A 65,257-nucleotide genomic window follows, 5' to 3' on the forward strand; every position below is an offset into this window, starting at 1 on the left:
CCACCCATACTTCTCGGAGTCAGCACGCTATGGTTTAATGAATGTAATGTGAAGAGGTGGTTTGCCATGAGATGATGGTTGTCGACATCCCGAATTTTTCCGGAGCCACATCCATGAAGATTCTTCTCTCCCCTCTCTCTCTTTCTTTCCCTTCTTCATCCTGTCGGAGATAAAAGTATACATTTAATCTTGAGGAAGCATTAAGGGACATCACTTTATCTTTCACTTCTTGTCATACTGTATAGTTATTTAGTCGTTTATTCAACGTACTGCCACCATATTTATGAGCCGCTGGAATATTTATCAAGAACACGCCCCAGAATAGACGAATTTCCCGTAATTAATGTGAACGTAATTTTTTTTTTTTTTTTTGTGACACTGAAACATTTTTCCAGTTTTCTTGAAAACTTGGTAACAAACTAACCCAATCATAATTTTTTTGCATGATCAAGAGATGCAACAAGCTTTCGTTTACCGTGATTGACCTCGCGACACTAATGGACACAAAAGTGTTAGCAGTACACGAAGCATTTTGTTGTTTACGAGTTTGTATATTTGCTTGGGATTTGGATGGTGGTTTTTTTTCATAAAGTGTGTATTATAAGAAATAAGCCTGAATGCCACATATAATTTTTCGATAGACAGCTCAGTTGTCAGAAAATTATTCCACACTAGGAAACATGTTATTAATAACCACGTCAAGCCTCGCTTGTTAATTAGAGATGTGGACTTCTTGATGATTCGCAATGTAACTTTGTACACTATTGCATGGTCCGGGGCAACTAGGGCTGTGGGCTAGGGAGGACTATCACGTGCGGGGCTAGGGGTGTCGCTGCAGCCCCGCGGTGGGTCGGGTGTCCCTTGCGCCATGTGAACCTACTACTGCTGCTGGTCACGACAGAGGGTTCACGGCGATACGGAGGAATCGATGTCTGGTGCCCGCACGGTCATCTCCTCCAGTCTCCCCAACCTCAATCTGACCACGACTGGCGTTGACGAGTATGGCGATATTAATGACAGTGTATATAGGTATTTTATTGATCTCTCTGTCCACTTTGCACACAGCGGAGAGGCCAGTGACCTTTTAGAAAAGCGACAAGACCGACAGAAGATCGAAGCGAGCGATAATTCATTGATTATCATAGCAGTTTAAGCGACGACTTCAGCTGTTTGAGCTCTCCTCTCTCACCTTCCCGCCTCTCTCTTTGTGTGTGTGTGTGTTTTTAAATGTGGATTTTTAAAAAAATGGTGGCAAGATATAGCAGACGACTTGGAAAGGACAGGGGAAAGACTGGGGAAGGATGATGGGGGAGGAATTGAAAAAGTTAGGATGACCTTTGCACTCTACGCCAATCTTCACCAATGCCGATACTACCCACCCAAACTTAACTAAAACACACTTACTGAGGGATTATGCAGAAACGACAGGTAGTTTGATGATGATGATGAGGAGGAGGAGGAGGAGGAGGGTGGTGGTGGTGGTTGTTTTGAGAACATTTAACCGTGTGAAGGCAAGCTTAATGTACTGAGAGAGATTTGGAAAGAAGCCTTCAATTTTGTGAGCACACTTAGCTTTTGTTTTTTTTTTTTAAAAAAAAGGTGAAGGAAGTATATAAAGAATAAAACCGAAAACTGGGGAAATTTTATGTGTGCCGTGAGAAAAAGCCACGAGTTTGTTTCTCTGTCTAGCCCTCACACTTCCTCGTAATAAATGTCAGGAGTCAAGTTCCATTAGTTTAAGTACGTTGGTACTTTGCGCCGGAAGGAGGGCTCGAGCGGGAGGGGACTATACGAGTGGCTGCAACACTTGGACGCTCTGATGCGCGTGTTAACTTGTTGGGTGACTGCAGTAGCTCGAGATGGATCGGTCTGTGAACCCCTCGGAACCTAGCCATCTCATCAGCACGTCTGCTGTCACTGTCGAGAGAGAGAGACGGGAGTGTGTGAAAGAAATGGAAGGGAAATAGATAACGGCGAGTGAAAAACGCATAGAACAAAATAGCAAGGACGAGAAAAGGAAAAAAGAGTAGAAAGAAACGAAAAATGTAACGAGGTGGAGAAAAGAGAACACCGATCAGGACCTCAACATTCCTGGCAACTGTTGTGAAAAGCAGAGCCAAGAGGTTGGTGAGGTCACAAAGTTGACCTGGAGGTTACCGGCTAGATTAAAATCAATTTCAAAAAAGAAGAAAAAAAAGGATACACGCAAGATTAAGACAGAACTCCCAAAAGTAAGTTCTCTTTGCGAACGTGAGAAATATTTGGTGTAAAGTCCTTGTCGTTCCCTTACTTTCTACTGTGTGGAGGGACTAGACTCGACCAGCTTCAGTAACTTCATGGGCCCAGCTGCACGAGCACAACGCTAGGCTCTGATTAGTTTGTTAAGGTGCAGCTGTAAATTAAAACTCCCGTTCCATTCTCAGCTGCCTGCTAGGCGTTTTGCCATCCCACGAGCTATGCAGCTGGGCCCACATCTCTGAATAGAATTATTCTCTTTAAGCAGATTGCGGATTTGGTTTAAAAAAGTGTTTACCAAGCAATCCAGCATCGGCATTTGTGATGCCTCTGAAATAATAGCCAAAGAAATTCATTAACAGACAAAGAAGGGTCTCTTCGTCTCACGATCATCTTACAAGTTTTTCACTCTCCACTACTTCTCTTTTCCTCTTCCTCCCCTCTCCCCAACCATTCTTTTTATTTGTCAGGTTTCGTTTTTGAAGATGTCAGTTTGCTTCAAGCACGTTAGTTTGTCTTTCACCATACTTTCTTCATCATTTTTAGTTCTTATATGACACCCTTCTGCATACCTCCATTTTCTGACACAAAGATCAAGACATACATCGACAGGTAGCACTTGCGCGGGCACGCACATACCATCATGGATGTCTGTAAATGCACGATCGTGGTAGATTGTATCTTTCCTTTACCATTATTTGACAGGATTATTCACGTCCACTCAATGCAGGAGTTGTCACAATTGCAGTTCATTCCAGCGAGGAAAGAAAGATCGTTTATTGAAAGCCATTGGCGACATCAAATGGTTTTTGCTTACATGAGTTTGCTTTCAAGCAGCCACACTTATCAATCAAATCACATGCATGCCTTGTTCAATGGGAATGGAAAAACTACGATTTCTATGAGACATTAAAACAATGAAACTTTACAAAACAGTAGTGTCATTCAAAAGTCCTTTTTATGACCTGAACCCCAAGCGCTCCACAATAGCGTCTTCATGCTCGTCGAAGCACATGGAAAACAAAGTATTTATTATGGGATGTTTTGGGGTTAGTGACAGACAGCAAATAACGAGAAACAATACCACAATGGAACCATAATAAGACCTCAAATTTGTAATCAGGCACAACGTATCCTGACACATACCCAGCCCTCCCCCAACACACATTTAATTTTCCAAGAAGTCTGGATGTTTACTTGAAAGTAATCATATTTATTGAGGCATTACACACACTCAAGTTCTAAACATATTACAGTATATTTTGGTATGAGAAAATATGCCTGGAAATACAAAGAGTTGGTGATGGAAGGACTCAGCAATCTGACACTAAGTATTCAATGAGGCTACTATCGTGGGTCGAAAAGTCCCCACCCATAATCCTCCCACCACCGCTCTTTACGTCACTTCCTGACGCATTACAGCGACATCTGCTTACACAAGTTGCAGCAACAGTACTGTATGTTTCAAATGTAAACAATGTGAGTTAATCTTCAAAACTCATGATTTGAATGTGTTTAGGTACATGTAAATAAGTTTCACATTTTGGTTACAACAAATGTCTTGAAAATGAAACACGTTTTAGACAGTGAATTCAGGGTTACACACCTATGTCTTGTTGAATGTCTGACTTTCTGCCTGTCTTCGCCTTCATTTTACTCAGACGGGACATCAAACAGACACAAACAACACGTGCATGCATGTTCTCGCAGACCAACAGGACAAAGATCTGCTTACTTGTTTGACACAAACACTGTTGAGGGGTTCAAATACATTATCTCTCGGTAATGCCTAGTGACTATGACATCGATGTAAGATCTACTTCCATGTTTATGACAACTACAAGTTACACAGGACTAACAGGATGTATTACTTTAGGATGTCTTACTGAAGCGAGAGAGCGCGCGCGCACACACACACACACATTCAGATTCAAACACGCAAGCAGTCACATGACACCCACACATAACATATTCACATATGCAACCATTCAGACACAAATCCACACACACACGCGTCACAACGCACACATATGCATGCACACGCACACACACACGCACGGATACACATAGACGCAAGTACAGAGAACCCGCGACCAGCTTATCGACCACACCATCGATCATCACCCCAGGCCGAGAACATCTCATTACCTATGAGCCTGTCCTGTGGCCAAAACCAGTCAGTAGCTGCACAAAGCGCTGTGAACAATATTCATATTGTTTCCAATACGTCTTGTCGTGCGACTTTATAAACACGAGTAGTACACTAAGAGCCACTTTTGTTGGACACAAAGGAACACAATTCTAACAAACACACTCTACAATGATGGTGATTCTCAGTCAAAATAGAACATTTAAAACTTCTCGTCCTGCGACAGTTTTAATTTTTAGTTCAAAGCAGATGGTCTGGCATTGAAAATATGTATCCACAACTGGAATTTGAGACACAAATACTTGTGTACTAGAAGCAAAAATGAAAAAAAAGCAGATGAGGATGTGGAAAAAATTATAGAGATTGTGGACATTGACCACCTGTATGTCTATCTCCTGTACGATAAGCAGCAACAAGCAATCGCAATTAGCACACATTGTGTGCACGGAGTTGTGCTGAGCGAAGAACTTGGGACACCAAGAGACGATAATGGCGAGCACACTGCTAATTAACCGATGTTTAAAAAGTGGGAATAGTAGACACCATCAAAACGTTTGGACGAATTCTTTATTTTCACCATCAAACTCGTCCCTTGTTTCATCCTGAACTCTGTGCGGAACAATGAACTTCAACACAGAGCCAGTTCTTGGTTTAGGACTCTTTGAAGTTAATGCTTCAAGGCGCATGGAACGCGGGAGGGACAACAACAAAGGAGATGAATGCAAGCCATATCAATTCGCTTAACTGAGGTAAAGATAATCAGTTGTAGAGACGATAAACGGACCAGAGAACTTCAGAAACGCTGGCTGGAATTCTTGAACGATCCGTGAAATGCTGCAGGATACCGTTAAAAGGATCTCTGGGAGCGGCAATGGGACAGGAGTACGGTTGTCAGTCTCCAGGGGCTGAGGACAAACGGAGTAGATGTAAAATACCTTTTTTTGGGTGGTTGATGAGGCTTAAAGTTCTGTCGTTCTGGCACTGTTTCATGTTTCCTTTTTTTGAGGCCATTTTTGCTAGCTGAATAGCTAAGGTAAAGAGATAATCTAAAAAAAAAAAAATTAGAAACTATTAGCAGTTTAACTGACAATTATCTACTTGCTGTTATACAACTGGGCCAGAGGTCCATTAAAACCTCCAAGAAATTGATATATCCATGAAGATCTCACATCTATGAAAAAAATATTCCGCTAGAAATATCTCCCGCACCATCCCTTTCAGCAAGAAATAATTCCACTTGCATGAAGACTCCCTATTGTGCTTCTTTCTCACAGCTATTTCCGAAGTAACCAGACCTTGGAGTCAATAGCCATAGCCTCAAGTTAAATGACTTCGAATTTCTGAAAGAGTTTAGAGGTGGATTTCTCCCAGTACCTACGTCTTCTCAACCTCTCTGAAATATTTTCTATGAAATGATTGCTAGAAGCATCGCATCAGACAAGTGTCATCAAGGCTTTACAATGCTTGCATCCCAAGCGCTAACCGCCACTGAAGAAACACTTTCTGCTCAAGGACGACAGAAATTGTTTCTGATGGCAGGAACCTTCTCTTCTTCGTCACACGAGCGCTTCCGAGAGCTTTTCGCCAGCGAAATAGGCATTCAGACTGACTCTTCTTCCTGTCTGAACGGGTTCTTACTGATCTTAAGTCATACATGAATCACTTTTTTTCCCTTTTTGGCGGATTCTGTTTATGAGTCTAATCTCAAAGCGTGACTGCGGACGAACTCTCGTCTCATTTTCCGGTCAGACGGCGAGATCCCGAAAAGATGGACGTCTGAAAGGCAAGCCGACATAAAGCGAGGGGCGACCCTCGGTTCACGTTCCCGTTAGTTTGCTGATTCAGGCTATTTCCCTGTCTGGTGCGCAGGAGGCCGTAACACCACCTTTCCCCAAATTCCTGCTTATTTACTGGTTCTCTACTTTTCAGTCTCGACATAATAACATTATCGAAATCAAAAGGTTGGGATAGGTTAGGTCCTTCAATCACTATCTTGCTGGTGTGAAATTCGCTCACTTTTCGATATCATATTGTAAATATATGTAGTCAAACTACTTTTGATCGTTTCAGTAAAAATATTCTAATACATAATTTTGGCCTCTCTCTCTTTCCCTGGATCTTCCTGTACACGTTTTGTGTCGACACATAATTTGCGCGAGTAAGTAAAACATAATACAGACAATTCTTATAGTCGCAATAACTTTCGATAATGACAATTTTATAATTGCTTAGCCGCAAATTTGGATCGATCCCTCATGAGACTTTGTGAAACAGTTTATATAAGCAAATGAAGTAGCCACCACGTTAAAATACTGTGAATAATAATTTGCTAGCGATCCCCCAGATAGGAGACAAGACGATGAAAGAAAATATCAAAAGTCATTACAAAGCCACTACATCTTGGAAAATTCTCAGGGCAGCTGAAGAAAGAACTTCCATCGACTGCTTAGGAATAGGACTGACAAGGAAATGAGGAAATAAAAATTGAGCAAATCAGAGACAAAAGAAGAAACAAGAAGACACGACCAAAAAGTAACAAAGATGCTCAAATCCCGGAGGAGGATCTAGAAACTTTCTCTTCTTGACTGTGAGATCCGTGTTCAAGGCTGTATGACACAGCATCCTCTGCTTTTCCAGCCTTCCTCTTAGTTTTTTTTTTTCAGAAGTACCTTCTGCAGGGCCGGTAAAATTTGGTGCGAAGCGAGGTAATCGGATCAGCGTTGCACAAGACAAATGCCGAGCCTCAGCGAGTGCAGAAAAGCTGGCTTGATGAGTATGTCGCACGACTTGCAATGATCGGCGGTCTACACCACAGCGAAATAGCCAAGAAAGTGTTGGGAGGAAGTGTCAAAGTTTTTAAAGCATGTTATGATTCCTGACAGCGAAAGGGAAAGATAGAGAGAAGACACAGAAGGTGAGACAATCCATGAGGCTGTTCCCTGTAATTGGCCAAAACTGAATTGGTGCCAGGCCAGCGGCAGGAAGTGGAATTATTTAGAGAAATCACATTGCGTAACACACAAGAACTACAACAAAGAGGTATCTTATTTTTCTAGACATCGCCATGTCGGGCTCGGCTTCATCTTATCTTCTCTTGGGTTCTACGCAGTTTTTTTTTTTTTTTCTTCCCTACAGCTCACCGAGTTGATGACCGAAATCGGCTGAAGAATCTGAGTCACGTCTGGCACCTTCAAAACATGGAGTTGTCTTTCACTGTTAAGTCGAGTTCTACATTGCCTCCCTTTCAGTTTTATTTTTCTGCTCAGCTTCCTTGACCAGTTCTATCATCTGTCCTCCTCTAGCAGATTCTCCACTTTCATCTCAGTTCTCTTGTGTTCTTTGCTTGAATTCAAATATTTGAAAGAACTGCTTGTTTATCACGACCCTCTGAATTATTTTGACAAAAACTTCATAAACAACAGCGAAGAAGGATTGTATAATGTTCATCTACTCATAAACGCAACTGTTATGCCAACATTTTGTCAAAAAAAAGCACTGGAAACTCATCAAGATTAACACAAGACAGAGATGACATGCGGCATAGGAACAAGTACACGAGAAGTATGTCGTCCCATAACTCATCTAGCACGAAAAATGTCAAAAGTAGGTTGAATTTGTCCCTTTCTCTTGACCTTTTTGTACTTAATAATAGTCGTCATCTCGGAACCTTAGTTTTCAATATTACTGTATTTCATCTGTTCTGAACCAGATGAAGAAGAACGTCTGCCAGCTGATAAAAACAGAGAACAGAGGATGAATGTCAATGAAGATTAAGTAAGAGGCTTTTACACGTGACTTGGGGTTTAGCCAAGGGATGCGTTCTAGAAGACAGCACAATGTAAACAGTTTTCATAAAATAGTCATGGCCATATTAATATCATATGAATGCTAATGGTCATATTAATAACTGATGTATTATTAGAATCTTGCTAACTGGTAAAGCAGAAATAAAACACAATATTGGTAACATAATTATTTAATTATAAAGTAATCCCTAAAATCTAATGTGTCCTTCATTTTCTTTTCCTTAAATATAATTTTCTGTGAACACGGGGAAATCACAAGTTGCCTGTAGTACATTGTTTTTCTCTCTCTCTCTGATGGCAACTGGCGCAGAAGAACGCATTTAACTTTCACGGTCTTTTTTTTTCCCTCTTGTTATAAACAGTAACAAAGGGTAGCAACAGTCCAATTTGAAGAAAACCCTAAGAAATGAAGACCATACACAGCAGCAAGTTTGAGTATCCGAAGCAGAAAATGAGTCAGTTGCACAAAAACACAGGTGAAACGAAGAATATTTCTTCTCTTGTTCTTACTATACAGTCTGTGATATAGTGAATGAATTGGCAGGAGGGAAGGGAGGAGAGAGAGGGGAAACTGCATCGTTCTTATAATTATGTTAAATTCACATCACGTGGTTGTAAACTGTGCTTCGTGTGGCTATTCTCTGCAAAACACTCTCTCTCTCTCTCTCTTCATTTGTCCCAAACTCTGTTTGAGATTTTATAAATTACTAATGATCGTTTTAAGCAATGTTAGTATTATTTTTAATTTATCTCTACCTATTGATGAAATTATGTATCGAATGAAATATACAAAGATGATGTCTTTTTTAAAAATCTAGTTTTGATTTCTTATTAATGTTATGCAAATATTTTATAATTTTAAGTTACACGATTTATGCATACTACCCTATAAATTACTTATACATGTATATTATTTATTCATTTATTACCATTCATAAATTTAGGACTTATTTCTCATTTGAAGTAGTTTATTTCTCAGAATAATTTCATTTTGGCTGCAGTTAGCAGTTTTATCACAAGCGAACTAAACAAAACAAAGATAAAACAGACACGAATGCAAATAAGATAATGTGTAGATAGTTCAAAATGTTTCAGTGGAAAATGCGCTCAGTTGACAGCGTTTATGGTAGGACACGGCAACTTCAAAGGACAAAGGAGAATAACAGACAAGAATAAATCTTGACACTGGACATCCAAATAAACATTTCTTCGTTAAAATCAAGCTAAGTACTTCAGTCGATCTCCGCCACATTTTCATTTTAAACTTGTCTCATGACTGTTTGTTGTGAGAATGACAGACAAACTCAGTCATAATCAGCCCAGGTCTTTGGCTTTTCCTGTTCAGATAATATTCCTTTGTTTCCTTTTGGGAACTGCACCCGGCACATTGTCATTGTTTACTAAACATCAGTTACTAAAGCCTGCCAGTTTCAAGTCAACAACTGAATTTTTGGAGATTTTTTTCTCTCCTTGTTTATGACTGTTTTGAAAGAGACTTTTTTTTAAAAGTTCGTTTACATTATGTGCAGAGTTGGACTCAGCAGACCAATAATTCTTGACCGAGTTTTCAACGAAACTGCACATGACATCACCAGTATTCGATCACGACCACTCTGTCTTGGTGGTCTGTCTTTGTAAACGGACACCTGTATCAGCCTTCACAAATATAGAAAGGATTTCTTTCTTCCTCAGAGAACTCCATGTCAACCGGACATCACTCATCTTTCTTTGCCTCCCATTCATGACCAGGGTCAGTTCACGGTAGTCCTTGTATTGGTGGACATGTGGGAATTGTACGAGGTGGGGGACTGGTGTCGCTTCCCTTTCCTCTGGAAGAGGTTGACGCACATCTTGGTGTTGAAGCTGGCGTAGATGATGGGGTTGGCGGCGCTGTTGAGGGGCGCAAGGCTCTGGATGAAGGTGCTAAGGGCCACGCTCTCCTGGGACTGCTCGATGAAGCCGTAGACGTCCAGCAAATCGAAGACGAAGAAAGGACTCCAGCAGATGACAAAGACTGCAATCACATTTTTACAGCTGTGAACAAACACGTGAGCAGGAGACGGACTTTATTTTCTATATTTGAACATTCATTCACTCGTAAGCACAACACACTCACACATGTGCGAACACACACACACGCGTAGTTCTCACCCAAGACGATGACCAGTGTCATCTTGATGGTCTTCATCTTGGCCTTGGGGATGAGTCCTCTGCTGCTGGTGGCGCTGTCCTTGAAGTGTCTGTTGTTGGCCGCTACGTAGATGTGGCCTCCTGGTCATCACATGTCATCGCATGGTCACTTTATCATAGCAGACTGTCATGTGACTGTGTGTGCATGTGTGTGAAATCAAGTTTGTAGAAACGAAGACTATGCAAACAATACGCGCATGCAAACATACAAACATTGCATTACAACATTAAAATCGGAGAAAGAATACAACTCAGTTGCCAGAATGTTGTTGCAATCTTAAATGTTTTTATAGGATGTAAAATAATCTCAGTATAACGACAAAAGTTCACGTCTTTGCAAAGTGATTTTATATTTTTCTTACTACCTGATTTTTTTTTCTTCGCACACTCTTTACTCTCCTTTCCATCACTTTGTTTCTCCAATACCGAAGCTTCATTTTTTCCCGGGTACCGGGTATGCTGTTACAAAAATATTCGATCACTCTTCTGTTGCTTCCTCTTCCTTTTCATTTCCCCCTTCCCTCAAAGATTTCTCTTTTTATGAATTCCAATTATTGTTTGTAGAAATTTAGTTTTTCCGGGGGAAAGCTTCAGCATGTTTGCACTGCACTAAATGTGGGATGTCATTCCAGGGCCTTATCGTGTTCACATAATGGAATGTGAAGTTTTGTTTTCTTAGGGTTCCCTCGCCGTGCTCTGCTGCCTTTTTAGACAAATGCAGCAGAAAAATAGTACTAGCAAGGCAGAATTCTCAAAACAATTGGGAAAGAGAGAGTGAATGAAGAAACATTTTACAAACATGAACGCATGAATGAACCAACGTGCGTACCAACTGAACAAATGAACAGATAATGCGACAGAAGAAAGGAACAGAGTGAGAGAGAAAAAGGGAGAGAAGAAAGGAAGAAGGAATAGAAAATAATGAATAGTTAACATTTCTCCATCCCCCTCGTGGGGTGATTGAATATAATAAAATTTCAAATGTCAAAAAAATGAAGGAAGAAGGAATAAAAAGAGGAAGAGAGGATGAGAGAAGAAAGTAAAATTACAGGCTTGCTACTAGTCCAATTATTCCGTTCATCTTTTTTCTTAAACTTCTCTCGCGATCAGTTTAAAACTAGCCTCTAGAAAATCACAAACAGTAAAACCCGCGGAGCCCGCAGTCAGGGGGACCCATGCCTCATGGGGCAAAAGGTTTTTGGATGAATAAATATCGATCCGATAGCACACGGAAATCACGAGCTCTGCCTGCTGATTAAGAAACGGGTATAAGTGGGCTAACGACCGGGCTCCCCGGAAGTGCAAAAATTACAGCCCTTTTACGCTGACAGAAGGTGTTTAGTAGGGTTTCTCTAAAAACCCTTTTAGACTTCTGCCGCGTGACATCAAGAGGACGTGAAAACCAAAGCTTGACATTTTTCTCCTCTGATCAAATATTGAACATCGAACTCGGAGTCGGAACACACTGGTGCCCTCGGCCACTTGCTTTGTCCTCTCGGCTTCTGGCAGGAGGCAGTTAAATGTTGGCTTAATAGTATCTTTATTGATGGTTTCAAAAATGTTTCATCTTGCTGAGGAAGACTAGAAATTCAGTATTCGTAGAAGATAAGACCTATTCGTTGGTGAAATTAGTCAACCTAGCTTTGATCTAAATTTCCTTTAAACGCGTTTAGCAGCTATAAACAGCCGATGTTATCTGGGTCAATTTTTATTTAATAAATTGTGGGTAGATAACCCGGAAATTAAGGGTAGACAACCCGGAAACACCGCATATAAAAAACAGCATTGAAAAGTGTAGAAAACTAAAATAAAAAATAGAAAACAAGGGATGGAGAGAAGAGCTAGAGGGCTGAGAGAAGGAAGAAGAAAAAAAAACAGGCGGACTATTCATAACAAAGGGCTCACTCACCATTCTTGATCAGCCTCGTTCCGCTACTGTTAGGAATTTCGCCCACGTTCAAAGCCGACTTGCTCCAGATGATGACAACTATAATGATGTAGCAGACCGCGATGATGATGGCAGGGATGAAGAAGAGGATCACGGCGATGGTTGTGATATACAGCTGAGATAAAAACAATAATTGTAAATATCTTGTCATACACATACAAACCTAATGCAATGCACTAACCAATCTAAGCATAATTAATTTTTTCAGTTGTTAAATCGCATTCAAGGTACATGTTTGACTGAAAATAATGGATAACATTCGAGATTAACTTTTTATATTTGAAAACAACGAAAACTATCCATTCAGCTCCTGAACTCCTTTATTAAACCTGTTTTTTTTCTCTCTCGATTCATTTCTGTGCCTGCTTCCGTTGGCTCTGGTCGTAGGCTCGTGTGATGGCAACAAATTGGAGGTAAAATATCGCTGTTTTCTGTCTTGCAGTTTTGGAGTTTGAGTCATCGTCGTCAAGAAATAAAAATGATTTGAATTCAGAATTGTTTTACAAATACAGAACACAGAGCAATGTTGAGCTGTTGTGTCCGAAATTTACTGCACACACATTGACTTCCTGGGCTTAAATTTGCTTAAAAGCCACAGTGTTTCTTGGCCTTTGCGCCGAGAGCAACACGTGCATGTGATATCCTGTTGTGTGAGACACAACTTGTGGGTGTTTGTCTTCCTGTTTCTATTATTATCTGTTTTTATTTCTATTATCGCCATTGGCATGAAATGTTGGAACAAGCTGAAGCTTTAACTACGCCATTGAATTTCAAACTCGCATTTGCATTTTGTACACGAACTTGTCAGATCTTGTACAAGCTTTTGTTCATTATCTCTTTCTTTTAACATTTGTATTCCTATCTTCCTTCTTTTTGTTCCTTTCTTTCTTTGTCTCGATCGTTTCCTTTCTTGTGCCTTTGATAGCTGCGATCAGACCTCCATAGGTACAAAATGGAGGCGGTTGGTGTACTTTGAAGTAGAGCGCAAAGTACGACAACTCAATTCTTGACCGTCTTTGCGATTCCGGAAGTTCAGCAGCGCAAACATCAGTCATTTCCGAGCGTTCCCTCCAGGCGAGAGTCATTCGGCATCCAGGATGTGGGCGCTAACTAAGGACAGTCCATGGTTTATAAACGGATTACAAGAACATCGATGTGGACCTCGGTGATACTCTGCCAGGCCATGGCGAGGCTTTTGTACACAGGAGACTTCGTTTTCTTCTGTGCCACCAACTACTGCACGTGGTGACTAATCTCTCTAACTTCTCTGACTATGCTTGAGCAAGTCTGTCTGTAAGACTGTCCTTGTTTCACTGTCTTTGCGGTCATGCATCAAGACTGTGAGAGAAAGACTGATTTTTTGTTTCTCAGCGCATCATTTCTATCCTTATTAAACACTTTTTGGTTCTTTAATTTCTCTCTTTCCTATGCGCGCACGTGCACGTGTGTGTAGCAATCACGAAATTGCAATGGAAGCAAATATGATATTTTCTCTCCGGAATTTAATCATGCAAAATTGCAAAAAATAGTTTGGTTTGCTGAGTAAACATGGGTATGAAAACTAACTAGCGACAAAGCGTTAATGTTGTTAGTGTGAGAACAATATTCCGCAAACAGCAGAAGCCAAACAATTCTGACATGAATGACTCTAAGGTTTTCCACCTTGACAAACTCCTAATGTCTCCCAAGAACAGAAAAATGATCGACAGTTGCTAGAAAAAGAACCATTCCGTTGGAAAAACAACTTTTCAAAACTAATTCTCCCGGTAAAACAAATCGGTGGCAATTTTGTTCTTGTTGCTTTTCGTGATTAGATTCTGATTCAGAACAAAATGTTTGTGAAAAATAATTAAGGCAGAGGTTTCATTGTTTACAGAGCAATGTCTTTAAAAAGAGCTAAATCAAATAGCCTAAAATCATTCCTAGTTTTATCTACCAGATGTATGTTGTTCCAAAATTTGTCCCCAAGCTGAAAGGTTTGATTGGTCGTCGTTTGAAATGTTGGAAGAAGCAAGAGTTGAAAGATGGGGAAAAATAATTGTTTCCAAGTACTTTTAAGTAAAATGAAATCATGGAAAATAAGGAGATATTTGAAACACTTGGAGGAGCGGGGAAGAACAAATTCTCACAAGCAATACAGAATATGTATTTAAGACCACTTCTCTCAGTATGAATCAGGTTTTTTTCTGAGCTTTTAAGAGATCCCTTGCAGGCACACCGTAAAACCTTTATTTCTTTTAAAACGAGGTCAGATAAACTATTATTTTATAATGACATCTTAAAATTTTAATAAAAACTTTGAATAGGTACTTTGAAAGGCAACGTTCGTCAGTAACAGATTAAATTTCAAATTAAACCCAGTGAAAGAATCTCCATCAGCGGTGACACACCTACTTTTTACATCAAAGGTCTAGTGATAGACCCTGGCGATAAGGAATTATTTCTCAGACTAATGTTTATAAATGGATTGTAGTCAGTCCCTCTCCTAATTTAGTCCACCCACGCACCTGACATCTGACTAGAACCTGTGAGATGTATCACTTTTGATTCTCTCTAACAAGATTTCTGTCTGCTTTGTATGTCCTGCGCGCTTGGCTGTCACTGAAAGAGATTCTCGAGACAGATGTAGTGATTGCTCTCTGTCTGTAGAAGTCATACAAATGGCTTGCCCACAAGACGAAGTCTTAGTATCTCGGCATGTATCGGATGAGGTTACAGGGAACCTATTCGTCACCTTCAGAGTTGATATCACAGTCTGGGCCACCTCAACAGGACCGCAGCAAACCTGAGAGTTCCTGACACTCGGTGAATGCGTCTCACGCCTGAGCTTCTTTGCTCTTGGAAGACGCACGAAAAACAAAGATTTTACAAAATATCTATACATCTATCCTTGGTCAGAGGCATCAGATGCGTAGATATACAGGTGTGAAAAATAGTTCTCCGGTAGCTGTCCACGTTGGTTGGTTGGTTGGTTGTTTGTTGGTTGTTTGTTTGTTTGTTGGTTGGTTGGTTGGTTGGTTGGTTGGTTGGTTGGTTGGTTGGTTGGTTTGGTTGGTTGGTTGGTTGGTTGGGTTTGGTTGGTTGGTTGGGTTGGTTGGTTGTTGGTTGGTTGGTTGGTTGGTTGGTTTTGTTTGTTGGTTGGTTGTTCAGCCTGTGTTGTTTTATGTCAAGTGATGTTCGACTGTTACTGAAGGTAGACACAGCAAAGTCCTGAAAGGATTAATAAATGTTTTATATTTGCATTGTATTGTGTTTATAAAGATCGAACGAATTTATAATTTTGATTTAGCATTGGATTTTTGTTTGGTTTGATGGTTAGTTGGTAAGTATGTATTTTACTTCCTTGGTGCCATGGTATTGTTGTTTGGGTGTTTTGTAGGGGTAGTGGACAGAGGAACAATGCAAACTTCAACTCTAAGTTTTCTCCACGTATATATTCATAATTAATTCCAGCAGCTGTAGCTGGCACAACCTTTATTCTATTAAAGAGAAAATATTGTCTGAAAAAATATAAATACAACAATTCTACCAAAAAAAAATTCAAAATAACATTTAAATGCTGCTTTCTTACTTGTAACCTCCCACTTCGTTACGGTGCCTTACCTTCCAGATCCACGGCTGTGGGAAATCCACCCAGCACTGCATGCGGCCATTAATGACACGGGCCTCGGTGATGATAAGCATCGGGATGGAGAAGAGCAGGGCAAACATCCAGGCCAAGCCCACCAGCAGACGGATGCGGAGACCTGTCACATTTACGACATGTCTCGATGTTTACTTTGGAAAAGCGCGAGAAATAATGGCAGAAGATGTTGTCCTTTCCATCACATCGGAAATCCAGTTAATTGTATTGCTCTCACAGATAACAGGAAATGCTAACATGTGATGATGCGTAAACCATAGGTTCAGTTTTAATAAAAGGAGGTATACGACTTAAACAAGGGTTTTCCCCAGGCACGAATTGCTTATATGAATTCTGCAAAAAAAAAAATCAATGGTTGATGGATTGATGTCGCAAGGAAATATTGAACTTGATGAAAAAAATATCGAAAGGAAATAAAGGACAACGTTAACCTCAAATACAGACAGACAAACGGATAGACAGGAAGATAAATGCATTAAAACGACGAAAGACGAAATAACGGATGATAGCTATGGAAGACAAAGGGGCATCTCTGATTACTTTCATAACAATTTTACGAAATACCATTTCCAGATTCCCTTCTTGCCAGTGTTTAAGATCCTCAGTTCCCACGAGAGAAATGAATCCACTGAATCATTCCACCGCAGACACAGGGCAAATCCTCCGCCTTATAACTTAATTACATTGTTATCTCGTTTAATCAAGATAGATGCAAAGCTCTACTAACGGACACTAGAAATAGATATCAGTTTTGTTGATTGTATTAGTTCCAAACCTTCCATAGGACCTCCCTAAGCTAGTCAAGCATCTCGGGAATTCCAGCTAGACCACATTGTTATCTTGACCGAGTTCTGGAACTGTTTCGAATTATGTCCTACAGTGTTTACCTTTAAAGTGACTAAGCTGTACACTATGTACAGACTTACTTAAAGGGCATTAAATGTCAAAAAAATGTTCGCTCTCTAGCTTCTTGATTCCTTTGGCTCTCCTGTGGAGGAGAGTAAGGCATTCCAGAAGAAATTCGGAGCCAGAGAGAGAGAATTTATTTCGCTGATCCAATTTCAGGATCCGGTGTGGTGGGCATATACCTCGGTGCACGGGGAGTAACGCCTGATGAGAGTTGTAGCCCTTGGGGGGTAATAGTAGTATTTGCCTCGTCTGGTCACGATGTCCATGGATGGACAGACTGTCTTTAGGCGGTAAGTACAGCTGGCAGAGAAAGGAAGCTGGGCATCAGCGCCATGAATACACAAAAACACGTTTCCAGCGCTTTTCCTCCCTCCCAGCCTTGCGGTAATGGTCCTCCAAATCAAGACAGCTTGAAACAAGCGGCCAAATTGGGATGATAAAAGAATGCTAGAGCTGACAGACCAGAGTGAGAATATTTACACGTTAATGTTGAGAAAGTCAGCGAACCCTGACTAAATTATTTATATGTAGTTACGCCACATGCACTTCTTTCTTTTTTTTTTCTTATTGTTTTTGCAAAGTTGGCTCTCTGGAAGGAAATATTCCGGTTATTGTGATAAAAAACATTCAGAAGCAACCGTCCTATACGAATATTTTCTCTTCCACTTTTCCTTATTTTTATTTATTTTTTATTTATATATATATTTGCTTGTAATCATCTTTCTTATTGTTTATATAATAATGATAAACATAGTTTTGTGATTCGTTTTCAATGTTATTATACAGTTGACTTTGATGATAATACATTCCATTAACTCTTTGGTTATCTCTCCAATCACCTTCCTGTGCGTGTTAGAATGTTGGAAAAAAAACCTTTCGAATAGAGACTGAGATTAATTTGTCACATTTATCCTGTTCTCTGAGGAGTTTTCTTGAAATGCATTTTTAAGGCGAATGGCTTGCTATTCCACAAAAAACTGTGAGATAAGGTGAAATGTCATGGCCAGTCACGCAATGTTCAGTGCAAGCTGTCCCCACCAGGGAAGCAAAGGCGTTTGAAAATATTTACATGCGCTCCTGGTCTACACCCGCGAAGCCAATTAGTCTGTGATTTGATTTTGAAGCCCCGCAGTCAGTTCAACCCTAGAGACTTCCTTTACATTGATGAAGATGTCTTGATTGAAGAAAGGCATGCACAGTAAACATAGAAAGCAGTCGTCGTTCACCTGCTACCAGGATGGAGGTGAGAGGATTTCGCATTGTTATCGAATACAAAAAAAAAAAATAGAGACTTGCTTGTTCCCTCTTGTCAGCTGTGAATTAAAACTCTCAAGAACATCCCAAACTAGAATATTTTAACAGCATTGTATTCAGTATGTGTACTGTGAATGTCTTTGCTATGTGTTATGTATAGGTGTATGTATGCTTGCGTTCGTGAATGTATATATTCTGTGTATGTGAGACCGCTCGCTCGTACATCTACGCAGCAAGGAACTCGATCACCTTCTGACCCTGTTATACGCCTGTTGAAGAGGCAAGGGATATAAAGTACGGACAAATATTTTCCCAAGTCTTACTCGAAAGCTAATTATCCTGGCATCAGACCTGTTACTTGGAATAAATAACGGCTCTTTTCCTCCATCAAATCAGCACCGAGCTTCTTATTGCGTGAATAAAAACAGTCCTCCTGGGCCAAATGGACCTCGAGCCGTTCTTCTTCAGTCGAGAACTAAATCGGCATCGTATTGTTTAAACATGGTGCAAACTTCTGACTGAGCACTTTTAGAGCTGACTGCTACTCACCACAATACAATCGCATTACAGACCACAGTCGAGAGACGAGGAGAACGAGAAGGTAATGGCGACTTGTCCATGAGAAGGGAATTTACGAGGAGATGTCGTGTCTGCCTCCTGTAGTTGGTCTTCATCTTGTATGGACGATCACTAAAGTATGTTCATTATACCTACATCACACACACACCGAGGCATGGAGTGAGATTGGAATAGAATGTTTGACACACTTCCTCAGGGCTTCTGCTTACGCAAAAATTGCGTACAATACGCATTAAAAGTTCGGAGGACCCCTTCAATTTTCTTCAATGGGGTCCCCTTCAAATTTGGGCGAAGAACAGGGACCCCTTAAAAATCTGAAGAAAGGTCCCTGAGACCCCAAAGAATTTAGCCTTAGTAGAAGCCTGCTTCCTGTGAATCACTGATCACAAACCCTGTTTGAAATCCCGCTTTGTAACCCGGAGACACCAGAGTAGTTGTTCCTTTTTCTTTGTGTCTAATCAGCCTCAGTTCATTTGCCATAGGTAGGCGAAGACAAAAGTGTCAATGCTTATGATACAGGTTTTGATTTTTCTTTAATTTTACTAAAAGTTTTATTGTATGCTTGCTTCTTTGATTGACTGTAGCCTGTTTGTCTGTCCTGTTTTCTCTTTTTCTTTTCTTTGTGCGCTCGGCACCGGTACAATAGATCATCCTGTATATGACACCCAACGTAAGTCGTCCTGTTCTTCTAATGTACTCAATCACGTGTCACTGGTAAGTAGAAAGAAGAAAAGGTTTTCCGGCTGCTGCTTGAGTTAGCTTAGAAATGGGTGCATTAATCATCAGAAATAAGAGCCTACGTACTAAACACAATATCACGAACCTGCCCATCTGTATAATGTCACGAAATAGCCCAACGATAGCATGAGCCTGTCCATGACATATCATATCAGAACCTGCCCAATATTCACCTTGTAAATGTACCAATAAACCCAATATCTAATATGGCAAGGAAGCTAGTTAAAACCTTGTGAATGCAAGCAAAAATAAATTACCTATAAATGTGAGAGCTTTTTGTTTCGTACACCATTTCCAACTACTTCAAGATACCAATGACTTGCTAAGGACGCTGATTGTGTTTGTTGAGGATTATCTTGTGTACATGTTTGTTTGCATACTAAATATACGACATACTGAATTACAGGAAGCCACAATATTTTTCAACCTGCACCCTTTCTTCTGGCCATTCATCAATAATGTTACCCGTAAAATCAAGCGCTAAAGTCTTTGGGAGGAAAATCGAGAAGAATCGATGGCTGGGACTGGTGCTCAGTGGCGACACTATAATAATGTCTTTGCACACATTACCTAACACCCAGCCGACATAAAGACTGGGCCAGGCTTGGGGTTGTGACAGTAATGGGACACCGTACCCTCACCACGGTAGAATTTATGGTAATTAATCACCACCGTAAAATCTACACGAGCAAAGAAACATCTCTGTGCAGTAGGAGATGTTGTGGCTCGAGGCTCAGCTGAGAAAACAACCAGTCGCATTCCTTGGCCGTCAGGAGACGGTAAAGATAGATGGCTAGCCAATGTCCAAAAGCTTTCTACGAAATAGAAGGAGAAAAGAGAAAATTAGTGTCGACTTCTGGTTTATGAACGCAAATGTCTGCATAGATATTTACATAGTTGTGTGTGTAAACACACGGGACTACGCACATATATCTTACACACAAATATGTATGTGTATATATGTTTGATTGTATGTGTAAATATGGGTATGTGTATGTCTGTACATGTATATGAATGTATGTATATCTGTGTGGGTGTGGGTGTGTGTTTGTGCTTATCGAAAAAGTAACGTCCCAGAGACCAAAGACAAACAGAAAATCCGAGGTTTTTATTTGCATTAGCTCTTTAGAAAAGTGATCTTTGCACACTTGAAATATTTGTTGAGAAAGGCCGATAAACGAGGGAGAATTATTGATGGATGGATGGTTGTACGTAGGGAACGAGCATGAGCGGTCCTAACATGAGCTCATTACTCGTGCAGGCAAATCCACTTCTCATTAATGAAATGTAGAGGAATCACACTCACAGCCAAGCAGCTAAGGGGACTGGTGTACCTACAGAGACCCAACGGATGCCTACCTGACCCCGAGAAGCCAAGAGGACGAGCGATGGCGTGCAGGCGGTCAAGGCTGAGTGCCACCAGGGCATAGGTGGAGGCGTAGGTCACGACCCCCTGGCTGTAGCGCACGATCTTGCAGCCCACGTTGCCCGCGTGCCAGTCGATGGTGCTCTTCCAGATGATGTCCGTCATCACGTTCACCAGGCCGGCAGACAGGTCTGCACACAGGCCACGAGTCACGGTTAACCACACTGATTGTGCTCATACAAAGAAAAGAAGAAAAAAAAATAGACAAAAAAAAAAAAGAAAAAAAGAAGATAAACAAGAGAGAAATAAAAGAATTAAAAACGACAAAAAAGTGAAACTTTTGTATAAAAAAAAAAAAAAAACAAACAAACAAAAAAAAACAAAAAACAAAAACAAAAAAAAAAAAACAAGAAGGAAAACAAGAAACAACAAACAAACAAAACAAAACAAACTAAAAATCAAAGATTTTTAGTTTTTATTTTTCCTGTACATGCAACAAACAATGTCCACTGGTGGAGGCTTGTCTTGCTGCTGTTATTAAAAGTCTTAGAGATCATCCTATAGTTTTTAACAGACCCACAACCGAGCACGCATACATGCAGTACTAAACACAGAAAAACATAAAACCTGATGTACGAAACAACTTTAATGGATGACAAACTTTCTACTACATTTACTTCATCAAGCTCAAGGTTGGTGTCATCGTACTAAAACATGTGTCATTCGTTTCTCAAGATTCTGGGATTTTTTTTACTTTCTTTTCTTCGTTACTTATTTCGAAAAATACTTTACGATTGAAGCTAAATTCTAACGGACATGATCTTGGCGTTCGAGAAGAACACGGTCAACGAGAATGCTTCAAGCATCTGTTAATGAACCGTTGACACATGATGAAACGTTTCCGTATCAGTTATCCTGTAACCGACATCTTTTCGACGAATTGAGCCGAGAGATGTTAAAAACTGTTTAAAAGTTTACTTCGACTGTTGATAAGCACCATGACAAAAAGAAAAGTGATGTCATGAGAAATTTTAGCTGTCAGGGTCCAGAGATGTAAGTGACAGGAGGCTAAATAGTTAATGCCATCAGGATGGTTCTGAAAATAGGGACGATGGACCTTGTCACTGCCTGTCATCACCAGGTGAATGACTGGGAAATGTCCACGAAGCATGGCTGGAGGTCAAATACTTTTCAGTCACCGCACATTTTTAATAGTGACTTTCCTCTAACTTTAAAAAGATATACTCAAATATGAATCTTAGAAAAATGTATGAAATTCCTTTGTGGCTGAAATCCACACTACTAATCAAGATGTACGGAACAAATAAATATCAGAAAGATTGACACCGTTAATAAATATAAATAAATAATAATAAATAAAATTCATGTCAGCAAAGCATGAAGGTGCGATATTTGGACAAACTGATTTCAGGTTTTAGAGTCTCTCATCACAACATATGCACGTCCCCTTGAAGTCATGTCCTAATAGGGAAGTTTTCGTGTCTAAATCTGATTATATCTGTGAACGTGTGAATGTATTTAAATTTTATGCTAAATACGCCTTTATTAGGAAATATTTCAACATTCTAGACCACATTCGGGATTTTAAAAGGATATTCCACTTTGATGATTAAAAGAGTGTTTAGAAATGGAACACGTGATTTATAGGGAATATTAACCTAATAATGGGGTATCCCTGAACACAAATGTAGCAATGTCATTTGTGCCTCGGCTTAGGATGTTAGCCTGTCAGGCAACGATTTTTTGATATGATCTGCAGTATCTCCTGGGCACACACACACAAAGCACCGGAAAAACTAACGATCTGGACTCAGAATCGCCCACAGCACTCGAGTCCATGATGAGGCGGCTGCTGAGAGAAGCTGGTACCTCAAATAAATAAAGAATCAACGATCGCATGCGTTTGCTTTGATCATGCAGGACCAGCTGCATTTTTCCAGCCAAAATGGTAGACTTCCAACATGTCAAAGGTAAAGGTCGTCCCGTAACCTGTTCAGGTCGTTGGGGAGTGAGTGAGGTGCTCGAGACCTCACTCTTCCAACATGACCTTAAGATTGCCTCAAAAAGCAAAACTATTTCACAAACTAAATTAGCTGTTGTGGTGTTATAAAATGGAAATGTACTTTCAACACTTGAGCTTTGAAGAAGCGTAAAAGCTTTTGGTTAGCTTTCTTCTTGTGATGAGGAATAGCAGCTTGCCCTGGCCTTTTGGCTTCAGTCAGCGTGGAGTCCATCCCCAGGACAGACCATCGATTGTTCTATCAGATTAAGATCGCTTCCAGCCACCGCACTGCCAATGCAGGTTAGGCACAGATTAGTCACAACTGGGAGAAACATAAAGACTGTCAATAGTTTTAGCTTGCATGCAACCAGTTCAGTCATGTCTAAAACCCCAGCTGTGGAGAACACAGCATTTCAGTCATCATTTCTACTTTTTCGCTTTAAACATTTAGCAAGAAGTTTCACTTCCAGGGAATGTCTAATACGAATTAGAAGCAGCAAAAGCTACTGGTTGTTCTAGAAGACTCTAGAATAAATAAATAAATAGCGAAGTTTTGTATAAATGATTAGCTTGCTCACGCGAGCAAGTGGTTCCAGACATCCTTTAGTGTCAGGATTCTGCTGGGACACATGGTTCAACCGACACCAGACAAACACACAACAACAGCGCTGCTTCATTTGCGTGAAATACCAGTCTGCCATGAAGAATGTGGCGCCATCTGCTGACGCCGGGGATTTCCAACCCCCGGAACTGACGTGTTTGTTGGTTTGCACCAGGTCCGCTCTGCTGTGTGTATTTTTTTAAAAACATATTCCGGCATTCGCGAGCTGGCATTCCTTCCTTGTCTCAGATTAGCGAGAGTTCCAAAATTTGATTCCTTTGTCCGTTCACATAGACAAAACGCCGAATGGACCATTTGATTTGGCATCGCTATATAATAGTTTTTTTTCTCCGCCATTTGCTTTATTGCTGCAAGGGAAGGGTGGAATTTTGCCGTTACATGAACACTGCATATCAGAGCAAGTAGGCGTTACCTCCCCTTGTGCACTCACCTGGACATTAGCAGAAAACAGAAGTGCTTGGAATTGATGCAGTGAACATTTCAGCACACTTGACAAACAGCATTTTTCTCTTATTCAGAAACTATCGTCAGCGTCATGGCCCGATGAGCACGGTCACGTGACAAGTCACTGGCAAATAACAGGGTCAGGGCCGGTCATTGTCCTTTTCACCATCATCTTTCGCTTGTCTCTTCCGTCTTTCATCTCACAAGAGTTTGTCATGTTTAATCGCTACTTCACCGCCTCAACCTCAGCAGCAATTTTCAACACTATTTTGCGAAAGTAGAAGCGTTAATAATTGTAAACAGAGGAGAAAGTGCAGCAATAAAAAAAAAACTAAAACTTATCTTCAGATGTTCAATTTATACTTTTTTGCTATTATCCCAGACTGCCTCTGGTATAATTAAAATGTATTATAATGTACTATAACAGAACAGAAATTCGAAGAAGGAGGCCAAATCCTGTAAACTTGCGCATAAATATGTTACATGGATATTAATATAACTAATGTTACATTACAAGACAGGTATTCAATATTAGCAATACCTGAAAGTCAAAGAAAGAATCGCTAAGTAGTAGCAATGGACCTATGAAGGAAGCTTCATGTCTACATTTCATGATGTGGCCTAATCATAGCCTTCGTCTTTGCGGAACACAGATGAAGTTTTACCAAAGCCATCATCTGTTGCCCTCAGTACCAAGGCGCAAAGGAGACACACTGTCCTCTGACCCTTCTCTTCAATCATCTGGGCCGCAGTTTATCTCCTCCTTATTTTTCTTCTCCTCCCCCTAGCCTAATTTATGGGAGACATGACAGCTGGGGCTGATACATAGACAGCAGTTTGTCATGTGACATTCTGGGCTGCGGCTTTAAATCACAAGAAATCAGACTCCAGTCATCGCAGTCAACGCTGAAATTGCTTCATGGGAAGACAAGAAGAAGAAAAAGGGAGGTAAGCTAATGGAGTGGGCGAGGCTGTTAACCCTCAGTGGGACAAGGTTTAAGACAAAGCTGCTTCCGTGTGACCAGATGAAGCTGAGGAAAAGCAGGTTATTACTTAAGGCAAATGTAAAAAAAAAAAGAAGTTTGGGCGCGAGACAGAAGAAAGAAAAGGAGGTAAAAAAATCATCTATCAACTTTCTCCAAATCTCTAGAGGCGTGTGTCTGTCACTCTTTCTCTCTCACTCTTCATCATCCTTCTTCCTTGTCTGCCTTCTTGCCTGTTTTTTAACGATGTATTTCATTCTTATTATTTCTTACTAAATTTATCTCCTTCTGATGTTGCAAAAAGAATATTTGTTAGTAAGGTTTATTATCTCTTTCTCTCACGACACTCATCAGTTATGTTGCATTCTGGTATTGGGAGTGTGGCCGAGTAAATGTAGTAGAACCGTTTCTCAAGCAGAAAAGCTAACATTGAAACAGCTATCAGTTAAATAAAAACTGTAAGTAACCTATCAAGGTACAGCATCAATGAGAATAATGATAAGAAATACACTAGACGGATGCTCAGTATGAACTAATCCTCCCATTGGAAACCAAAGGTGGGGCGAAGAAAAAAACTCAAGAACAGAGAGAAAAATGTGGTATTGGCGGATGAGACAAAGAAATTTTGGATCAGCATAAGAAAAAAAGCCTTGCCTACAGCAAAGAGAGAAGAAAGCCACGAAAACTTATAAATTGCTATCTTCTTCTGGAAGCAACTGATATATTTTTTTGTGGCTGGTGGAATGTGCCGAGCCTCATACGCTGTTAACTGGAGCAATAAATCTGGACCTGCATGACTCTTCTTTAAAACTCATTGTTCACGCGCCACTCTCCCCCGGCGTGTGGCTGACGTCAGACAAACGGACACAATCCCGGCATGCACTAGCAAAACTGTCACATAACAGTGATGCGTTTGGTTTTAACTTTTCCAAACTGCTTTCAATCCGGCCGACAGAATAGGAGATCGTATCACCTCTCGCCCTTTTTTTTCTGCATGCCCAGGTTTGCAAGAAAGGAGATTGGCTTTGGTGGATGCGGTGCTCGACCCTCCCAGGCTCAGCAGTCGATAACTTTAAGGTCTGGGCACAAAGTCCTCCGTGTCTTCCTCCCCATCTCTCCTGGTGGATAAGGCAAAACCATTGCTGCGCTGGAGCTCTGGAGCTTATCTTGGCCATTTCTAGGCATGACTGTGTGAATAGGTCAAAGGAGAACTGGGTTTATGTAGTCATCGATACCTTTCGTTACTTTATGTGTTGACTCTTCGGTAACTGCCAGAAGTCCTGCTCTTTCATTCTCTCTCTCTCTCCAGACATAGACAATGGACCATTGTGCATTCAGGACAGATTATATCACAGACCAAACGACATTGCAAGATTTAAACATTGACATATATCAACCCTACCGGCGATTGCCAGGTTCATCATGAAGATGTTCATGCGGGACCTGCGATTGTTGGACAGTGCGATGGCCAGAATGACGAGGGAGTTTCCCACGACGATCATCGCGAAGAGAATGCAGAGAAAAGTCAACTGCTCGTTCTGAAAAAAAAATTACAGCATAGATAATGATTAACTGAAGCCTGAGTGAGTGAGTGAGTGAGTGAGTGAGTGAGTGAGTGAGTGAGTGAGTGAGTGAGTGAGTGAGTGAGTGAGTGAGTGAGTGAGTGAGTGAGTGAGTGAGTGAGTGAGTGAGTGAGTGAGTGAGTGAGTGAGTGAGTGAGTGAGTGAGTGAGTGAGTGAGTGAGTGAGAGGAGTGAGTGAGTGAGTGAGTGAGTGAGTGAGTGAGTGAGTGAGTGAGTGAGTGAGAACAAGGCTTTACCGAACTGCTACGTATGTGTCGGAGGAGAAAGTGGGGAGGAGTGTGTCTGGGAGTGCCAGAGCACGACCTAATGCTGAGTTATTTTGTTACACTTAATTTTAATCTCAAACACATGTTAAAAGCTGACATTTTATATAATTGTTTTGTAATGTCGCGGTATTTTTATGTGATCTGAATGCTCCGACAGGTACTTAGGTAATATTTATAGAGAAATAAAATTTTACTGTATCATACTGTTTCTCTGTCTATGCGTGAGTGTGTGTGAGAGTGAGAGACAGAGCTTCAGCGCGGATTTTCACAAGACTTTAGATATTTTCTTTGCGTTCCTCTTTCTCTGACTATCGTGCATGTCCGACAGCGTCCCGGAGCCTGCTGAAGTTTTCCGAATTAATGATCTCCAACAAAGAGAATAAAAAAAATTGCACAGTTGCTGACCATTTCGAGGATTGAAACAGAATGAAGCAGACGATGATTTCTCACTCAGTTCAAATCACTTCATCCTTTTGTTTCTAACGGATTGCTGGGGCAACTGATTGCGTCCAAGTGAACTGAAAGTGAACGGATTCATAGAATTTCTAAGGAAGTCCAGATAGATTCGTGATCGATTCAAAATGTCACCCTAACAGCAACAAAAAACTTCTGTGGTATTAGGAGCCAAGACACTTTCTGGTTAAAAATGCAAAAAAAAATATGTTTCTCTTTTTTTTTGAGCGCCGTCTCCCAAAGAAGAAATTTCTGGGACAAAGAATAGAATATTAAACAGTGTACTTCCCAACAAAACTTGAAAATATAAAAAAAGCTCTGGTTACTTGATATAAGTACTGCGATAAGAAGCTTGTTTCTCGTTTTGAGTTTAAGAAACTTGAGAAACTAGCTTATTTTGCACTTATCAAACATTAAGACAGCTAGCCGCAAATGGCCAACAAACTAAACAAAACAAAAAAAGCCAACAAAAATTAAAAAAACCCTAGCAGAACAATCCTGGGTGTTTTAAGAACACTTAAGTGCATGTATAAATTGTGCTAGTTGAAATCTGAGAAAAGGAAGGAGCAGTGAAGCTAGCAATTGTCGATCGTGTGCTGATCTGTCACCTACATCCCCAGACCCTGATGACATGTGAGCCACGGAGCATCTTGTTTACTTAAAGTCTTCCGCAAACTTTTCAAACTCTGTTTGTCAAGCTGAACTCGGATTGAAGTTTCATTATGTCCAGATTGGAAAGTGGGATCGATATTTGGTCATTTCGTCTCGATATTTCAAAAAAAAACTGTTTCCTTGTGCAAGTTGATTCTCCAGACTGTCGTCTGTAATCACCTAGCAACACACAAGACTGTCGCACGGAAAGTTTAAAACATTTTTTGTACTCAGAAGGTTCACTGAATTACAAGCGCAAAATTTAATTCTACAGAAAAGTAATATTCAGTCAGAAAAAAATAATCTGTCTCAGAAGGCACCGAGAAAACAGCTCATATAGTTACAAATAATAATTTGTAAAAACCTGGACAGCACAACATCAACAACCAGTATCATCACTGATAATAAACAACATCAACAGCCAATATCATCATTGATAATAAACGACACCAACGGCCATTGATACTCATAAATGACTTCTAAGCCAGTGAGAGACTTTTGTGGAACATTAGTAACTTATCTGTATACGGGAAAAATAACTGTTGATGAATGAACAAGTATGTAGTATATCATTATCTCTATTGATATGTCAATCAGTCTATCAGTTTGTCTTCCTATTTGTCTGTCACATTAAAAAAACTCGAGCTAGATATTAGTATGTTTTCAGCCTGTCTTCCTGCTATTATCAAAATTTATGAATTTAAAATATGTAATCGTAAAGTATATGCGTTCACTGTTCAGTCCTAGAACCTCTTTTGTTCGAGCTCGTTAACTCTCTCTTCTTTAGGAGTGAGTATGTGAATTAGTATTATGAAATCTCCTACGCCTCTCCTTTAATTGTATTTTAACTTGACTGTCATTATTCAACCCAGCTTTGAAGACATATTTTTTTCTTCCAAGAATGTCTCGTAATTGGCTGATTCTTTCCCTGTCTCCATCCCTTTTAGGAGTTTCTTTTCTCTTTTTAGGTGCATCGAGTGCAATGGTGGTTTTTTCATTACTTACATCTTTGGGGGGGTCTCTCCCAATCTTAATGAATCCTCAAGAGTACATTTTTTGTTCGACAACTGGGGTGAATTGAATTCAACTGAATAATCTTTTATTGATCTCGGTTAATGCCCTTCCATTCTCGGAATGCAAAGTACAAACATCACTATTCACAGACAGACTTTCGCAAGACCAGGACTGGCAAAGTACATGGATACACCCCCCTAATGATTGTCAGAGCTGTAACCACGGTCTTTCTCAACACCGACTCTGTATCCTCAAGTTTATGGCAGTTCGATAAATGCTGAAACGAGTTCTCATGGCGTGCTTCAGTTTGCAACTTTTAAGCCTTTCAGTACCGATTAATTCTTGCTCAGGCCCGTAAATAATGGAAATCAAAAGTCGCAGAACATAAAGGTGTCAGTCGCCTTTTCATTAATGTTGAGCAATAAAGCAATATATTATTAGACGACCTGTCGTAATAAAAGATGCTGACAAAGGTCTCTTCAAACTATAAATAGCATTGTGCATCTTGTTATCCGCATCCCTGTTCTTTGAATCTGGAAAAATTGTCCACTTCCATCAGTGTCTCTAATCCCCTACAGGCTTATAAAATGCATTCAAACACATTTATGCGTTCTTTTGTCATGCTTTATTCTGTTCGTTATTCTTTCAGTTTCCTCATTTAGCTTAGCCAATGGTTCAGAAAAGGGTTGGATGTGAGTGTATGCATGTGGGCTTATCGTGCTCAACAAATTTAGGGTCGGCTTTCGTTCATTTGTTTGTTTGTTTGTTTGTTTGTTTGTTTGTTTCGTTGTTTGTTTGGTTGGTTGGTTGGTTGGTTGGTTGGTTGGTTGGTTGGTTGGTTGGTTGGTTGGTTGGTTGGTTGGTTGGTTGGTTGGTTGGTTGGTTGGTTGGTTGGTTGGTTGGTTGGTTGGTTGGTTGGTTGGTTGGTTGTGTGCGCACATGCATACGTGTGTGTGAGAGAGATAAAAAAAGGAAAAAGAGTGTGTGAGAGAAAGAGAGTGTGTTAATAGAAAGAAAGAGTGTGCGAGTGGGTGTGTAAGAGAGAAAAAACGAGAAAGTATGTGAAAGAGAGATAGAGTGTGTGTGTGTAAGAGGAAAAAAGAGAAAGTGTGTGTGTATAAAAGAGAGAGACAGAGTGTGTGTGGAGGGGGAGTTACACTATACCCGCCGTCGGCTGCAGCTGCAGATAACCGAGGAACATGCGAGGCAAGGAAGGGCTAAATTCTAGGTTTACAACCTACGTAAGAGGCTGTTTCTGGAGGCGCTGGGCAGCCTTCCGCCAGGTCACAAGTGCGAGATGCTTCTAGAATGTCAGCCTCGGATGTTTCAGTAGCGATCAGACGGTAATTTGGACGAAACGGCAGCCTGGGTGCCAATAACAGTAATCTTAAAAATCTTCAGTCTGACCTGGACGGTGCTCGGTTATCTCCCTTGCTCATCCCGTGGCGTACGAGTGAGTGCGCTCCCCTGTAAACACCTTGTTGTGGACGGTTGACGCCGTTGGCGTGTAGTTCATCAGAATTACATTAAGTGAGCTTTTTATTGTGACATTGGAGATATCTTAATGACATGACCACTTTCATAGCAGTCATCATCATCATCATCGTCGTCGTCGTCGTCATCGTCGCAGTCATCCACGTACCAAGAACTGATTCAGTCATTTCTGGTTTTGAATGTTGTGAAAGTAATAATGACAGTCGGTGACATTTAGAAACGATCACAACCGTGGAAAGATTTTGCTTTTAGCTGAAAAATAATGTCAGTCAAGAAACAAAGACCTTTTGTAAACATCAATTTTGTTTTTACCGGTGATAATCACCGAACGGTTCTCAAAATGTCATAAGCTGCGTATTCAGGAATACAACAGTTTTTTTTAGCTTCCATGATTCGTTACTGTTTCTGAGCACTATAAATGTTCAAACCTTTCATCACTGAAAATTTTATCAACCTATGTCTCCCTGTGACATTTATAGACTGATGACAAAGTTAGTAATTTGTTGAGATGATTAATTAACTACAAAAATTTAAGATATTATGGTCTCAGATTTATTGTCCAAAATATCCTCACTCTCTGTTGGAAGAGCAAAGTCAGAGGAAACGAGGGCAACTCTCTAGTTTCATTAAACACTGAAGTTGGAAGCTACATCGGTTTCTAGCTACTGACAACATTAATTAAAATTACGAAATAAATGAGACGACGGGTGAATGAATGTATGTGTAGGAAGATAATAATACCCTAAAACTCTAATTTTCAAAAGTAGCAATATTCCCAGTTTCAACAGAACAGAGTTGGTGTAGCGATAAAAAAATAATCAGCACCAAATGGATCGAAAACAATCAGAATAATGTAGACCTTGTCTGAGTTTCTTCAAAAGAAACAAAATGGAGGGATTACAAGAAGGAAACTATTTTAAGAGCCTTCACTTCAGCCTGTGTGCAGAGGACCGTTCACTTTCGATCGCTGGTTACCTCCGCTTTGTTTGTCAAAGAAAATGAAGCATATAAATAAGCAATTTTTATGTGGTAAACCTGTCTCCTCAGCCCAGGCCACTATTTCCATTCAACTTTATTATTTTCTTCTTTTTTACGGTCTGTTGATTCAGGAGAGATCGCGGAGGGAGCTGTTGAGGCGAGTAACGGTATCGCTGGGTGTAGGGAAAGTAAACTGCTGGAGGTTGGCGATCAATGAAGGAAAGAAAGTCTGGCACACACCCGACTGGAAATGCAGGGCAAGGACAGATCTTTGTGCAGACCCACCAAGCCTCATCTTTCAAGGTGAGAAAGACACTTTAAAAATTCACTAGCAAACCAGAACAGCTTCTGAAGCAAATTTCATGCAAAAGGTTTTGCGACTGTCCGTTGAAGACAGAAAAAAGCAATATAAGCCTGAGTGTGTTATAATGTACAGAGGTATAAATTATGAACCCTGGCATTATGTACAGTTACGTGTAGATATCTACGATCCTATATTTTCCAAGACATACGGTCTGAAACAATAAACCAATAAACAATTAACCTCAGCGCCCAGCAAAAGATAAAACAATAAGTTTACAAATCAGTCAATGGTGTAATTTAACTTTTTTTATTTTCTTTTAAAAAAAAAACTTTTTAGATTCTTCTAACTGTTCTTTGTTATTCTCTTCCTGTCTTTGTGTGTGTGCGTGTGTGACAGAGCTACCATGCTCGTTTTGGCTGCTTTGCTGACCAGACGGGCCCCCCCAAGTGGCCAGAAGGGAAACAGCCGCAGTTCAATCAACGGAAGCCGAATACAATCCCCTGCAGCCTCGCCAGCCCCTACATTTGCCGCTCACCGAGGTCCGTCAATCGGAAGAAAGTTAACTCATCGCAAAAAAAGGACAATGGCATGATCACAATTTATTGTTCTCAGAAGGCAGTAAGCTGAGAAGGCAGAAAACAAATAAAAGTATTCAACTGCATTTCCCATACTACCCCGCCCTCGCCCCCTGTCTTCTAACCTCATTGCAATCTCAAAGGTCTTAATGTCTGTAATAGTACAACACTTTGGTTATTTTTCAAATCATTAAGTTAAGCCAATCAAAAGATATTACTTCTACAAATCCGTGAGGTCACCAATACATAATAAAGCAATATTTGTCATTGTTCTTGAAACCAGCATTTCTTACTACTTTATATTATGGTGAGAGAAAGAATTGACCGGATTTTTATATAAGGGTTATCGTTTCTCTTCGTTTCTTCTTCTACGTGAAATCCAGCCTGGAGAAAAAAAAAACATAATGGTCTGGCTTGGTGTTCCTGCTTGTGAAGAATATAAAACTGAGCTCTAAAGTGTACTTTACGGTATTATTAGAAGATTAGACTCGTGAAGACAGAAACCATTACTTTTGCAAGAAAATATAATTGCTGCTTCTCGGAAAAATGCAGCTATTTCAATAAAGCTTTGAATTTTATCAAGGTTTTTTTTATTTGTTGATATAACCGAGAATAAAAGAAGTGGAACAAAAGGAGGATTTTTTTTTTATTCAAAGAAAAACATCAGGCTAGAAGGAACAGAAATAAAGGACTTATTGACTGCTGTGTCGTCTGCTTTGGCTTTTCTGAAGCGTTTTCAGTGTTTGTCTTTATAAAACTTTTAAACCTTTCCCTTGCGAGGACTTTGTGTTATTGTTTCCTTCGTGTTCAATTTTCTCTCTATCTGTATCTGTTTGTTAAATCTCGTTTAATCTTCGCTTCGTTTGATTTTGTTTAACTTTCTCTGCTTTTAGTTGTTGTTTTTTCTAAATTAACCTTCTACATGTTTGTTTTCCTTTACTCAATAAATTGCACTGATTTCGATTGTGTTTGCTTAACTCAGACTGTTATCATCTAGGGTTGCCCCAGCAAGCCATATCTGCGCCATCCTTCTTCAGGCCCTAGACAAAGGCATGCTGGGAGAAAAAAAGTAGATATGGCGCCACCTGGGAGAACGATGGCAGGGTTTGTTCAGAAACGGGTTCTTTGCATTCTAAACTTTTCCATCTCGCAGATGAAGCTATCGGAGGATCAGAAAACGGCGGGAAATTGAAAAGTACAATCGATGGCTGGAGGGGTCTGGGGATGGTTGATCCGATTAGCCACTCGCAGCAAGCTGTGACGTATAACTGGCTGTGGGCTTATCGTGCTCAACAAATCTAGGGTCGGCTTTCGTTCATTTGTTTGTTTGTTTGTTTGTTTGTTTGTTTGTTTGTTTGTTTGGTTGGTTGGTTGGTTGTTTGGTTGGTTGGTTGGTTGGTTGGTTGGTTGGTTGGTTGGTTGGTTGGTTGGTTGGTTGGTTGGTTGGTTGGTTGGTTGGTTGGTTGGTTGGTTGGTTGGTTTGGTTTGGGCTGGGTTGGGTTGGATGGGTTGTTTGGTTGGTTGTTAGCTTCCCAGGTGGTTAGTGTGCTTGACAGTGAAATAGAAGGTTGTCAATCCCGCCTCGATGGAAGAACTCTCCCCTATTACCCACTGTCCATCAAGAAAAACAGGTGATTGATTTACTGGGTCAGTGCAGAAAGGACAGTTGGTTTCCTCCTTGACGCTTGGCAGGGTGAACCACTCACGGCTCACCTCCTTACTAACCTTCACTTTTTCAGAACTAGCTTCTGTGACTTTCTTTTATCCCTGCCAGAGACTTAGACTTTCGTGTATTTACCTTTGTAAGTGAATGATGACTCAGGTTCACTGCTTGCAGTTTAAGCTCTATCACTAGTGTCATGTCCCTCCATGTAGTTTCTGTTTTTTTCTAGAACGCGACAACCATCCACTACTGATGAGTACCAAGAATGTTTCTTCCTCTCTCAGCAGTTTTCTTCTGCCTTTCGGTCGGTGGTTCTCTCACTCATCCTTTCAACACACAGCTTAATCGTAGAACTTTCTCGACAGAACTTTCTAGACGTCAGTTCTACATCTCGCCTCGTTTCATGATCACGACATAAAATGCACTCAGAAATTCGTGCTTTACAGTCTTGATTTCGATCCCTCTGTAGCCACAGACGAAATAAAGAACACAAGAAAAGAGACTTAATCGGATCTCAGAGGCCTCCTGTCACCTCCTCAAAGGCAGCTGATGTCATCTCTCTACACCGGGAGGAAGCTGGCAAACCAATAACAACGAAAACCTCAAGGCATGTTTAAGGTTGCCCTCCCTAGTTTAAGTTGCCCACAAACGTGGCCCAGCCTCAGTTTCCAATACATTAAATGCAGAGATAGGGAATGCACACGAAAACATGGTGAAATAACTGAAGGTTGATGTTAGCGCAGCTAATTGGTGGTGTGTTTGACGACAGCTTTAGTGTAGAGAGTGGTGTGAGGTAGATGGCGATGATCAGCAAACTTTATTCTGTCCGTCACATTGTATGTAAATCATAAGTTGCAAAAATGTTTTATAATGCCATTTTTTTGAAATGTGGAATTGAGAAACTCGAGTACTGTCCTCTCATTCTGTTCTCTTCCTCTATCGATGTTCTACCATAGAGGAAACACCTAAAAAAAAGTTACTATATTGATAAGCACAGAGCCATCATATTGTACAGGTGAGGAGATGTTTTGCAGGTGTCTTTCTGGCAAGTCCAGCATATGTGCTAAGCGTACATTTTCTTTTTTATCCTCTCTCTCTCTCTTTCGCCTTCTTTTCCTCTTATTAGTCTTTTTCCTTTTTTTTCTCTTCCATCGCGTTTTCTCTGTTCTCCTCCCCTTTCCTGTTTCTTGTCCGACTGTTTCGGCCACGAATAAATAAGCTCAGGTTTGTCCACGTGCCGTCAGAGCCTGCTGTCTCAATTCAGCCACAACCAAGCATCAGCAAGCAGCTATGCGTGTGGCAAAGAAAAGCCTTCCCTACATCCAGTCCCACCTACATACGTACCATCAGGATCTCAACTCAGCCTTGGCAAAATTCCTTGACTTCAAAACACCAAGCATTTAATTCAACCCCCTCTTTTTAATTTTCAAAAACCGTCTGCTGTAAATCTCTTTTGCCTTTTCTGTAACACGCCTCTTGCATGACATTTCCGCAGTTTCTTGTCGCTGCCGGGTTTCAGACCGAAAGCTCTTAAGACACTCCAGCTGCAGAAAAAAAACAAAGTTGACCGCCTCATCCTTCCTGCCAGCAAGCGTCCACATCTCATCGACATCACACGGGCGGCTTTGAATTCGGACATTTTGGAGGACCCCAGCGCCGTTCACATGGACATGACTTGCAGGGACGTTTGAAAGACGTAGCTGTCACGACACGGAACAACGTTGCAGAGACAGTTTATGGCAATCAATCCTTTCCATAAAACCATTTCCTTCATTTGCATACACGTGGCCTACTTTGAGAGGACAGCGTCTGTCAGACAAGAAGACATCACCACGTTGACTGATAGTCTGTTCTCGGGTTTATTCACTCTATTTCTGTTTTTCCTGTCCATGTCTTCTGTTGTAAAAACTAGAACATCCTAAACATGTCTGGTTAATTTTGTTCCTACAACGTTCTCTGTCTCACGCCAACTGGTCCTAAAAATTGTTCTTTCTAACTTATTCGTAAATTAATCGAAGCGTTCAAAGAAGTCTGTATCCGCACTACATTCTTCTTAGCGACCTCTGATCCCTTAAAGACATCCTTTTTTCTTTCAATTCTTTCATCAAGCATATTTAAACAGAGTTTTCAGATGGTGGCTTTTCCAATCCCTCTTTTAGTAAAATGTTTAGTTGCCCATAAAAAATCATTCTCCTGGAAAATAGGCTTTCAATAATCAAAGTTCCGTTAAATCAAAGAATTATGTCAAGCTGACACTTTCAACTGACACAGGCGAGATAAATGAATCGGGGAGTAATAAGCAATCAGGAATGCAAGAGCAGTCTCTCACACACAAATGGGGAAATCTTAACGCCAATAAAAGTAAACTTTCATATGATTACCTTCACGAAATAGGAGCTGAAATTGCAATCCCAGTCTAAACAAGGAAACAAAGACAAACTCTCGCTGATTACAAAGAACTGTCGGGAATGTGTGGATGGTGCTGTCATGGATGAATCGTGTCCTTTAGGAACTTCCCGACAGCATTTTGTCCATTTGGGAGAATGTGTTAGGACAGGAACTCTTCATTTTGTCCCTGCTGTCTTTTAAAGATTAGCTTTTGTTTGCTCGTTACAGATTTCATGGGCTCCTAAAAGCGACTTTCTTTTTTATTTTTTTTTTTTGTAATGAGTTCAAGATAATAAAGTCACAACATATTTATACTTGGAACACATGTAAGCTTTGTTGATCCTCTCACTCAAGTACAGTTTCCCCCTAAGTATTGTAATCCCGGGATAACCTGAGGTATAGTTTGTAGTCCACACTTAACACAATATTCGTTCTGTAAAGTCAGTTCCTGTGACGAAAGCTAACCTAGACAAGCGCCCCAGACTAATCCATCTCGACAGATATGAAGACGTTGGTGTCAAATTTTCTGCCGATGCGCCAGAATATTTCATCTAACATACTTTTACCGGACTAGAGGGCTGTGTGTGTGTGTGGACTATGTTAGCTTCCTCTCAGTCACCCCTTGGTATTCATTTAAGGCGCTCAATCATTGCTCCCCACCCACCCATGATGTACGAGTTTAATAAATGAGAGAAATGTGAGAACGGCGCTGGGGAGAAAAGGTGAAAAACATTTGTCAACATGCATATCCTCTAACTTCTTCCAACAAACTGCAGATCAACTCTTCTAACACTAACTTGGAGATGGATTATGCTTTTGTATTAATGCTTTTGGCGCCACATCTTTCTTTCTTTCTTTCTTTTGTTCTTTCTTTCTTTCTTTCGTTCGTTCGTTCGTTCTTTCTTTCTTTCTTTCTTTCCTTCTTTCTTTCTTTCTTTCTTTCGTTCGTTCGTTCGTTCTTTCTTTCTTTCGTTCGTTCGTTCGTTCGTTCTTTCTTTCTTTCGTTCGTTCTTTCTTCCTCGTTCCTTCACTTGGTTAATGAGGTGAGGTTCAAGTTTCCTAGCTGTGGTTTCCTAAATAAAGAAACGAAACAAAATCTTTCAAGTTTTGTTCGGAATGTGACGTAAGTTCTGACATCACAAACAGTGCAGTGATCAATAGCCTAATATGACGTAGTTCTAACATTCTGTAAGAATCAATAGCCTGCTGTGACGTAATTTCTAACGTGAAAAACAGTGCAGTGATCAATAACCTAACATGACGTAAGTTCCAACATGGGAGACGGTGTAGTGATCAATAGCCTAACGGGGAGCCATTCTGCGCGATGACTTTGAACGTGACGTCATTAAGCAACGAACATCAAAGGCAAGGGGACATTGGTTAAGTGTGCAATCTACTCAGCAGAAGACCTCCATCCTCATCTTTCCTTCTCTTTCTCTCACAGCCTCACTTTCTCTCAACTTTTCTGTCTCTCACACGTGCACACACACACACAACCCACACACACGCACTCACACACGTGCGCGCGAAAACAAGGTTTTGCAATCCTTCATTGTCTGGTCCTTTAAAAACACTTCCTGTCTTCCTCTTCATAGCAGACATGCGCACCAGCGGTCGTGCACTACAGGAGGGCGACCTGGAAGTGACGTATCCAGATTGCCCCGGCGTCTAGCGCACACATTCACATCTGTCGGTCCTTTGAAGGTGTCCTGTCAACTGCAACTACTCATCGACCTGCGCCTTTGAAGAAGCCATCGGACTATTATGAGGGTGAAGAGTGTGGACATATTTGTGGGAAAGTGTACTACAGATCCTGATTATCTTCTCGGCGCATGAATTTTTATTCTTGATTAATTTCTTGTAGACCAAGGGCTCTTTCCACGAACAAAGCAGGCTTTCTCCTCCCTAATGTGTTTTCTAATAAAGAGTTTGTTATGTAGTCTTTGTGTCTTTCTAGGGTGTAGGTCTTGTTTCTGACCCCAAGTGTACTTTCTTATTGACGAAGTTTGCCAGTAAATTCGCGAAACTGAACTTTCGCAAAACATTTTTTCCTGCAAAGTCTTTATGAGTAATTGCACCTTCCAACATTCTGTCGCAGTAGCTCGTACCAGTTACAACCTTAACTACCACTTACTTTTCTCCGCAGCTGTGCCAAATCGCTTGAAGCAAGCTAATATTTTCTCGTTCATTTAAAAAAAAGCATTTCAGTGAAGTTCCCTGACATTTATGCTACCAATGTCTGTCTGCCTGCCTGCCTGCCTGCCTGCCTGCCTGTCTGTCTGTCTGTCTGTCATAGTATGTGGCGGTTTCTCTGTCAATATAAATTATAGGGCTCATGTAACTCACGCCAATATTTCATCAATCTAGAATAATCTAGAAGGCGATGTGCCTTCTGCATCACTCTGCACTTTCTTCTTTCTAAGCAATCATCCACCTTTCTCACACCTTCCTTAACTTCATTCTCGCCCTGTTCACATTTACTTCTTGGTTTGTATATTCTATTTTGTTTTGATGTTCTTTCCAACTGTTCTTGTACAATCTTAATCACTTATCCCGGTTCAAAGGTTATTTTCCAATACAGATAGAGAAGAATTGTTGTCTCTCCCTTTGCTGACATTTGGCACCTCTCTTTCTTCTTCCTCTCTCACACTCCTTTCTTCCACATATACCTGATTATGCATGCATCTGTGTGAACTGTCAACCCAAACATCCCCGCGTATGACAGAAGTCTTTCCTCCCACGTAAAGCGCCCGTCAAACGCATACGAATAAGGAGACTACGTAGTGGAATACTGGCATCTGAGACGAGATATTCAAAAATAAGGAAGTGAATAAAAAAGTAATAATCATCGCACACAATATTACGATTTATTTACACGTCCCCAGTCAAAACATAGGAAATTCGTGCGAAAGACGCAAAATAACCTCATTGCTCAGGTCACCTGGGGTCACCTCACGTCTTCTTGTCTCCAGTAAGGCTCAATGGGGATGCTACAATCTCAACTGCCTTCTCCCCAGTCAGACACCGCCATACCTTCCTCAAATGTAACGAAGTTTGCTAAACAGGAAACAAGTTTTCTCGAGGTTTTCAGAAAGTGTGCTGTGATGTTTGCATAATGGTTGTCTTGGCCCAGGACGCTTCGCTCGAAAAGATCTCATTTCTGCTTGAGCACTGAGTGCAACGGTGGACGCAGCCAGGGGCGAAGGACGTATAGGGTTCTTCCCTTCTTCAAAGCACAGACGATCATTTTGGAAGCTCCTCCATGTCTCTCCGTCCTTTCAGGAGTGAAGATTATGTCCCCCTCCTTCTCTCAGGCTGCTACACTATTTCTGTCCTTTTCGCCTCCCTGCGTTTGAATGCTACATTCTTCTCCACGCCTGTGACAGCCGGCAAGTGTGAGCGAGGAGATCTGCCAGAAATGCTAAAGAAAAATACATTTCCAACATCGCAGCAGGCCTAACCCTTTTAGCACTCAATCCACACGTTCGTTTTCAGACGACACCGCTAACGTTCTTCTCCAAATTCCACTAACCCGCTTTCTTTGTCACGAGAATACGAGCTGTGCGCTCAACTATGAACCTCTTAAAAGCTCGACGACTGTCATTTACGAAGATGTATACGAATATAAATATAAATGATAAGACGTGCATCTTCTCTTTTTATAAACGACAGTTTCTCAAATAACAAAGCAAAGAAGAATACATATCAAATACACAAAAATATTTTTTTTTGTCCACAGTAAAGCACAATCATAGATAGTCAAACAATCAGACAGACAAACGGACATCCAACAAAAAAATTCGCTGACTTGCATATACCTCGGCGCCACCAGGTCGCAGTTTATTGTCAATTTTACAAAAAAATAAAGAAAAAAAAGCTATCTGGAAATCAGCAATGTCTGCACTTGCAATGAATGAAAGAATGAAAATGAGAAAAAAAATGTCACAAGAGGGAAGTATAGAAAATGCCCCTAGCCACACATTAGTCGCACGATGTTGATTCGTTATGCTGCCAGTTGCCTCCCTTGAAGAACTCTGCGTGAAGGCCGCGTTTTCTCCAAGAGTTCTCCTCCTTGGCCGTGACGAGGCTTCTGGTGTCGTGCACGACTCTCACGCCCAGTCTCGAGGCAGCGTGCGGAATGCGTCCCAAACCCTTCCCCCCCATAAGCAGGACCTCCAGTTGGTACAGTGGGTACAGTCCTGCCGGGTGGGCATGTTTCCAGATGGGTGTTCGTAAACCAGCGGTTCTCACTGTGACACCCCCCTCCCCCTGACGAACAAAGGTCCGCACGCCCCCCTTAGCCGGCGATGTAAGCTAATTTCACTAATAACGGTACAAGAAATTTTTTTTAAAATGACCACATTCGCTCCTTTGTTTACCTCGCTGTCAAATACCACGTTTCTCTCTTTTGTTTATTTAGCCTTTTTATTGCTGTTGTTTCTATTGTCTTATTTTTTAAATAGGTCAAAATTATTTTCATATTTGGTCCTCAACAATCGATTTTTATTCAATCTACGCATTTAGCAGGTTTTCCATTCAACCTTCACGTGAGAGTGTTTATTTTCTTTCGAAAAATCATTCATAGCTGAAATCCTTCATAACTAAATTTGATTCGTACGGATAATGAGAAAAAAGCGTATTCAAGAGACCCTTTAGGAGCTAGGGGCCCAAATACGTTTTAGAAATATCCAAACATTGAAATCAAATGTTCACCGTGGGATACGAGCAGGACATAGATGCGATTGAATTACTCTGAAACTTCGATTTTGCAGTATAGGCTCCTGTGATGTATTCTGTGCTTTGCGCTCCTCTGTAATGAAATGAAATCTTTCAGCAGCTCTTAATCTTTCTTTAGATGAGCACCCCACAAATGTTCTCCTTCTCTCCCTGTCTTTCAGTCCAGTCCACCAATATTTTTGGGCCCTTTATCTCCGTTCAGAGCAAATTGCAGATGTTTTGTAGAAAATAATTACTTGAAAAACAAGAAAGTCGGTGATCTCAAGAATTTGTCCATGCGAGTGATGTGTAACATGAATTCTAAACGAGAAAGCTGTCTGGAAAGGAGAACACCAGCTCTTGATGTATCTTAGGCAATAAAATAAAATATTAGAAGTATCACGGGGGCGTAATGAGGAGACTAAGATTGTTTACTGGTGTTCGTTTCAAAGGACAAAAGCTATAACAAATTTTTATTGACGCAAATTCCTGAGAACTCTCACTTTTCTAATCTCTGTAAATTGCAGGGTAAAAGGGCAGACAAATCTTTGTAGTTATCTCCCGCCTGCTCTGTGACATAAATATTGACACCAGACCAAACTTTTCGTATTAACGAGAATATTTATGCCTCAGCTCTTTAGAAAGAAAGTTTACAAAAGTACAGATTATACCCTTTATGGTATCATTTCTCGACACAAGTCGTCATTGATATCGTCGTTCATGTTCATCAATGACCATGAATGTCGCTGGCAAGAAGGCAGCGACAAACGATTCTGAAACTAGAGATTTACTGTATCCCCAAATGTGGATGAATGTCCTTCTCCTGTTCTCGAGCAAAACCTCTAGAAACATCGCCGTGAACTAAACTTTCCAACTAACACGGTGTTTAGATAACATTTTATTTATCCTAGAGGACAACTATAAGCAGCTGGATATGGAATCACAATAACCACACCACAATACATTCATTTAACCAATCGTTAGTGAAAAAATGTATCGCACCCGATTCCTCATCAGGTTTCAGTTGTTACCACCACCACCACCCCGCTTTTGCTAGGAGTGAGAATTCTCAAATATTCAAGACGAGGGGAAATTAAACAGGATCTTTGCAAATGATTCGCTTAAACTTTGTCTGGAAAGTGATCCCTCTCTAATTCACTTGCTGTTTTTGTTTGTTTGTGTCATGAATGAATAAACAGATATGATTACAGTATTGTCTTTTTGCATAAATTCTCATTCTGTCATTCGTCTATTCATGGAAAAATCTTTTTTCTGTCTTTTAGCAATCTTAATGTTTAATCTGAAATGTCAAGATAATATAACAGGCGATGCGATCTTACATGTTGAGAATTCCTTCCATCTTTCCTTCTCTTCTCTCTCTCACTGTATGTGTGTGCGTGCGTGTGTATGTGTGTTCGTACTATTGTGTGCGTGTGTGTACGCATACGTGTGCTTTTACCCCTAATTTTTCCCTTTTCTCAATCATTCCACTGAAAGAAGAATTTTTCTCGAAAGGCACCCGACCTGAACACATGAATGAAAAAAGACAGTAGGACGCCTGGACAAGACAGAAGATATGATGGACGGACCAAGCGGCTGACACCTGGCCCAAGCCTGACCTGCTGACATCTCGAAGGTTCCCTGGTGGGATGCTCCCAGAGGGAAGGCCACACGGTTCACACAGCCGAGGACCAGCCAGGGTATCGACGTTTTAAACTTCAATTATCGGGATCGTGTTCTGCTTGCGGACGTTCGATGTTCAAGCATTAGGATCTTCCATGGAACACGAACTTCGTCTACCTCGGTGTGCCACCTCGCGACAAGTCCACCCTGAGTGTAGTTCGGTCACGAGGTGAAGTTCGTCTGTAGACAAAATAGTCTGAGTACACAGTTAGTTTATCAATGGCTTTTTATGAAGAAGAATGAAAAAAGGCGGCTGAAGTCTTGCGCAGGACATTCTTTGTTCTCTAGACACACATTTTTTTTCAGAAGAGGTGGTACATCGTGAAAATGACCATTGCCACGTCTACAGGGCTTTCTCTTTCTTCAGACTAAGCTAAGGCTTGGCCCGGTGTCTTAAAGAAATGGCGAGTAAGTTCGGCTTCTGATCGCTTCGGGACACGCTACAACTGCAAACTAGTCCCGGGACAGTCGACATTTTGACATTCCGTTAAACATTCGATGCCCTGGCCAACTCCCAGGGCTCTCTTCGTCATGCAACCAATTCCAGACACGGCCCTGCAATTATCCACCCTACCTTTGTCGATGGCGGCTGGTGTAAGTACAGAAATGAGCTCCCATGGTCCCTTCAAGACCGAAGAGCATCGACTTCATGGTCAAACTAATCTGGGCTGCTTGTACCATTCTTAAGTTCGTTTAGAGCTTTTGCCGGCCATCTTCTCCCTCCTGTTCCCTGACCACTGTGGTGGACTAACCGAGTCTGAAATGGCCATAATGGCCGTCTAATTATTCAGCTCTGTTGCTTGTTGCCAGAAACGGAATGTGTTTGCTCGACCACGAAGCAATTGTGGCGCTGTAAAATCCATCGCGGTCTGACATGAGTCCTTGAGTACCATAAAATGGCGTTCAAAGGGAAGCAACTGGAAGCTGTCGTGACGTCATGTCTCGCCTTAAGTGTCTTGCCTTATCTATTTTTGTTTTGGCCTGTCTTTTTTTTTCTTTTATACTTTTTCTTCTCACATTCGTCTTGAAAGGATCTTATAAAAATAATATACTCACTTTCTTCTCAACATCTAAGTAATTAGAAAGACTAAACAAGCTTAGGTACGAATTTCAGAAGAACGCTAACCAAATCCATTTTTTTCTTTAAAGTCTTATTTAAACTGACTCATCGTTTCTCTTTTAAAACTCTTCCTATTTCTCGAGTCCGTTGCCTCCGTTTGACGTCTGCGTCTTCGTTTCAAGTTTCCTCCTCAAATGTTGACATGCTGGTAATGTCAAGCTGATGACCAGCCTTCACCAGGAGACCGAAGAAGGACCAAGTGTCTGGATGCTGCGACTATAGGTAAATATTCTCTCAGACACTAGTCACACACGATGCTTGGCGGAGCAAGTACCTCCGGGGTAAAACCAGGCGTTATCCATTCGACAAAGACCAGAGACCGAATAGTAAGAATCAAGAAACGTGAGCATACAGACAGGAGCAAGAAAGGAAACAATTTTAAAGCTCTAGTGGAGTCTCTTGTTGTTGTTGTTGTTGTTGTTGTTGTTGTTGTTGTTGTTGTTGTTGTTGTTGTTGTTGTTGTTGTTGTTGTTGTTAAGCAAGACTGAACTCAGTACAAGGTACATTTCCTTCAATCCAAGTGAGAAATACACTTCTGTTGTCTACACATATATGCCTAGGATGTTTGCAGGAGAGTATTTGGAGGATGTAAGGGCTCTGGTCTCTAACATTTCAGAAAATATTAAATTTAGACCAAGCCCAACCCAGTACTTTGAACGAAAAAGAACAGAATCTTACACCTGACTGGATGTTTAACAACTGTCGGTATTCTGTAACAGATCCATCATTCCCACTTCGAGTTTCTGGCACTCCCAATCCTTGTCTCTATTTTTCTTTCACTTTTTCTTTCTCTCTACCTCTGTTACTCGCCTCAACTTTCTCTTTCTCACATATTCACCCAAGCGCGTGCGTACACGCGCACACACACACACACACGAATTCGCAGCACAGTGCATAATTCGGCCGTCTTCCCTAAATTCCCCATCAAGTGGTTCTCCTTCCCCATGGGACTATTGAAGATCTTCTCACAATGGCCGACAGAACAAGCAATCGAGGCTTGGAGACTAACAGAGATTCTAGAGGTAACGAGATGCTTCGATTGCGAGAAGGGGAGTGGAGGTGTGGCAAAGGACCTCTCCTCCTCCTTCCTTCCCTCCCTCTCTATCCAGATTTCTCTTTGCTAGAAAGTCGAAGCATCGGTGTTGCTGGTCCTTGTATCTGCACTGAAGGCATCGCATTGTTTCTGTCCCTCTAAGCTGTCGAAAGTATCCTGAAATTTGATGGCAAATTGGCAGGTCCATTGTAGTGCTGATGTATTATAGAATGATGAAAACAATCGCTTAATCTGGTGACCATGATGAATTATCTCCTTTCACGGATAACACAGAAATAGGAGGATGGGAAAGTTTTTCGTCCATTTGTGTCTAACCTTTTCCAGTTAGTGACAGGTTCCGAAATTCCACTCTTGACTTCTTGCTTTTTTTTTGCATAAATAACCACAAACACAGGCGAGGTCGTTCCACTAGTGACATCTAGTCCAGACTACAGGCATAAACTGTTGAAAAACATGAAAAAACTATGGCCTCGTCGTGTGAGATGCTCCTGTATGAAGATTCTGCTGGCATGTATGATCTCCTTCAAATATAAAGAATCGAACTAGCTAATGTAAAGGGATTCAAATTGAATTGGCGTCCATATCTTTGCAAGTTTCGTCTGTGAACACTCATAAAGTTCCCATGATGCAGATAGATGCCAAATTTGCATATCATTGCGAAAAGTGATGTAATCTCTAGAAGAAAAAAGGAGGAACGTGGTTCGGCTTAAAGCAAGGTGGCATCTTTCTCCCGATTCATTTCAGAACAGATTAGATTGACTGGCAATGTTCCTCCTCAGTTATGTAACACGATAAGGAATGCAAACGAAGTCCAGTATGGCGATAATACTTGGGCTGCTTTTATTCGCCATTTCTGTGCTCGATCTTTCTGGTTCTGTCCATTATTTCTGTGTGTCCGCCAATTCAGTTGTTTATTTGTTTATGTCTCACAAAAAAGATTTTTCGGCTTAAGCTTGTATTGCCGGTCCCTGCATGAACAGAACACACATTTTTTCATCAAAGCAGGTCCGAACTCTTCTGAAAAGAAAGGATTTTTTATTAGGTCGAGAGGATGGACCCTCACGCCCTCAAATGAATCTTTTCCGACACACAAACAAGTAGTCATCATGGACAGGGTTTTATTACAATAAAAGTCATTCACGTACGACTGGAGGACAGAGAAGAAATATTTTATCAATGCGAAATCTCCCTTTTAGGCGGGAATGTGACTTTTATCCTGATTGGTGCGTTTTTCTTGACAAAAGCCATTGACCTATGGGCGATGTTTGATCCGTATTTCGCGGGTAAACACGCGGGACCTGGTTGTTCACCATGGCAGTGTCTGACTGGTCCACAATGAGCTGGCGTAGCTACCTGACTGCCTCCTCCCCATGGATTACATTCATTCATTTCTTGTCCTCTTTCCTCGAATATTTGTACAAAGGTTTCCTCTCGAAACTATTTGCTATTCCTTTATCATAATTATTCTCAGACCAGAATTCTATTACCTCTTATTGTTTGTAGTCGATAAACATCAGCAAATGTGATATGACTGCGACAGCAGCAAACTTTAAAAAAAAAGTAAAAATAAATGCTGCGCGTCCATTTTCAACTTGCCTGAGATGGATAGGGTAGGAAGTTTATTTGGCTCGTTTTTTTAACATGAAGGTAACCAGCTGTTGTTCTTCTCACGTCCAGCAGCAGCCCGGACAGAATCTGATTTCGACGATATCTCTTAATATCCTCTTTGCCCCTAGGTGCATCCTGGGAGCTTTGCTGGATAGAGCTACAATAATGTGAGCGTGCTTGTTTGTGAGGCAGTGTCAGAGAGAGAGAGAGAGGAAAAAGGGAAAGGGCATGTATGTCCGAGTGTTTGTTTACTTACGTAGGTGGAGTGTATAGCCTATCGGATAATGCAGCGAACCCGAACCCGAAGTCGAGCACACTCGCAGGTTCGATTCCCGTAAAACGAAATACTCTCTCTCTCTCATGTACCGAACTATGGAGAGGGTATTTGACTTGGTAAAGGGTTGCAGAAGGTAAAGCAGCGAGGTAGAGAAGAGGGTAACCACCTTCACAAAACACTGACCCAGAGTACAGCAAGGGTTCTACCAGCCGTCAGTAAAGTAGTGAAACCGTGTCTGTGAGATAAACCCGTTGAATCCCCCTTGAATGCTTCAGTTATCTTGCACAATCAAGTATACTTGTCTGCTCACCCTTAATCCCTGCTCTCAGTTTATGTCTGCCAGGGTGTCATCTCTGTTCCGACAGTTTCTTGTATAGCTGACCATAGTTTGTGGTCTTCTGTGTGCAACGCACTGAGATCGCATCCACACAGAAAAATGAGCTTTGAAAATGTTAGTAGTAGTAGAAGTAGTAGTAGAAGAAGTAGAAAAAATAGTAATAGTTGTTGTTTCTGCTGTTGTTGTTGTTGTTGCTGTTGTTGTTGACATACAAATAAATGACAATTTTTTCCACAGCGTTAAAGAAAGCAATTTTATGAAATCACTCGACGTGTAGTAGAAAAATAGAAGAAGTAATAGTTGTTGTTTCTGCTGTTGTTGTTGTTGTTGCTGTTGTTGTTGACATACAAATAAATGACAATTTTTTCCACAGCGTTAAAGAAAGCAATTTTATGAAATCACTCGACGTGTTTTTCTCTTCAATAATATTTCTTTAACTTAAAAAAAAATAACAGGAGCATTAAAAGACCAGGAACTGTAGATTAGTTCTTGTAGCATGGAAAAACAAACAAGTCTTTGGAAACAAAAACGAGTGTCTGAGCTCGTCACGTGATGTTACGTCACACGACCGCATTGCTTGAACTCTCTTCCCTCGACCTACTTCTCTGCTCTCTGTGTCGAGCTCGATAGAGGCTGAGGATGGTAAGGAACTGTCGGTCTGTCTGTCTGTCGACTAAATATATTTTTGTTTGGATCAATTCAAGCGCAGCTTAGTGAACTGAAGTTAATTCTGCGTCCTGATCTATATTGTCTCCCCTGAGCAAAGGGCACATCCATCTTGAAGATTTCACTTCCGGTTAACCACTCTTGATTCTTTTCTGACTGTATTTTTATTCCTTAAAAGAAAGTTCTGGATCCCCTACGCTATATTTTACCGACGTACATGAACATAATTCAGAACTATCATACTTATGTTTAGTCGCATAAGCTAATGTATCGTCTAGTTTAAAGGTTCACTCGAATGCACAAATTATATTCAAATAAGTGGAGTTCAGTTTATTATCAGAAACTGATTCCCAAAGTCTGAGAGACAAAATTTATTCCGGAAACGAGATATTTACCTTTTGAACATATCCCTTTTCACCTGGGTTCAGGAAGCACGTGATACCCGTGAGTTCTCAAAAGTAAATGCTGATTGGGTAGCGCCTTGCTAACATATACTGGAGGCCAGGTTGCAGATGACATTAGTTTAAATTTTTATTTCATGTGTACCCTTTTAGACAAAAATAAAAATTTACTCTACATTTTTGTAACAATCTAATGAAAGCAACTTTAAGCTTAACTTTGTTTGAGTCGTCCTGGCCTTTAAATGCTCAAATCCACTCTTTGAACTCGGTATTAACTTTAGTCACGTGACTGGCCCACATCATTTTACTGAGATCGACAGCAATACACGAAGAAACTGAACACCAGTAAGAGATGCTAACTGTAGATCATCATCGAGCTCGCCAACGCTGTCTGTACCTTTTTTTGAACAAAATTACTTCATTGGGAAAGCTGGTATCTGCAGTTATCTTCTCATGTTTATGGCATTTGCGGAATCTTGAGCTGTCCAGACGAAATGTCATCGTTCGCAGAAAGTCTCTCGCAGATGCTCTTTCACATACATAACAGCGGCCTGCTGATGGCCAGTGTGATTTACACTTTCTGACATGATTAAAGCAAGTATTTAAGTGTCACAGAATCTCTTTACTTTTGATGTGCACCCGTATCATGTTACCCTCCAAGATACAAAATAATCATGCTTACAGACCAGCAAACCGAGGAGTGTTGTAGCTGATGATATATTCTGCACCTGATCCCCATGGCCACATATGGAGAAAAACACCTTTTTGTTGCCTCGTGTGATCCTGTTCCCACCTCACATTACATCACCTACATTGTTTTATTATGCAATCTTATGTCAGCTATTGCAACAGAACTGAACACAGATGAAGCTAGCAGAAAAGCAAATGTCAGCGAGAATGATAATTGACTGTAAACCTGTGGGATCTCACTTATTTTAAAATAATCTACGAACGGAAAATGTAGAACATGGCGACTTCGACCGCAGGTCACCAAAATGAGTCGAGCACGACCGCTAACTCCAAATGTAAACACGTTGACCATGTGTAAACATGCGGATTCAATGCTAGCAATAAACTAACTAAACTATAGTTGTTTTCTTAGCTACATGCTACGTCCCAGGAGGTGAAAGTAGCTATCTGAAACAAAATCTTGAAAAGGATTTATAGTCTATGTCCTGAGGAGTATTGAGCTGTGCGTGGTTCACTGTGTCTTGATTACCAAATGTGGAAGACTAAACTTTACTTTTCTGCTTCGCCATCATTTACCTTCGCAAGGATCCTCTGGGAATACAAGAGGGAGGATTCTTTCAATCTCATTTCCAACACCATCTCCCTCCGCCTTCCCTGACTCTTCCTGTGTACCTTGCTTAAGTCGCGATTCCAGACCATGACCGTAGTCATGAATATGCTTTCCAACACGAACAACTACAAGATTTCAAAGTGCATTATTAAAGAGGAACATTAAAAAAATAACGATGCTTTCATTAGTCTTTTAAATAACTGCTCTCCATATTCTACGATCATCCGCGAACTCATTTTTTACGCGGAAACTCATTTCTCGCTTGCCTGTCCACCTCTCTGTGATGTGAAGTTAAAGGGCAGAGAGGTGTGTCTGCTAGACTCTCAATTTCATTGTCAAATTTGATCAGTCCCCAGTGGTTGGGTTTGTGCAAGCACAACCTGAACTGCATAAAGATTTTTGCCTCAATTAATTTATTTTTCAAAAATGAATTCTACAGATAACTGATTTAAAAGCACCTGTAACCTCTCCGAATACCGGTCATTCATCCGTTGAAGCTTCTCTGAACATGTCGGGCGAGCAGCTGTGTATGCGTATATCAATGATGAGCTTTCTATAAAGCATATGTTGATAGGATGGATGTGTTGTGTAAAACAAGAGTAAATAGCATGCAAGGATAGATGATAGGCAACTTTATTCTACGGAGAAACGCTTTTATTTAACGGTTGTTTCTTGGTGTGGTGTGCGAGGGCTTTTAGAGAGGATAAGCTTTTTATATACAATAATCATGTGAAAGTGGACATGACAGCTACCCTGTGGTGAACTTATAGAGGAATCAACTAGTACAGGATGGAGCTTCTTACTCGGATCAGCTTCCAGTCGACGCCTCCTGTCACGAGACAACAGTTGCTTGGGATTTTAATCAACCTTTTCAAAACTTTTGTTTCAAAAGAATTGTCTTGAACAGAAGAGCGAACAGAAAGATCAGAATGTGCTTGAGCGCCTCCCTTCATCATACGCGTCACATGACCTGTCACGTGTACGTCTCGCCCCCAGGTCACGTGTATCCGGACACGTCATCACGTACTCTGCCGAATGCGAGGCGCATCGCCGATTCGCTTCCAGACTCTCGAGGGAGAGCGAGATGGCGGCCGCAGTAGGACACACACCGTTGCACAAGCACAAGAGACTTTTGTCCTCATCTGAGATCAATTTTTCTTTTTGTTGTTCTGCGCAACATCCTGTGGAGTAAGACTATTTCCGCTTTGGGACTTGAAAGTCAATCACAATTTTTTCTCATTTCAGCTGCCAGCACATGAGCTTACGTCGACTGTAGTTGACTCTAAAGGAAAGAATTAAACCAACAGAAACTGCTTCTACCTTCCGTTCTGTTCTTTCCTTCTTTATCTCTCTACTGTCTTTTTCGTTTGTCAGTCTGTAAAGAACTGGCTGATTTATTTATTTATTTATTTATTTATTTATTTATTTTGTTTTGTTTTTGTTTTTTTTTTGTCGGAGAGAAAATGGAAGGAAACTGGAAAAAAGTAGCTTTAATTTTGTTTTTATTTTATCTTCACGCACTTTACCAAAAGGCGAAAGGAGATTGGCAGCTACATAATGAGAAAACAAATCGTTTTCTTGCTAGACTGTTATCGCTTTTTTTTATTTCTTGTTGTTTTATTTAACTTGAATCTCACAGACACGCAAAATCAAATGTATCAGTGAGAAAGGAAACATTTGAGTATTTGTTTTAAGAGTGATTTGACATTTTTAATTTTTATGTCGAAGAGTTGACTTCCACTCTATATAATACATGTGCTAAACATATCGGAAAGAGATCTTTTCTCTTCTTCCTACTGAGTAGCAGGTAAAACCTCGCAACAAGGTAAACAGTTCGATCATCACTCATGCACTTTACACTGGTATCTAGAAGTAACATCTATTTACCGGTTGAAAAAAATTATCAGCAGGTTTTTTCGACATGAAATTTATTTTCTTCTTCTTCTTCTCAGAGCCGCTAGCTATCGTCATTTAATTTTCTTAGAAAAACTTATCGTTCAATGCCTTGCTATGTTCACCTTTTACAGGGATTTTCCTGAAAGGTACTCAACCCCATGAAAAATAAAAACTATTGACACATAAACTTACAACTGGCTTAAGTCCCTGACTGTTTACATACAATAAATACAGTCAGCAATGTAGTTTACGAGCTGAGGCACAAAACACTAAAATGTTGACAGTTTTGTGCCTGGCGGTCTGCCTGGGTAACGAACCAGACCCTCATCGAATAGCGATGCTCATTTGGGCACGGTCGCTGCAGCATGAACAAGAATTATCCACACCCATGGACATGAGAATGGGAGACTTGTGAGCGATGACAAATGGGTTGAGATAGGGGAAAAAGCCGCGGACTGTTGACAAAGGGCGACTGAGTGATGCGAGGATGCACAGCAGCTCCAAGCCTACAAAGCTCTCGGCAGAAAGGCCGCTGGGTCGTGACAATGGTCAAAGACCTGATGGTAAAAAGGTCTGAAAAAAAGGAAAAAACTAATTTAAAAAGAAATTTAAGAATGTCGCAATGTAAGGCATGAGCAAGCCAGGTTTCAAGAAGCTTTCAGTGATCCTTTTGTTAAATCTGCAAAGCGGAAACGAGTGCCTCTCGCATTTCCTCCATTTTCTTCGCTGGCGGGTTCCACGTTGGGAGACTACTGTCATTCGACAAAGAAGATCAGCTTTTCAAAAAAAAAAATCGGGTAACTAAACTGAAGGCAAAGGATTCAAAGTCAGTAGGCAGTAGTTTTCTGTAGGTCCTTAGTGATCAACGTTTGTCTGATCGCATTTGTAACAAGAAAATACTACATAGTACCTTGTGTACATTTTTGTTATTTTTGTTTTGCTTTATAACTAAACTTTCGAACATTTTTCCTTCTCTGTAAGACTGCTGCAGTGTAAATGACGAGTGTTATATTTATTTAGCGTGAACAAAAATTGGAGATATGTGATATCATTGACAGGAAGTTGACCATCTGACACTTCTTCTTTTTTTTTTTTTTTTGTCTGTCAGAAGCTTTCTTGTTTTATGTAAATTTTCGCTCCTTCAATTTTTTTTTCTCTTGTTTTTTTCAGGTTTTTTTTTTTTTTGGTCTAACATGGGTGCAATTACCGGTGGTGCATCTGTTTCTTTATCGTTACACGCATGGCCCAGCCATCCCTGTCTACCGTTTTGGATTATGGTTGCCATATTTGTGCAGCCGTGTTTTTGGACATTATGATGGTCATAATATATCTTGAGGATTTTTATTAGACATATATTTTGGGAAGTCTTCAGATTCTGTTTGGTTTTTGCTGATATCTTACAGCATAGTGACTGAAAATACATTGCAGAAACTTTGAACTTCCAGATTACGTTTATTATGTGAAATTCTTTTTTTTTTCATTTGATAGTGTGTTCCTCGCACCCTTTTCTGTTTCTCTATCTGATTCTTTCATTGGCACTGCTCCACCTGACTTCACAAAAGGAATAGCTGTCACTACTAGCGACATTCTCTTGCATCAGCTTCTCCGTCCATGGACCCTAATCATTCAAATATTGCAGGCAAAGAGATTGATGTTATATGCCATCTTATGGCAAAATTATAAAACATTTTCAATCCCTCCACTCTCATTTAAACAAACTTGTTGAGAACTACCTGTATTTCAAAGTTGTCAATCTTCAATAAGATATCTGCACACAGGCAGGCTCTATCAAAAAAATACCGAGTCGTGCTTTGATTTCCGCTATAATCCTTTTCCAATTAAAAGAAAAGTTTCATAAAGTTCTATGATAGAATTTATTGCTAACCTCCCCCTCCATTCCCTATTACACCCTCCCTCAACCCCCAAACACGAAGAAAATACCTTTCATCACATTGGGCATGGTTCCCTTTCTTCCAGATTCTTCTTTTCCCTCCGGAGTCTGATCATGACGATGTCATTTGAATACATCATGTCGCCGAGGCCCACACCAAGGAGGTCGCATCAAAGGCGAACTTGTGGCTGACGAAGTTTAAAACGCCAAGTCACGTGCCAGTCAAATGCGCCGTTGAACGGTCCTCCGCTCTTGGCCACCCAACCTGAGTTCTCTCTCCTCCAACCCGCTACAGAAATAAAACTCGTAGGTCGTTCCAATTCTATTTTCTGGGTTTCTTTCCTTCCTTCTTCTGTCTTCCTTTCATTCCTTCTTTCTGTCTTTCTTTCTCCATTTTCGCAACAGAAATAAAATCTGTAGGTCTTTGGAAACATATTTCAGGGTTACTTTCTTTCTTTCATTTTTTTTCTCTCTGTCTTTCTTTTTTTTTTCCCTGGTACAGACGATTACCCTGGATTCACATTCAGATCCGCTGTTCTATAATTGACATAATAAACTTGCGGTGTCGTGGGCAGGTTTCCAGCAACAAAGTCATTAAGATGTCTTTGAGCAATCCTCGCGGCCCACGTTCGTAACGGATGTCACGTGACGCAGTGCGTGAGGTGGTTGCTGGCGCTGCTGTTCCTCCAGTCAGGAGTTCGTCCATTTGCTGTTGTGGAACGTTTCGTGTCTCCAAAGCTGACTCCAAAGGTCGCGTGCATTATCACTGGGACATTGTCGCCAGCATGTCTCGACTTTTCTATTGTTGTATTACTACTTCTTGTTCTTACCACTGATCATATTTTAGTCATCTTTCTCACACCATTACGCACACACCACCACCAAAACCACCACCACCACCACCACCACCAGTCTTTTTATATTCATTGCAATGCCTAATTTTCTCGATTCATTGTAGCATCAAATTTACCCTCCAGACTTCTTCAGCACGCAGACCTCCCGGCGTTTGCTGCAAAGATATTCTGGACATGGAACACCCAGCCCTCTGTGTTCTTATCTACTCTGTGTTACGCAAGACAGTTAGAAGAAGAAAAGGTTGAAGAACGAGATCCTTCAGTCCCTACATCGAACCATCTGTCTGCTTCCTACAAGCACACACAATAAACCCACATGTCGCTGAGAGGTTACTCCGATGGAGAGGACAGAGAGTGAAGTCGATAACTACCATTAGCAGAAGACGCCACGACAAAAGAAAGCTAAAGTTAGCGCCAAGCCACACTTACAAAGTCCTCCAGAAACTTCTCGAAACGATGTGAAATAAAACGTAAACAATAAAAGTGATGTATGTACATACTGCAACAATGCTTTTCCTACATGGCTTATTTTTTCTGGAAGCTGTCCTCTTTCTTTTCTTTGAATACACTACTTTCTCTTAACCTGAAATGTACTGTTCCTTTCCCTACATTATCCTACATTGTACAGGTGTTTGACAAAGTACAATCTGTACAAATTCCTTGTAGTTCCGATCTTAACATGTGGACTCTGATCACCGAAAACGAGGAGAATCCATAGTCGTGCATATTACATTTCCTTAACATTATCCGAACATGATACTTTTCTTACCTACATTATCCTAACATAGACTTTTTTTATCATGCATTATCCTAACATAGATTTTCTCATAATTCTAAAATACTTTATCTTAACATTGTACTTTTCCATCCGCTTTCTTTTTTTCTTCGTCCTTCAATGTCTGTTTTCCTCTGCAGAGCCGTTTTCATTGTAATAACTATGCAGACAAGGTTGTCCTCGTTTTGCAGCATGTCGACTCTTTTTCCCACCATGTATTTGAATAATAATCTTCTCCTGTAATATCTTTTCCCTATCGGCTGTTATCGTTGCTGAGAATCAGAGAAGCACTAACACCTTCTCATTGGTCCTCCATCCTACGAAGTCCCTTCCTGGTCCTTGGGAGGACATTCCATCGCATGTTACTGCTGAGAAATGTAAAAATTCTGTTTTATGGACAATGATATATGCAAAGATATTCTACCATCATATATTCCAATGCTGTTTACGCAATCTCATTTCTGTTTTGTGACCAGCAGACTAAAATCCGTGAAAAACTGTTGTCGATCTTAAAAACTGCAGCAACACCGAGAGAGAAAGAACGTGGGAAGCACTCGGTGGTCTCTGATCTTCATGTCCAGCGCTTTCAACAGTATTTCTATCCAGTGAAATGTAATCACTCAGGAAAGTTGAATATGTAACTAGCTTCAAAGTAAACACCGACCAGAAAGTTGCCTGGCTTCTCTCTCATGCAGGGCACAGTGTCCTGTCACTTAATGCCGCACCAAAGAGTTGCTTCCCTTCTGTTTCCGCCTTACGTCAAAGACACTCGCCTTCAAAGCCAGCATCGAATCTGAGGAACTCATCTGCATAATCGACAGCTCGTCATCGGCGATAGCATGTCAGATCTTCGCGGAAATCAACGGTCAGCAAATAAACGCAGAACTAATAAACTTGTCGGCAAGACTGGTTGGGATTTCAGATTGAGAAACTCGCTACACGGACCCTGGCCGCCCTTGATGCCGTGGAGAGAAAAGCGCGAGGTCCTTCGTCTGCCGAGCCCAGTAATCCACAGACTCTGACGTCATCGTCCAAGATGGCGTTGCCGGAAAGGACTTCTTGGTGGGGCCAGGATATGCCCCATCCCCCTCGCACCAACCCCACTTACTTTCGCAGATGAATTAGCAGCAGTTAGCGAAGTTTTTGCAAGAAGGAGCAAAAGTTTTAAGAGCCCTCCAGTCAAAGATGTTTCACTTAGGGAGCTAGGGTTGGATCCGAAGCCCGGCTCGGGTATGTGTGGAGTTCGAAGTCAATATATTTTGTCAGAACTGAATGTATTGATCATGGCTTGTGCACCGCCATGGTGGAGACCCAGGCTCACAAAGAGGCCAGGTGGGACCTCGTTAGATACCAGGCAAAGAGGCAGCACTGAAATTTGTGTAGGTGGATGGGGATGGTTGCCACAAGACTGTCTTATATTTTCATGAAATTGAGCAGCTGTCGTCTGCGCCTGCCTCACACTTTGCTGAGTTCGTTGACTACTGTGAATAGCCACCATTAACACTCAGAAATTCCAGAACCCTGAGGGCGGTGCCATCGTTCCGAGCAAAATATACCCTTGGATCTACATTCTGCTTCAAGATGATAGTAACAAGACTTGAGTCACTTCACTAGACACAAAATTGTTTGTAACAAAAATATCGACTCAGAGTTTTTTCTGGACAATTTAAACCTTCACTACTTGCCTCGTCCTTACGAAGACAAATATCCGTATATGGATATGTAAATGTACACAGACAGTTTGCCCGTAAAGTCACACACTGGAACATCAATGACTGGTGACGGAGACGGTTAGCACCCAGTCCGGTGAATGGTGCAATCAGTTCTCAGACTCAAGCAAACAAAACCAGCAAAAACCAGGAGATGACTACGAGTAATCGGCTTCTGGACTCATCAGCTTACTAGTGGCATAAGAAAAAAAAGTCGCTTCATTAGTAGACACACAACTCACGTGCTTTTCACTGAAGCACGCGATCATATTAGAGCAAAACAGAAGTAAAATCGGTAGCATAAGCTAAAGAGAAGAAGAACAAATCTCAGAACTATCTGAAATGGCTTTCTGTGACCCTTATTTCACTTTATGTCGAGCTGTATGTTAAATTGTACATCCATGGTAGGGTTGTATATCCATCGGGTTGCATCTCACCGAGTGCATCTAGTCTGCTTTTACTTAACAGATATATTAGCCTCTCGATATTAATTTTTCTTCCCAATTAGCTTGCAGTTTGCTTTATGACACGCGAGTTTCTGCTGTCAAAAAGAGAGCCACTCATAGATGTCGCCTGTGGCTCATGATGGTAGAAGACAAAATTAAAAGGCATTGGTGTATAAGGGCGACAACTACAGCCTGGGGACAGACCACCCCTCACACCCTACCTTCCGCAGGTCCCTCACGTCTTAAGTCTTAAACTCAAAAATCTCTGCACGTGTGGTGTAGGTGCTCTTCGTCTGAGGTATGATGGTATCGTCAGCCATAGACAGTCTGGCGGCATCGTCAGCCACACTTTGCCGTCTGATGACATCGTCGTCCGATGACGATGCTGTGGTTGCAGTAGGAGATGGGGGGAGGGAGTTTGGGTCACCCGCTGGAAGCATTATCTACCAGACATTTGCAGATGGTATCTGGTCTTGAAAGGAGAACAGGCTCACAAGGGTCCTGGACAGTCTTTTGCCGAAAGACCTCATCCCGGCATGCCTCTGTAGGAGCTAACGCTCAATTCAACATTTTTAGACAATTTACATAACTGGTCTTACTGCAGCTAGGGAGGCTTTAAAATGAAAAAAATGGAGACTTGTTTTATGTAATTGTCTGAATGTTGGATTATGAAGGTAAAAATCAGCCATTTCGTTGAGCTTAACAGGATTGTGATGCAATTTTATAGGAACTCGTAGGATCAGACACTATTCGCATTTGTTTTTTGTTGGGTTTTTTCGTGTTGTTTTGCCTTCCTCCTTCTATCCTTTCTCCTTCTTCTTCTCTTCATTCGTCCACTTTCTCTTTTCAACCCTGTGTGTGCGAGCGTCTCTCGCTTCGCTGACCATTTTAAAAAGATTCAAACCTACATGGGAGTTTAAGTGCAAGACACGGCAACCGCATTTTCCCGCTCGACTATTAAAACATTAGCTTCGATGACATTCTGCAGATGAACCAAGGGCTCAAGACGAACCAACTGTACGAGGTTCGGCATTTCTGAGCTTAGAGAAGTCTACAATTCATCTCTCTCTCTCTTTCTTTCTCTCTTCCTCGTCTTTTCCTTTGATGTGAGGCTTCCTCGGCACAAATCAAGAACTCATTGATATCACCAACGCCTCCGTTCATGAACCTCAGCTTCAGAATTCTTTTTCTTTCTACCCCCGGAATTCTCCCTCGATCTGTTTTCAAAGCCCCTCTCATCTATCCCCTCATGGGCCACCTATTTCGGAAACGTTTACTTTTAACTGTTTTGTCTTCCAGAAAAACTGCACCTACTGTGATTATGGGATATATAGCCTGATCTTTCATAGGCTAAAAATAGTATGATAACGAGTGTTATTAGTGGTAGAGGTGCTGCTGTTTAAATTCTCATTGTTTTTTTAAAGTATTTTGCAAGATATTAATGTTTTCTCTGTTCCTTAATGAGCATAAATAGAAAGGTCTGTAGACACACATTTAAGATGCTTTTAGAGAAGAGAATGTGTAAGGCTAACATATATGAACCGTAACACTAACAAACATTTTTCATATTCATATTCCAACACAAAAACACATTGTCGCGATTTTCAGGTAAAACCTGAAGAAGTGGTAAGGGTACAGCTACTGCTGACTGTACACGAGAATTCCAAACAAAAATACCCGATTGTTAAATAGCTCAACACACTCAAACATTTTACTTCGCCGAGAGTTTCAATTCTCTCCCCTAAAACGCTGAAGAAATTAATATTCCACAAAGTTTGTAATCACTCGGGAAAGATTGTTGTCAGATAGAACAATGGAGGTATCAACAGAACAAGTATCAACGCGACAAAACGAATAAATCAGAAACTGATCAGCTAATCACCAACAGAAGTCGCTTCTCAATGTTCCTTTGTTCAAATGGATGTTGGATGGTTTGAGTTTTGCACAAAGACAACAACTTATGTTATATCACCACAAGTTGTTAAAATGGAGAAATAACAAAAATAATATTCCGAGTATTTTTAGTATGTTATCGACAAAGTGTCACCAATGGCTAAACTCTAGGTCATTCCACAGTTTGACATGTTTCAACATTTTGTGCACAAGAATCCCATAATTGCTCTTTGCCCAAACCCAGATTCTAATTACTGTGAGACAGACCGACTTCCAATCTGTCTACAAAGTGTCGAGAAGATTACGTCACGTAGCAACTACGTGGAATGCACTTACCTTGTAGAAGTAGAAGACACTGCCAGGTGTGTCATTAACCGTTGATGTCGTCACGTTGCTGTCCGGGAGGAAAGATGGGTAGTCGGCACTGTCGTCTGCCATTTGTGATCACTGTTGACTGTCGGTGCCACGGTTTGAGGAATGTCAGAAGTCTTTCAGTCCATGGGTTCGTTCCGAGATGACCAGAAACAGTTTTCACTTTGTTTCTCACCAAAGTCGGTTACTTTTGTTTGTTGAGTGAGGTTTGTTCTTGAAGCTTCCTTGAGTACGAGAATACAAATTTCAAGCGCAAAAGTATTGTTTTTCTGTCTTTTTAAAATTTCTCCTTTTTTCAATTCTTTGGATTCAATATTTTACTCTGCAGAAGACACTAACTTCACTATTTCTCTGAGAAAACTGTAATCACAGGAGAGCGCTCTGTTGCTAACATTGTCTGAAATCCTCCTTTACAAATTCATTAATAGTGTCCAAAATTTTATAGAATGTTTGTCCTCTTAACTTTCAGTCTCGAACCGTTTACTTCAGGTAGTCAGCATCCAGCATTTTTACTACATGGTGGAAACGAAGCTGTTCGTCTGAGACCAGCAGAAAAGGTTCCCCCACAGCGCCGTCTGGTGTAGCAAAGACGAGATTTACCCACAAACAGGTTGTTTCAGATAGTGAACTATGTCGTGGGTTGTGTCAGTCAGTGAGTAGTCCATGTTGCTGGTCCTGCCAAGACATTTCTCTGTCCACGCCAAGCCTTAGTCTCAACGCCCACAAGGTCTGCGCACGCGCGTTCTCACCTCCCGCCTGCAGTTGAAAAGCGTGTGTCTCTTGTTCACGGGCTTGAGGCGTCCCGAGAAAAAAAAAAGAAATTTTATTTTTTAAGTAAACTGTTTATTTCTGGCTTTCCAAAAACAATAACTGAATACTGCACGCACTTGCCTAGCTTGTCTCTTGTCGTGGCTGTCAAAAAGAGTTTTTTCAGCGTGTGGAAAGAATGCAAGGACAATAACAAATTGTTTTTGTTTTTTGTTTGTTTGTTGTTTGTTGTTTTTTTGTTTTGTTTTGTTTTTTGTTTTTTTGAACGAATACACTGATCACAGGTTTCCACGCAATGCGAAAATCCCGACATTAAGGGACAGCCATGACAGCTAGGTCCACCGATGTAAAGATCACGTCTTCGATGTGGGCGATGATCGGATGACGGATCAGAGGAGCACAGCAATAAGGGGGGCGCTTTCTTTGCAGCACGTGACCGGATGCAGTACTCATTTATAGTTGCCGGGGATGTCGTCGGGTATTTTCAACTCCCGCCTCTGCTGTCGTGATTTTCGTTGCCTATCGCGTGATGGTCCTCACGTGTTTCCCACGTCTGATATCAGTTCAAGTACAAAGACACTCGGTCGACTGTCGGCTTTGTTTCCTGACTACCGTCTTTGATCCAAAATGAGAACAAATATCTGGCACTTTGTTCAGAAATCAGATAGGGCAGCCAGTCGATTGTAAAATATTTCACGTTGTTTATTTCTCACCACAATTTCCTCGATTTAAAATATGTTATTGTTTCGTTTCAAATATCTTCTTCAAATTCTGACCTCTTTGACTACTGTTTTATGTGAGGTTTCTCTGAATTAAGCTGAAAATCGAATTTGATGTTTTTCTTTCACACAACACCAACAAGTTTCTAAACTGAAATAAATTTAAAGATGTACAATCTTCGATAGTGTTTTTCGTTATTTTCTCAAAGACATTTATTTCTCGGGGTTATTTGCATTTTTTTTTTCACTGGACAACAGTCAACTATTTCACGAGTCTTTCCTGCCACAAGACTGACGAATAGTTCTTGGGTACCCTTCGTGTACAAATTGATATATTTCTTATCGACCACACAGTAATTTCAACCTTTGACATCGTGCCTCCCTGTTCCAGAAAATGTATGGAGATTTCATTGGATCCTTAGGTTCTCTCTCTCTCTCTCTCTTCGAAGTGTTATTGTCTACAAACTATTCCCAACTCTGAAAAGTCCTTCACGAAAAGAAACGTGTCCAAACTTTCTGCGCATGCCACGCGCTGGTTTCGCAATCCCTGAAGATGAGAAGACCAGTCCCAGAGAATCACCGTGAAAGCCGCAGCAGAGTTCGAACCATCTGTGCCGAGTGCGACGGACCAATACAGTGATGTAGCGAACCAGCGACGGCAGCTGCTCCCTCATCACGCGCACGCTCGCGCACACCACCACCCTCCTCTCTCTCTCTCACACAAACACACACACGGACGCAAGCACGCACATATACTTTATCACTGTACTATAGACAAGGACCATGGAGGTACCACGGAGGTATATCTGTACCTCCGTGACTAGAGCAGCGCGGCGCGCCTGCAGCACAAGCCTGGAGCGCCGTCAGTCGCTGCTGCAGCATCCGCGGCAAGAGAGCGCGTGCATCAGGCGCGTGCGTGAGATGTCAGCTGTGGCTGGACGCTAAAGCCCTCCTCATCTTCGCTGCTCGCGTCTGCTTACAGATCTCCTGCTCTTTACTCTTTTTTGTTCGCTTGTTGTTGTTTTTTTGTTTTTTTTGGTGTATCTTTATATATATAATATTAGTAATTATACTTGTCTGTGTTGTGTAATATACTGCAGTCTTGTTCGTAGATTTTGCTAAAGCCTTTGATGTCATTGATCACAATTTGCTCATCAGAAAATAACAACTATACAAGCTAAGTAAATGCTTACTCCAGTTTCTCAAATCTAGAAAACAATGTGTCTTGTATCTCTCTAACAGCGTTTCACCAATAAACAAGATACAGAATAATAGACTTTGAGATGGGACTATTGATAGCAATTTCCGATGATCCCAGCATGTCTTAGCAATAAGCAAAATATAAATCCCTATTTCCTGTCGAGAATTAAACACTTCTTAAATCCTTACTCTCGAAAACTCTTCAACAGCCCGTATTTAGTCGACCATTGATTTCACTTCCACCCTGCGGGAGTCTGCTAGTAGTTCTTCGATTAGGCCTCTTGTAAAAGTGCAGCCATAAAATCAGGACTTCTCAAACCAAAAATACATTCCAGCAATTTCCAGTCCCTAAACCCTGCCACTAATAAACAGACAGCAATTCAACAAAAGCATATTTGTTGCTATGATAAAATAACAGATAAACTGTCTATACTTTCTCACTATTTTCCACAAAAAAAAACACAAGAACGTTCCTCAAAATCAACAACTCCTGCAGCAAGAATTGACTTATTCAAGACCATAATGAAATACTCAGGCAGCTGTGTAAAAGTCTTACCCTTTCCCCCACATTTTCAGCAAACGAAATCGAGTCCAAACAAGACTACACATGAATACATCGACGAATTCAAGACCTGAGCCAACAGGACAGCTTGCACAATATGTTAATTAGGTACACGTGTATACACATGTTAATTAGGTACACTGTGTACAAAAGTCAACAATTTCACCTCTTTCTGCATGGAGATGATTTTAAGTGTGATCTGGAGAAATAGTATTTTGCAATGAACTTTAATTATTAGAAAAACAATTTCTGCACCTCACTAGACCTTTGAAAGAGCCAGGGATTACGAAAAGGAGATTAACTCGATGCTGTCTATTTGTGAATGTTGTTGCCTGTAATATTCAGTAGAAGTAATACTGTAATTTCTCATCAATAAAGCTATTATACCTTTGGGCAGCCCTGTAATCTAAACTATTGACAAAGTCAGTCGAGGAAAAAAACACACAAATTTATAAACATCAGATATGAGACGTGTATGGCAATGTTGTTTATTCTGAAATTGAACACATAGTCTGAGCACTTTCATAAGGGACTGCTTGCGTACCCTAGGTGCCTCGTAAAGATGTGAAAAAAGAAAGCATAAAGCTGTTAATGATCGCCACCTATGTCACCATCAGTGACGTCAGCACCAGGGCGTTGCCTGTGCAGGTGAACAGACCTGAGGATTCAAATGCCGACAAACGAATAACCCTTTCTTGTGAGAGATCAGCCAACAGACAGCGAACTATTTAGTGGAAACATTATTTTTCTGCTGGGAATGTGGCGCTTTTTCTGTTTTTGCAGTCTGCACCTTCTGACCACGAGGTGCGGCCTGGCCTCACACGTGACATTTTCATAACGACCTCGGTGATTAACTCTCGGGTGGGCTAGGTGGGTACGCGGGTGGATGGGAGGAGGAGACAAAAGTGAGTCCGGAGTGCTGATCGGCCTTGAATGATTTTCATTGAAGTGTAATCCCGCGTGCTAATAAAAACTGTTGGCTGGCATGCACAAAGGTAGGAAAGGGGTTGAGCAGTGGCTTAATAATCACCTGACAGAGAGAGAGAGAGAGAAAGAGGGAGAGAAAGAGAGAGAGAGAGAAATAAACGAAGCTTACAGTTCCATAAAAAGATTGAGTCTGTTTTCGCCAATAACAGACATAAGAAACAGAAATGTTCAGAGTATAAAAACCTACCTACACTACGACAGCCAATCGACCCCCGACACAAGTTGCTCTTTAGGGCGAAGGGCGCGCGAGGAAACAGCGGAATAATTCGATGGGGAAGGCAAGCTGTGTTGGCCAGGGCGGTTTTTCATTCAAATTTACGATCGGGGGCTTAGACCGTATGTTTCCCCTCGAGCATCATTGTACCCCTGTGATGTTGTGTGTGGTTCCTTCTCCAGTGATGGCAGCTCAGCCTGCGCGGTTATCTCCCATCGTTATGGGGTTATTGTCTTTCTCATCACTTTGTTTCGCTTTTCTTTCGTCTCTCCATTTTTTAAGTGGATTAAACTTTGAGTCATGTCCTCATATGCGGGATAGTATATAATTTACTCTTTTGATCATCATCCATTTCGGAGTACTCTCCCCATATGTTCTTCTTAGAGTTTTTGGACTCGTGGACATTTGACTCCTCTGACGATTAAAAGAAAACTTTGGATTTATATTTTCAGTAAACAAGATATCTATGATAAAATCCAAGTTTACAATGTAAATATTATCATGTTTTATTTTCTTCCTTTTTCATCAAAACCATTTTCGATATATGTCTATTTACGTATACGCAATATTTTTTCCATGCTATGTGTTTCTGTCTTGCATTTGTGTTGCTGGTCACGTGCAAGTGTAAACCCGATGCTTTTTTCCATTAACCCTTTATTGCTCCGTGACCTAAAAACGATTTCTGGTGAAGAAACTAAACCGACACAACTTACGATGAAGTTTAGAAATTTTTTGTCCGTTGGATTCCATCTTTACAGGACGAGTCAGTGACGAGGACTGAGACTGACAAGCAGTGATGTCGAGTCCTCTTGCTTCATGCCTTGTTTCTCCTGATAATCCCTGGGGGCTTCTGCCAGCCCCTTCTCGCTAGAAATGAGAAGCAATACATTTCATTTCCTGCGCTCGGGTCGCGGAACATGTATTTTGTGGGATGTATTTTTTGCGAGATGACCGTGATCCTTGGCTCTGATCCCATGCCGATAGATGGAGGGTGAGAGCGATCCCCGCTTGGAGGGTCGCATCCATCACTGGAGGACAGCAGAAGGTTCAGATAGAGGAGAACTTGCTTCAAGTTCTGTAGTGTCTCGTGTTATTATTATTATAGTATTTCCGTTTTCAGAGTTAGTATCGTGTGGTCTCTGTTTGCATCCGCGTTCATTTTAGAACACAGGAAGGACTAAGAGGGAAATATAAGAACACGAAATATGTCGATGAATGAGGTCAATATATTTCTGCCCTCATTCATAACATGTCACTTCATAACATGGGAAGCGAGTAAAGTATAACAACTTGAGATGTTAGTAAAAGAATTATAATTCATTAGAATGTCAAGCCAGAACATGTCAGTAAAGGAAGAAGTATGATATAAAGACTTTTCGGTAAGAGTGAAGTGATGTCTTCTTTCAATTTTTTATTACCAGAGGCGGAAATAATATAGTTTTCTTTCCCCATCTCTGTGGCTCTCTTCTTTCTACCATGCTGTGTCTTCAGTTTTCGTTCGAGAATTTCTTTTTCTAATATTTTCGAACTATTTTTACATGGGTATGAAAGT

The 65,257-nt window shown here is 40.9% G+C and overlaps 1 protein-coding gene across 1 annotated transcript; it reads right to left on the reverse strand.

Annotated features, from left to right (window-relative positions):
* Positions 1–9,079: 9,079 nt before the first annotated feature.
* LOC112574574 (cardioacceleratory peptide receptor-like) lies at positions 9,080–60,271 on the reverse strand. The gene is made up of 7 exons (XM_025255750.1): positions 59,220–60,271; positions 26,292–26,427; positions 20,811–21,008; positions 15,932–16,074; positions 12,290–12,443; positions 10,342–10,461; positions 9,080–10,204 (listed from the first exon to the last, which is right to left on the reverse strand). The coding sequence occupies exons 1-7, from the start codon at positions 59,319–59,321 to the stop codon at positions 9,942–9,944; spliced, it is 1,116 nt and encodes a 371-aa protein (XP_025111535.1). The 5' UTR covers positions 59,322–60,271; the 3' UTR covers positions 9,080–9,941.
* Between the last annotated feature and the right edge of the window lie 4,986 nt (positions 60,272–65,257).

The sequence above is a fragment of the Pomacea canaliculata genome, linkage group LG1 (assembly GCF_003073045.1).
Source record: "Pomacea canaliculata isolate SZHN2017 linkage group LG1, ASM307304v1, whole genome shotgun sequence".
In the NCBI taxonomy this organism is placed as follows: domain Eukaryota; kingdom Metazoa; phylum Mollusca; class Gastropoda; order Architaenioglossa; family Ampullariidae; genus Pomacea; species Pomacea canaliculata.

Bases quoted from the DNA above. Each gene is read 5' to 3' on its own strand.
- LOC112574574 (XM_025255750.1), bottom strand. From the start codon at position 59,321: ATGGCAGACGACAGTGCCGACTACCCATCTTTCCTCCCGGACAGCAAC. The intron at 10,462-12,289 runs GTGAGTGAGCCC...TGTGATGACCAG, and splicing joins AACGAGGCTGATCAAGAATG to GAGGCCACATCTACGTAGCG. The intron at 10,205-10,341 runs GTGAGAACTACG...ATGTGATTGCAG, and splicing joins GACACTGGTCATCGTCTTGG to TCTTTGTCATCTGCTGGAGT.